This window comes from Echeneis naucrates, chromosome 17 (genome assembly GCF_900963305.1).
Source record: "Echeneis naucrates chromosome 17, fEcheNa1.1, whole genome shotgun sequence".
NCBI classification, from domain to species: Eukaryota; Metazoa; Chordata; class Actinopteri; order Carangiformes; family Echeneidae; genus Echeneis; species Echeneis naucrates.
Window position 1 is genome coordinate 1,576,154 of NC_042527.1, and position 72,089 is coordinate 1,648,242.

Here is a 72,089-nt window from a genome sequence, read left to right on the forward strand (position 1 = left end):
AGACCGCAGCACCTACCGCTGGTGTGTGTGTGTGCGTGTGTTCGTGTGTATGTGTCGGGTTTTCAAACATTCTAAATTGACAGCAGGGTAAAACTGCTGCCTGCTGCCAGTATAATTCAATAATTCATTTAGCAGTGATATGTGAAATGAAGTTATCTAAATCCTAGGTATATATTTTTTTTTCACAATCGTCACTGCTGCATGTTCCAAAATTTCCGACATATACTGTTTCTGTCAGGCTGCTCAGGAATGCCAGCATCTGTATGTTGCTTTACCCTACATTTTGTAAATTATGTAAAATACATGCCCTTTGTCCAGATTTTTAATAAACAATATCTGTGTATTAGCACACAGGTAACAGATATATAAGAAGGATGTAAGAGAGTAACATGAATTGGGGCATCCTGAGCCTAGCCTTTTTTTCTGTAACCAGGTACATATACAGTCACTGAGCACGATACTATAAGGAAAGATAAGATGATACTTTATTTATTCCACGTATGGGGAAATTCAGCATTACAGCAACAACCACAGGTATAGAAAAAAATACAAGAATAGATACAAGGACTAGAACTACTAAAAAAAATATAGAAAAAAACTAAGTGGCAATGTTAATGATAAAGTGGTGCAAATAAGCGTAATGTAAATGCCATTAGTCCAGCATGCAGATTTTATTGCAGCGATTATGTTGCAGTGTTACAGTGCTCAGCATAAATGAGTACACTTGCTTCAAAATGTAACCTTTCAAACAATAGCTCAATAAACATAAAAACTATTTCCAAAATGTTGACAATAATACGTTTTATATAATATCTGTTGAACATGAAAGTAAGGTTATTAAAATAACTTAATAAAATTTTCTGTTTTACTCAAATTAGGGTGATGCAAAAATGGTGGAGGTTACACCAGAGCAGCAACATGTAGAAACAATATGGCAGACATTCCAAATACGGCAGGAGCCGTACAATTTTGGAACTGATGGCATCAAAACTGTATGGTGTTGCAAAGGTCAGGAATACAGAGAAAAATGCATGGTGCCTCCAGTGGAACATGGTGGTAGCAGTGTCCTTATGTGGGGTTGTGTGAGTGCTGCTGGTGTTGGGGAGTTGCATTTCACTGATGGCATTATGAATTCACAGATTTATTGCTCTATACTGAAAGAGAAGATGCTACCATCACTTCGTGCCCTTGGTTGTGGTGCACTTTTCCGACATGACAATGATCCTAAACACACTAAGGCCACTGTTGGATTTCTGAAGTAGAACAGGGTGAAAGTGATTCAGTGGCCAAGTATGATTCCTGATCTGAACCCAATTGATCAATTCTGAAGCATCCAGTCTCAGTTGGGTAGAGTAGGGATAAATGAGAGCAGGAGGAGGGAATATTCAGGCGCAGATGCAGGCAGGAACATATGATGCTGGATTGAGTTCATGAAGATATGGGAGCAGCAGGCATTGCAGGAACATGGGGTGGCAGTGATTCACCACCTGAAGGATGGGGACAGGGAGAGAGCTGGAGAAAGAGAGAGAGAGGTGCTCAGTGCTTGCCCCAGCAGTCTAGGCCTATAGCAGCATAGCTATAGACTAAATAACCTTTAACTTTTTAACTATAAGCTCCGCCATACGGAAAAGTTTTAAGCCTGGTCTTGAAAATTGCTAAAGTGTTTGCCCCCTGGACCAATACTGGAAGTTGGTTCCATAGAAGAGGAGCCTGATTATTGAAAGATCTGCCTACTGATTTACTCTTGGAGACTCTAGGAACCACAAGTAAACCTCCATCTAGAGAGTGGAGTGTTAACGGAAGTATTTTAAATTCTACTCTGGAATCAAGCCAATCAAGAGAAGCTAAAACAGGAGAAATGTGATCCCTTTTTCTAATTCCTGTTAATATTTGTGCAGCCGCATTCTGAATCAACTGAAGGCCTTTCAGAGATTTGTTTGGACATTCAGATAGTAATGAGTTACTGTAGTCCAGCCTGGAAGGTATGAATGCATGGACGAGTTTTTCTGCATCCTCTTGAGACAGGATGTTTCTGATTTTCCTAATGTTTCTCAGATGGAAGAAAGCTGCCCTACTGACTTGTTTTATGTGAGGGACAAAGGACATGTCCTGGTCAAAAATTACTCCAAGGTTTCTAACAGTGGAGCTGGAAGACAAAGTCATGCCATCCAGACCGATTAGATGATTAGATAGCGTTTCTCTAAGGTGCTTAGGGCCGAGTGCAATAACTTAGGTTTTGTCTGAATTTAGAAGTAGAAAATTATGGGTCATCATGACTTTTATGACTTCAAGACATGTCTGCAGTCTGACTATCTGACTAAATTCATTTGGCTTCATTGATAAATACAGCTGAGTGTGTTGTGGCTCCCAACTGCCAAGCTGTGGGCCAGAAGACCTGGCAGTAGCACTCAACGTGGTCTTCCAATCTTCCAAATGAGCTTTCTTCCAAAGTTTCAGGAAAAAAGATCTTAGAGTCCTCAGCAAGTATTTTGAACAAACAGTGTGAGTGGTTCAGACCCTGGGGTCAGCGAGCACACTGAGAGCACCCTTCGAGCACATTGAGGAATGAATCTTTGTTCCCATTTATATATATGCTTCTTAAAGGTTTAACCTACTACCTACACTTTTCCCTTGTCTCCAAGCTTTCTGTCCTCATTAGTATTCCCAAGAAATAGGAATTCCCCTTTTCTGACTTTGATGCCATCTCAGCATTTTATAGAAGCCTTTAGATCTATTTCTGTCACTTCCCCTTTTCCACCTTCCTGGGCCTTTATACTTAGGCCATATTATCATGCCTGTGTGTTGGCTCTTAACACATTTTTGTTTATGTGACTCTTATCTCCCCCATAAATCCTCTTCTGACGCCTGTACCTCACTGCTTCCTCTCTGCTGTGAGTGTGTGTATGATTTCGCTGTTTCCTCAGATCTATCACAGTGCAACACATTTATATTTGCTTTTTGTGGTTAACATAGTAATTTGTGCTCTTTTAGTAATTGAAATGGTCATATTTGTGCTCCTATGTGTCTATTACAATATTATATGTATTACATGTATTCTTTAGTATTGCGCCTACTGTATTATGTACGACATGTGTTCTTCAGTATTCAGCATAGCATTGCTCAGTTTTTTCCTGAATTTCCTTCAACAAGTGTTGTCTGCATTACAGGGGAATTTGATGCTGCGTTTCCTAATAATCTTGCCAGAGAGTAACACTTTCTCGTCAAACTTGACAGGTCTTTTGAACTTAGTTGAACTTCTGACCTCACCCTAGTCGACCAATGAGAGTGTTTTCCCGCCCCTTAACCACTCCCCTATCGTGTCCACTCCCCTAGTGAAGAGGTCACAACCAATCAGATCGTTCAAGGGCAGGTATTCGAAGAAGAGCGGCAAAGTCATTTACAGATTGACTGGAGAAGAGGTAGGACCTCTACTGTCGTGAAAGGAGAGGAAACCCCAAAGCGTTGAGAGCAAATAGAGTATTTTTTTGCGGGAGTAAGAAAAAAATGGCTGAAAACATAAAATCAGAGTCCACCATCTGGACTGTGGTGATCGGCAAGACCCCTGTTACAAGGTATTACGAATTCCGAGGAGCTCCCAAGAAGAGGGTGACGTATTTGTGTTGGATTCAGACTCCGTCGAGTGGATATCTCGCACCGCCAAACTTCCCGACGGCTACGCAGATTATTCCGGGCGCACCACCCTCCCCACAGGGTAGTCCTAAACGGCCTTCAACACCGCCACCGCCGCCACAGAGCATTCCTGACACGCTTTACTCCCCGCTGGCTAGTCCGAAGCAACCTTCAACATCTTCATTGGAAAGTGAACCAACAGACGGCTGTCCACCGTTCTTTTGACCATGGTCAAGCCATGGTGTCTCATTTGTTGAACCATGTCATGCCTTTTTCATTCGGAAATCTGCTACGGTTGTATCACCAGCCACCCCAGTCAGAAGGCGCACGAGTAGGATGCGGCGGACTACTACTACCTGACTCACTTTGAGCAGGCGAACAAGAGACTTTGGACGGATAAATTTATTCCCGCTATTGCCGCAACCATGAAAATCGCTCCATCCATGTGTCTGGTGAGAGGATCTAAGGTCTGGCGGAAGCCTTTCTCAACGATCTGAAGTTGAAAAGACGCGTGAAGGTGAAAATCGCCGACCTGTATGATAAACTGGTTGAAAAAGGTAACGCCACCCTATAGAGTGGCAAAGAAGAGATGAAAAAGTGGGGGATTATTGTGGAAAATTGATGGCCCATTTGGAGGAACACTGGACTACCGGCCAGTTAGTCACAAAGGACACAAAGAGCACTGCCCTTGACAGCGGTGGCTGCAAACGCTGTCGTACCCCGTGTCACACACGTGACGGGTCTCTAGAAAGGATTTCAGATTTTTTATACCGTAATAGTGATTTTGATGTAAAAACATAAACATGGTTTTGTCTCTTCTAGGGTTAGTGGTGATGAATTTGGAGAGGGCTTGTGTTCCTTCGTTTCTGTAAAAAAGCACAATTTTACAATCCAGAACCTTCTCAAATTTCAACACATCGTCAAAAGTCACCTCTGTCTGATCATCAAAACAGAAACATCAGTTTTTTTATGCGCCGCTGCATACAACATGTCAAAGAATCCATCGAGGTCTGCGCAATCTCTGACGGAATCCTCCAGTGTGAGTGCAATCTAGCTATTTGTTCCTCCTTTTTGGAGCACAATCTGGCTCCTCTGAGCATCTGAGGCTCCTCCTCTCCTGGACTGTGATAATGTGTCTTTTGGACGCTGATCTCCTTCTCCTGGACGTTGATCTACCTCTTCTGTAGCGCAAATTCCTCCTCTTCTCCTTCCTATAGTCTGAAAAATATTTTAGATTTTTTTTTTTTTTTTTAATTTCCGTATAGCTTTACAAGGCTGAAGCAACAATGGATATGACATCAGCTTTGCTCTGTTTCGCCTGGGCGGTTCATACGGGTTAACAGTTTGAAGTAATGGCGGACCAGAGTTAACAAGATACTTAAGACTAGGAAAATAAATGCTGTTGCTGGTGTTTCTCTTGGTGGAGGAGGAAGAACTGCCTCTGAACTGACTCTTTTCCAGGCTTCTTCTGAAATAATTTTTTTACCCTGTACGTACCCGTTTCTTCAGCCACGGGTTTCTGGAAGCCTTCAGTCTCTGGTACAGCCTTGGCTGTTGCGACAGAACTTTCTCTGAAAACGCTCTCAATTTTGTCCAGTTCCTGCATATAAACTGCCAGGGAAAAAAAAATACGGTAAGAAATAATGTTAAAAAATATTGTGGTGAATATAAATCTTGAGATAAAGATGCAGGAAAATCGTCAAACTTAAGAAACACAGAGTCCAAGATTTTGTCCCTCCAGACTCACCCTGACAGTTTTTTTTACCCTTCGTAGATAAACAAACTTTTTACTAAGTGTAATACGCACTCAGAGTCAGGGTCTTGTCCTTTTTTGGAATAAGAAGACAGACAAGTTCTTTGTAACTTCATAGAGAGAAACAGGTTTCAAATTATTTAACACATTCTGTCTACCTTGTAATGTGAATATCATTGGTTTTTAAATATCCTCTCCCTTCATAAATAAACAACATTTTTTAAGGGTCTCTGTTTTGTTTTGTTTTTTTACGAGGTGTGATAAACACATTAGAGTCCACATTAGATATAGGTATAAGATTAATTAATTAATTTGTGAATGCATCCAAATGCATGTAAATGCATATAATGTTTATATTGCTGTATGCGTGTGTCTGTAGGAGCTGGAACGTGCTGTGATGGTGGAGAACTTAGAGCTGCAGGAGCAGCAGTCAGACCGTAAGGAGCTGGAGGAGACTCTGGATAAATTAGAGAAGCACAAAGAGAAGCTGGTACAACAAATAAAGACAACTCGACAGCTCTGCTATGAAGAGAGCCAGCAGGTAATGATTCACCATTACTCTACAGCTTTGTAAACTGCATGCTACCTCTAAAATGAAACACAGTGAGATACAGATATAAACACATCAGAGGGGTGATGGTAGGTCTAGGTCATGGTAATTGTTTTACTTATGACTTATTTTAAACTAAATTAGTGACTTGATTCTTCCAGATCCTGTCTCTGCAGGCAGAGGAGGTGAAGAAGGAAAGCCAGGTAGAGGAGTATGAGAGGGAACTTGCCAGAGCCAGGTGGAGGCTGAGGAGGCTCAGAGAGGAGGTGAAACAGGCCAAAAGGAAGGTTGAGGAGGCTGGTGAGAGGAACACACCTCTGCAAGATTCCATCAGGCAGTCCTATGAGGAAATCCTGCAGGTATGACAGATTGTGTATCTTTGTGTGTACATGGTATAAATACAGAGTCCAATGTATATGTGTGTATATACTATACAATAAGTAAATTGAAGTTTGTACTGGCATTATATAGTATGTAAATTAAAGTACAGTACTACATTACTATAGTACTACAGTATATAGTGTTCTTCTCACTGTGTGGTGCGCTGCAGGAGGAGCACACACTTTGCTCTCTGTCAGAAGGTGCAGTTACTCCAGAGAGCCAGCTGGAGGTTCAAATATCTCCTGCAGACACCATTGATGGCGATCAACTTCCCATGAGGCCTTGGGGAAGAAGCCAATCACTGCCTGCCTACGCCAACCTGATCATGGTAAAATCACAGAAATTAATTTGTTCTCTATGTCATAGCCTTTCTGTTTTACACAGCTATGTCGTTAACGGTCTAAGAATGAAGGGCCTAGGGATGGCACATGCAAGGCAGCTCCTACCACAGCTCATGCAAAAAACCCCAAAAATGACACGTCCTGTGATAGGTGCCACTATTAATAGACTGGGAATTTGTTCTGGTCATTCATGGAATTGAGTCAAACATTTGGTCGATCCTTAAATTCTCCTGAAAATATGCAAGCTATTTACATTAATAGATCCATCATATATACTCCACAGACATATTTAACTTTTAAAACACAAAACAAATTTTCTGAGTGCCCTACAGAGTGGAATTCTCTAAAACACATCCACATTTGCTCAGACTTGCTGAATAACACCTTAATGAGTAGTCATTTATTCATCTAAATATAGGATTTGTCATGATGCTATCTTCTAAATCGCAAATGCATATGGTCCTAATTATAATCTCTGGCAAATATCAGTAATACAGTTACATGTAAAATTATTTTACAACAAATTCATACTTTTACCAAGTTCCAACCAACCAAGTTCACTGACTATATCAATAACCTAACACATGCATATGCTGAGGTTAGAAAAATACATTTAATCTTGATTTAACTACATATAGCATAGTAACACTGACACACAACCCCACTTCTTGTAACTTTTGCCCCACCTCTTATGAAAAACAACTTACATTCTAAACAGACTCTTCTTTTCTACATAAAAACATGTTACCACAATGTCTTTATTTATGAAAGTGAACTTGTCTAAGCACTTTCACCAATCTAAAAATTACTAAAACTAGAAACAGTGGGCATGATAATGTCACTACCAGGCTAGGACTCAGGACACAGGTGCAGGGTTCAGGTGTAACAATGAAGTCTTTATTGTTCTTCTGTAAGACTCCAAGATTGAGAAACAAAACAGGCTATGACCCTATCTCTATCAATCAACCCTCTTTCATACGGGAAGAGGCGTGGCTATGAAAAATATCAAGATAATAATCACTCCACGAAAAGGAGGAAAAAAAACACAATAGGCTATTAAACGTTTATCAATAAATGAAAATCACTCCAGCTACAAAGGAAACAAGAACTAGAAATAAAAAGGCAGAAACAACGGAAAGCACTCCTGAATAATTGGAAGCACTTATCTATGAAAAGGTAAGGAAACAAAAGATCACTCCTCACAGAGGAAACAGAAGACTATGAAAACATTAACTATGGATTAAACTAAAGTATGAAAACTTAGAACAGAAAACTCTAATTTGGAGGAAGAAGAACACAAAAACTGGCACAAGAGAAAGGGAGACGCAGACTATTTTAACACAGCGTAATGGGGAACAGGTGGAAACACTCAGAAAGCAATCAGACCAATAACCTGAAACAAGAGGAGAGTTACTTTTCAAAATAAAACAGGTTTTTTTTGGTTGTTTGTTTGTTTGTTTTTTTGATTGTGAAGACAAATTATTCTCCATTCCCCCAAACACCAAAAATTCTCTCCTCTTTGCTCAAAACCTTGTAATCCTACATCTAAACCAAGCTTTGCCGTCAGACATCATGCAAAAGCCATGACATATTACTGCAAAATAGCCAAAATAGCCAATAACACTGATCAAATCAAATCAAATCAGATTCATTTGTATAGCACCAAAATCATAACAAAGTTACATCAAGGCACTTTACATATAGAGCAGGTCTAGACCAAACTCTTTATAAATTTATTTAAAGAGACCCAACAGATCCCCCAATGAGCAAGCACTTGGCAACAGCGGCAAGGAAAAACTTCCTTTAAGAGGCAGAAACCTCGAGCAGAACCAGGCTCAGGGGGGGCGGCCATCTGCCTCGACCGGTTGGGTTGAGAGTGGGAGGGAGAGAGAGAGAGAGAGAGAGTGAGATAGGCATTGGGGGGGGTGTAGGCAGGAACATGTTGCTGCATGAAGTTCATGGAGTTGAGCTGTAGTAAAGAATTCATGAAATATGGGACTAGCAGGTGTTGCAGGATCATGGGATGGCGATGAGTCACCACCTGCAGGATGAGGACAGGGAGAGAGAGGAGAGGAACTGGGAGAGACAGAGACTTTGGCAGAACATGGTTAGTAAATGTAGTATAAATGCTTAGAACCGGGTGAAACTGTGTTTTTTAAGAAGGATGGTTCTTATCAGCGCATTGCAAGGGGGGAGGAAAGGAGAGCGAGCGAGAGGGAAGGAGAGAGAAAGAGGGAGAGGGGGAGAGAGGGTGACAGGGAGAGACAGACAGCGAGAGAGAGAGAGAGAGAGAGAGAGAGAGGAAGAGAGAGAGAGAGAGAGAGAGAGAGAGAGAGAAGCTCAGTCCTTCCCCCAGCAGCCTAGGCCTACAGCAGCATAGCTAAAGAGTAGAGGACTTTAACTTTTTAACTATAAGCTCTGTCATACAGGAAAGTTTGAAGCCTGGTCTTGAAAATTACGAAAGAGTCCACCCCCCCGGCCCGATACTGGAAGTTGGTTCCATAGAAGAGGAGCCTGATAACTGAACGATCTGCCTCCAGATTTACTCTTGGAGACTCTAGGAACCACAAGTAAACCTCCATCTAGAGAGCGGAGTGGCCTGCTAGGACAGTAAAGAACTATGAGCTCTCTGAGATATGATGGAGCTTGGCCATTAAGAGCTTTATATGTTAAAAGAAGGATTTTGAATTCTACTCTATATTTTACTGGCAGCCAATGAAGAGCAGCTAACACAGGAAAGATATGATCTCTTTTCCTAGTTCCTGTTAATATTCGTGCAGCAGCGTTCTGAATTAACTGAAGTCCTTTTAGAGATTTGTTTGGACATCCAGATAGTAATGAGTTACAGTAGTCCAGCCTAGAAGTTACAAATGCATGGACTAGTTTTTCTGCATCATCCTGAGAAAGGATGTTTCTGATTTTCCTAATGTTTCTCAGGTGGAAGAAAGCTGACCTACTAACTTGTTTTATGTGAGGGACATGTCCTCGTCAAAAATTACTCCAAGGTTTCTTACAGTGGAGCTGGAAGCCAAAGTGATGCCGTCCAGACTGATGAGATGATTAGATAGAATTTTTCTGAGGTGCTTAAGGCTGAGTACAATAACTTCTGTTTTGTCAGAGTTGAGAAGTAAAAAATTTCCAGTCATCCAGACTTTTATGTCTTCCAGACATGCCTGCAGTCTGACTATCTGATTGACTCCATTTGGCTTCATTGATAGGTACAGCTGAGTATCATCTGCATACCAGTGGAACTTGATGCTGTGTTTCCTGATAATGTTGCCTAGAGGAAGCAGATAAAGCGTAAAGAGGATTGGTCCAAGTTTCTGTGCTATGATGGGCTCTAAATCCTGACTGAAACTGTTGTTTCAGATGATCGTGTAGTTGTTTTGCTACAGCTTTCTCAATGATTTTAGAAATAAATGGAAGGTTCGATATGGGTCTATAGTTTGCCAAAACATCTGAATCAAGATTAGGCTTTTTAAGCTGGGGTTTGATGACCGCGGTCTTAAGTGCCTGAGGTACATAACCAAGAAATAAAGTCAGATTAATCAAATCTAGAATGAACGGCTCAATTAAATAAAAGATCTCTTTAAAGAGGCTAGTTGGTACTGGGTCTAATAGACAGGTTGACGGTCTGGATGATGAAACTATAGAAGCTAGCTCTGAGAGATTTAGAGGTGAGAATGATTCCAGATGTAAAAGAGGCGTCACAGCTGATTCAGGAGTTGCTGTATTCAGTAGGAGATTTTTATCTAACGTAGGCAAGAGCTGATAAATTCTTTCTCTAATCGTGAGGATTTTATCTTTAAAAAAGTTAATAAAATCATCACTGCTTAGAGCTAAGGGGATCACTGGTTCAACTGAGCTATGGCTCTCTGTCAGCCTGGCTACAGTGCTGAAGAGAAACCTGGGGTTGTTCTTGTTTTCTTCTATGAGTGCTGAGTAATATGAACTTCTAGCACTGCGGAGAGCTTTTTTATATGTTTTTAGGCTATCTTTCCAGGCTCTGTGAGACTCTCCAAACTTACTGGAATGCCAATTTCTTTCTAATTTCCTTGATGTCTGCTTTAAGGCACAGATTTGGTAATTATACCAGGGAGCCAGCCTCCTCAGATCGAATACTTTCTTTTTGAGAGGGGCGGCATTGTCGAGATTCGAACGCAGTGTGGCCATAGTGCTAGTCACAAGGTCATCAACCTCCTCATTTGAATTTAGATATGGCATTGTTGGGAATGATGACCGAATGTTCTCTTTAAATTTAGCCACAGCAGCTTCAGATAAACATCTTCTATAGCTGAATTTATTCCTCAATGCTGTGCAGCCCATTAAAGTAAACTCAAATGTAATAAGGTAATGGTCAGTCAGGAGACAGTTTTGGGGAAGAATTGTTAGCTTGTCAATTTCAATGCCATATGTTAGAACAAGATCAAGGATATGATTGTAGAAGTGAGTGGGTTCATTCACATGCTGGGAAAAGCCAATTGAGTCTAGTAGGGAAAAAAAACCCAGAACTAAGGCTGTCGTTTTCTACATCAACATGTATATTGAAATCTCCCAGTATAATGATTTTATCTGTACTAAGTACTAACTCTGATATAAACTCAGAAAACTCTGATAGGAATTCTGAGTACGGACCAGGTGGTCATAGACAGAGACTCTATTCTATTCTCGGCAGGTGACAGCTCTGACTGAGGCTCAGAGGAGCGTGTTAAACTGCGGCTCTGCCTCCTGGTCTTGAGTCGGGAGTGTCAGGGTTTTGGACTTCTAATAAAATCGACCATATTCCTAGAAATTAGAGCGGCCTCGTCCACGGTGGGATGGACATCATCTCTCCTAATTAGACCAGGTCTCCCCCAGAAAGACATTACAGTTATCTATGTAGCCCACGTTGTTTTCAGGACACCACCTCGACAGCCAACGGTTGAATGATGACATGCGGCTGTACATGTCATCACTGGTCCGATTGGGAAGGGGGCCGGAGAATACAACAGTGTCCGACATTGTTTTAGCAAAAATACACACCGATTCCACATTAATTTTTGTGACTTCCGACTGGCGAAGTCGGGTGTCGTTACTGCCGACGTGAATAACAATATTAGCATATTTACGTTTACCCTTAGCCAGCAGTTTCAGATAAGACTGGATGTCGCCTTCTCTGGCCCCCGGGATACACTTCATTATGGCCGCCGGTGTCGCTAACTTCACGTTCCTCAGAATAGAATCACCAATCACTAGAGCCGGCTTTTCAGTGGGTGTTTCGCTGAGAGGGGAGAACCTTTTGGGAACGTGAACTGGTCGGTGGTGAACCGGGGGCTGCTGCCTAGAGCAGCCTCCCTGACTAGATCCCGGCTGCTCGGGAGCCACAGGGGGGGAGGAAACTATCTTAGCTGCCATATGAGCTCGTCTAGGTTGGCCCGCACCAGCTACAGGGGGGAGGCTAGCTACACTAGCATAATTTGGGCTCGCTAAAGTGCAGAGCTGGGATTCTAACTAATTAATTAACTTAACTAATTGATTTTTGCCTCCATTTCTACCATCATCCTACATCTATGACAAGAGGTGCTATCATAAAAGGAGGCAGAAGAATAACTACACATGAGGCACACAGAATAGGAGAGAAGAGGAGGAGGAGAAGGAGGAACAGAGAGTGGAGACAGAGAGCTCGAGGACATTGCTAATCAGGTAGTTTGATTAGTGGAGGAGCACTAATAATTTGTGTGAAAATAATTTGCTGTCGGATTAATCGAGTGAATTAGGAAATAATAGCAGAAGAATAGTGGAAACAACACACAAAATGACACAGAGCACAGCAGAGAGCACAACCACCAGTGACCAGTGACACTGGTGATCAATTCAATTCAAAACGCTACCGTAAAAACCTATTACTCTTTACCTCTTTATATGGTCACAATAAAGACATAGCACATGAATTCATTTCCAAGAGTTCCTCAATGTCCTACCATCAAATAAACTGAAATTTTGTAAATGTTCTGTATTTTTTACAACTGAGGAAGAACATGGATTACAAAATAGCTATTTCAATAATTTAACAAAAAAAAAAAAAAATATAAAAAAAAAAGTAGTTACATACAGGTGGAAATACCTGTATCGGACTGATCAAATTATATTCTCTCTAATTTGTTTCATTGTGTGTGTGTGTGTGTGTGTGTGTGTGTGTGTGTGTGTGTGTGTGTATCAGAGAGGCAGTGGCTCATCTTTTTTTAATAATTTGGCTGCCACCAGAGAAGAAGTCAACAACAATGGGACCAGTTCTCCAAAGGTATCACCTCTCCTCATGTCACACGTAAAAAGTGTCATTGGTCTGGGAGTGCAGAATAAATCAAACTAATAATGACAGTCATGATGTTAGTCATAGTTACAGTGTTATCCAGTCCATTAATGTCCTCAAAAACTTTGTAATGAAAGAACTATGTTATGTTCAACAGATGGACAGGTCTAACATTGAAGATGATCCTATTAAGCGGGAAATCAACAGGGGATCAGAGAGAAAGAAGGAAGAGTGCAATATTAACCAAAATCCACTCAACCAACTGGACTTCTACCAGGCCGACCCCTTTGCCCACTGTCAGAGTGATCGTATGTATCTCAGAAACACATGCCTGAAGTCAGTGTAACTGGCTAATTGAAATTGTGGTAATGCATAGCAGAGTTATGTTATTTTGAACACTACTGTATATGCCACTGAGGGAGGAATACTATTAAGCAACCTTGTCTTAGCTGAGTCAACCCAGCTCCTGGTCTATCTATGGACTCCTGATTCATGAGGTTCTCACTATACTGAGCTATCTCCCTCCTTGTTTTGCTGTTTGGCCCCTTCAGCCTGAATATCTTTTAACAATTAACTTTAGGACAAGGTTCTTGTGTCGCCATTTTTGTTTTGTTTCAACAGCTCAGGACAATCATTTATCTCGAAGGGGCACAATTTGGGAATGGACCAAGCTAAGAAGGCACACTGCTGCTATTCTGCATCATTTCTATTCAGAAACAGTGATATCACTCTTGCCTGGACCAACATAATGCCATAACTCTACAAGTTTGTTTTCTCATATCATGTCTTATTGGTCAAGTGCAGTAAATGTCCAGTGTCTTTCTCATCTTACTTATAGATGATCTTTTCAATGAAGACCTGTTCCCTAAAACAGACTCATCTGGTGAGTAAAATACTGTTTATTTGAAATGTTTAGGAGATGTGAAATGTGTTTCTCTGAATGTGTTATTGTTGGAGATCATAGTTTCAGTTCATCATATACTGCACCTTTAACTCTGTGACATCTCTCTGACTACTTTTTGTTTGTGCATTTTTGATGCAAGGATTAACATATCAATACACCAACAGATGCTGTGAACTGCTGTCAGTAAGCAGATGCATGTACCGTATTTTTCGCACTGTAAGGGGCACTTAAAATCCCTAAATTTTCTCAGAAATTGGCAGTGCGCCTTATTATCTGGTGCACCTTATGTATGGGTTGTTGTGCTTACTGACCTCAAACCAATTTTATGTGGTAATCTGCACTCAAAAATCTGTTTTAGTGTGTGTGGTAAGCGACAAAGCCGCTCAGCTTGATGGATTGTCGGAGCATTCCCAGCTGACACAGGGACGTTGCATTAACATTGGTACTTGGTTGGATATGGGTTGCAATGTCAGACAACATTAGATAACTAATTATATAGTGCTGGCAAGCAACCATCATCCAAAATTTAGTCAATGTTATCTTACTATAATTACACTCCAAGCCAATGTAAGGTTTTTAACGTAAACTCAATTTTCAAATCCATATCATAATCCAATTATAATCAAATGTTGGGACTAACATTACTAAATTCAGGTGTTTACTATCGGTGGCAACGATAAACCAATCAGAGAACAGTACGCAGTACAACACAATGACCAGGTACCAAACAGTGTAGGCGGGAACCCCATCAATAAGGTGAGGAGGAGGAGGCGAGACCACCTGTGTAAGAGGGCTCTTGTGGACTGACTTGATCTTGGAAATATGGAAGGCAAGATGGATAGGTATGGTCTGAGAGAGCGTCAGTCCTACTGATATTGTGCTGAGGATCCACCGGATGGGAAAATTGGTCGACAAATATTGGAACCAGCTTCTTAGATTCTATCTGGAGAGGCAGGTCCCAGGCAGAGAGCCACACCCTCTGGCCAACTTGGCATTCAGGAGCTGGAAAAAGTTGCTGGTGGGCTGAAGAGGTGTAGCGCCCCACAGATCACTGGAGACAGTATCAAGCTTTGTCCCAGATTCGATGGCAGCGGTGGATGAAGGTTTGGGCAGCCTGGCAGGCCATCTCTCTCTTTTGGGTATGGAAAAGTGGAGGCTGTTAACACTGCACACTGGAATGGAGAGGCCTGTGGCAGAACTGGTGAGGGGGTTGTGTGTGTAATTCCCCGACAGAAGCTACTGGGACCAGGAGGATTAATTCTAGGATGACAGGCAGCGCCGGGTTGTGTCCATATTCTGGTTCTTGCCACCACTCTGCCCATTGGACTGGGGATGGTACCAAGCGGAAAGGCTGGCAGTGGCTCCCGTCAGGCTACAGAATTCCTATCCAGAAGACACCTTGACGAAGTCACAGGTATCATTTTCCAAGGTGGACCACCAGAAATGCTGGAGGAGGAGTTCTCCTGTGTACTAGGAACCTAGATGGTAGGTATGTTTGGAGGAGTGAGCCCACTGCAAAACTTCCATCCTCGTAGAGATAGTTGGGAGGACAGGCGCTGGGGCCAGGCTGATCCTCAGTGGTGGCTCTCGCTCTTTCCTCTATGTCAGGGTGGCAATGAAGCATGAAGAAGGAATGATTGTGGCCAGCTCCTTCCCCCTCTGGAACTGCCGGGACAGGGCATCTGACTTGGTCTTGTGAGATTCTGGGTAGTAGGAGAGGGTGAAGATAAACTGGTTGAAGAATATGGACCAGCAGCCTTGACAGGAGTTCCGTGTCTTAACAGAGTGTAAGGGAAGCTAGGCAAGTGAACCCAAATGCAGGACACTGAGGCAGGAGGCACCGGGCAGTATAAGATAAGAATTTATTTTTCTTTGCCAAGTGGTGACTGGGAGGCACTTGACGGTGGGCTAGCGATGAACAGACCCCTGATGTCTCTACTGTTGACAAGCCTGGATGTGGAGATCGATCTGCATGGTCAGCTTGATGACTCCATCCAGCATCGAAGGGACATCATAGGAAACCAGCCTTGACATGGTTAGTGAGATCATAGAGGAAGGTGTCCACCTGGGCAGTAGAATTCCACTTGCAGAGTCTGGCTTTGTCACAGTTGTCTATTGAATAATCTGCCATGGTCCGGTCCCTCTGCTACAACCCCAGGAGCTCCTGAGCAGTCTCTGGTCCGGGGGACCCCATACCAAAAACTTTGCGTAGCTCCTCAGCAAACATATAAAAATAGTAGCACACTGGACACTGTCACTCCCACTATGCGGTCCCCCACAGGAGAGCTCTGCCTGTGAGGTGGTTGATGGTAAAGGCCACTTTTGCCTGCTCAGAGGCAAAGGTGTAAGGCTCGGGGGAGAACGGCAAGGAACAGTTTGTGTTAGAAAGGCACCACAAGTCATTGGGTTACCATTGTAAAGGTGTTACAACCAGCTCATTAGGGGAAAGGGAAGTAACATAAACCCCACGATGTTAAGGGTAAAATAAAGTTATTTATTAACCAAAGTAAACAGGGTAACCAAAAAGAGTGGCGGCACAAGAAAACAAAGCCACCCAATAATGCAGTTAACACAAAAAAAAACACGAGCAGCTAACAAAAGAAAAACAAAACAACAAAACACCAGATCTCAAACAAAGCTGCACTTGACTCTACGCTAGCCAACCAAAAACACACCCTTAGCTCTTCACATTGTTCACTCGGCTCACATTAATTATCACAGTCACACAAGCGCAGGTACACAGCGCGGAGGCGAGTCTGCATACGGGCAACACAGATCGCCACGAACAACCAACTGACAGTTCTTTTATACTCGGGGTGGAGACGAAGGGCGGGCCCAGCTGATCAAGGGAGATGGCTTGCAGCGGGAGCATCAAAGGTGCAGGGAAAAAGGCGGAACACTCCCAGGAGATCCCGGTGACGTCACAGGCATCCCTTCTCGCAGGGTCAGACTGCAACAATAGGCGAACGAGACAGGACACAACACAACCACACACACAAATATACACAGGGATAGACAAAGGTCCCCCAAATACGGCCGCGGCCGTAACACCCCTCCCCTTAAGATACAAACCCAGTTTGTCATCTAAAATACACAAAAATCAACCTTCATAATCTGGACAGCGCATCAGCAATAATATTATCTGACCCCTTCTTATGGCGAATTTCTAAATGGTGATCTTGGATGATCAGTGCCCACCACATGAGTCTCTGGTTGTGGTTGTACATGTTCTTGAGGAAAACGAGTGGGTTGTGATCGGTGAAGACTATAACTGGCAGAGGACTGGAGCCCACATAAACTTCAAAGTCCTGGAGTGACCATAACAAAGCAAGTGTCTCTTTCTCTATGGTGGAATACTTTACCTGGTGTTTGTTAAATTTGCGAGAGAAATAACACACTGGGTGATCGACTCCATCACTATCTTCCTGCAACAGGACAGCCCCGGCTCCCACCGCAGAGGCATCCACCTCTAGTTTAAAAGCACGAGAGAAGTCAGGCGCAGCAAGGACGGGGGCGTGGCTAAGCAGTGATTTCGCGCTGTCGAAAGCATGCTGACAGTTAGGGGACCAGACAAAGTCGGTTTTGGGGCTCATTAGCGCCGTTAACGGTTGAACAACAGAGGAAAAGTTACGACAAAAGCTGCGATAATATCCGGCCATGCCCAGAAAGCTACGGAGGGCTTTACGTGTTTTTGGAACCGGAAAATCATTGATGGCAGATACTTTCGCAGCAAGGGGTCTCACCTGACCCTGGCCCACCTGTCTCCCGAGATAGGTGACAGTGGCTTTACCGAAGTCACACTTCGCGAGGTTTAACGTCAAGGACGTGCGCGCAAGGCGGGAGAACACCTGTTCTAGGATGAAGACATGCTCCAAGAGACATGGGGAACTCCAAGAACTGGAGCTTGGCACAGCTAAACTGTTTTCTAAAAGGTAGTCCGTCTCCTTTCTCATTAACTTGTGCTTCACGGGATTAATCCGGTAAGGGTGCTGGCGGATAGGCTTTGCCTCTTTGACGTCAATGTCATGTTGCAAAACAGTGGTGCGCGTGGGAACATCATTAAAGAGACATAGAAAACTATCAATTAATGAAGCTATGTCACTCTGTTGCGCGCAGGTCAAGTGGCTTAACTGGGAAGGTAACATTTTAAGCATCCTCGAGTTTGGCAGGCGAGCAGTTTGATGGGGCAAATGACGCGTCTTTAAATCATCCTCATCATTGCTGCTGTTAGGAGGCTCAATAACAATTAGCGCACTGACAGCGACAGGTCTGGACTTTACGGGGACAACGGGTGGAGCAGAGTTTGGTTTACGCATGAAATACGCCTTAAGCATGTTTATGTGACACACGCGAGTTTTTCTCCTTCTCTCTGGTGTGGCGATAACATAATCAGTTTCACTGAGACGTTCACGGACCTCATACGGACCGGAAAATTTCGCAGAGAGCGCAGACCCAGGAATAGGCAACAAGGCCAGTACTTTATCCCCTATATCAAAGCAGCGCGAGATGGCAGAACGGTCATACTGACGTTTCATTACTTTTTGGGACAACAAAAGATTTCCCTTAGCGAGGGCGTTAACACGGTACAAACGTTCACGAAATTTGCTCACAAAATCAAGCACGTTCCTCTCACTAGAGGAGTCAGAGGAGAGGAACTTCTCCTGTAGGGACTTGAGGGGACGCGGAGAGTGTGTCCGAAGACAAGCTCGGCGGGACTGAATCCTAGAGATTCCTGGACGGCCTCGCGGGCAGCAAACCTTACAAACGGGATTCCTTCATCCCAACTCTTACCTGTTTCTAAGGAATATTTTCAGAGCATAGACTTTAAAGTCTGATGCCAGCATTCCAACGCACCCTGGGATTCAGGATGATAAGCGCTGGAGACACAGTGTCTTATATCCAAGGTCTTAAGGACTTGCTTGAACAATCGCGACTGGAAGTTTGTCCCTTAGTCCGTCTGAATGATTCTGGGGAGGCCAAAGGTGGAGAAGAACTTGGTCAGGGCTTTGACTACAGAGCTGGACGTGGTTTTTCGCAGCGGAATGGCCTCAGGGTAACGAGTGGCAACGCACATAAGGGTGAGTAAATATTGATTCCCATTTCTAGAGCGGGGTAGTGGGCCTACACAGTCCATTATTATGCGCTCAAGGGGTTCACCTATTGCCGGGATAGGATGGAGTGGAGCAGGGGGAATGATTTGATTTGGTTTACCCGATATTTGGCAAACATGGCAACTGCGACAGAATTTCGCAACATCTGATTTTAATCCAGGCCAGAAGAAATACCTTAGGATCAATCGGTAGGTTTTGTTTATCCCCAAATGACCTGACCATTTGCTTTCATGAGCAATTGCTAGCACATGCTCCCGATACACAAAAGACACAACAATCTGAAAGACACTAGAGTCAGCACCAGTCGCAGTAGGAGTCCATCTACGCACCAGGATTTCTTTATTAATCAAATAGACCACTACTTCATCACTTGCTTTGTCCGCACTTACCACACTTTCAAAGCAACGTTTCAAACTCGGGTCAGCCCTCTGCGCAGCGGTGAGGCGTTCACCGGTCACCGGCAGCGTCAGGACATCCGACGAGGACACACTCGGATGAGCAGAGCGCACGGGCTCAACGGCTTTAGAAGGCGGAGGTACGGTAACTCTCTCCGTCATAGGCTCCACATCTCTCTCGTCTGACAAAGAGGACATAAGCACAGTATCAGACAGAGTAAATTCATCACGTTTACGAGCTTGAGCACGAGTTATAGCACAAGAAGGGAACAATCTTGAGTCAGACTCACAGTTATGTATTATCAAGCGCTGAGGGAAAGCCAACACTTCCAGCGCAGGCGTGACTTTGCCACCAGCAATATCATTACCCATTAGGAGAACTACACCTTTTATGGGCAGGGCAGGACATACAGCTACAGGAAGACGCCACTTACCAATTCGGACTTAATGTGGATTTTGTGCACAGGCCGTGGGATGTAGCCCATTTCAACACCTTGTATGGGGATGCTATAACCACATGAGGAACTTTCAGAAAATGGCAAGGCATTAGCCAGGATCACAGATTGAGAGCCACCGGTGTCTCTCAAAATGCGCACTGGACACTGATCAGAAGACTCACCTGTGAGAGATACCAACCCCTCAAAAATGAATGGCTTGAAACATGGGTCTATGCCATCCGAAGATACAGAGTTCATCTTAGAACTACCTACGGTTTTAATTAACCCAATGCCTTTAGGAGGCGAACCGTTACCATTTTGTTCTTTTCTTTTAAGAGTGGGGCAGCCTGCAATGAGATGTCCAGATTTATGGCAATAGTAGCACTCCCTCTCATCCCGTTTGCTAGACAACTTGGTGTGAACATACTGCTGTGCCGGAGCACGATGCTTTTCCGGTGCAGATGGAAACACTGATTTGTGCGTAAGCACGTACTCGTCAGCCAGTACAGAGGCAGCGGAGAGAGAGGACACTTTCTGTTCATTTAAATACACAACAATGCTCTCAGGCAAACATTTCTTGAACTCTTCAAGAAGAAGTAACTCTCGGAGTGAATCAAAGTCATTTGTTTTACAAGAGTTACACCATTTATCAAAGAGGTTTCCCTTTTCCCTCGCGAACTCAACATAGGTTTGTGCTGGGGCTTTTTTGTGGTTTCGGAACCTTTGCCGATAGGCTTCAGGAACCAATTCGTAGGCGCGTAAAATTGACGTTTTAACACATTCATAATTCAAGCTCTCCGCTAACGGCAGAGCAGCAACAGCTTCTTGGGCTTTACCGTGGATTTTGCTTTGGAGCAGTTGAGGCCATACGTCATAGGGCCACTGGAGTGCAGATGCAATACACTCAAATGCAGCGAAATAACTGTCAACCTCATTATCCCTAAATGGAGGAACTAGAGAAATGTGTTTGCTGATATCAAATGACTCATAGGTAGAGCTAGTGGAAGGAGGAAACACACCTGCATCCGCAGATGCACTCGGTGCAGAACTCTCTTTCTTCAGCTGAGCTTCCAACTCCAGCTGACGTAGTCGGACTGCTTTGTCAGCCTCGATCTCCATTTTCTTAATTTCCAACTGAGCTTGCCGAGCCTCGGCTTTCTCTCGGGCTTCAGCCTGAAGCCGGGCCAGGCGGACTTTCAGTCTGGCCTCACTCAGAGAATCGTGGCTTGCTGGGGAGAGGGGATCATAGCGAGGCAATGTGAACGGAGTTTTGGGCCGCTCTCTCACCTCACCAGTCTCCCTCTGTGCAGCGTAACCAGCGGCCTCACTCTCAGCTGCGGGTCTGTGGCTACTAGCTCCATCAGATCCAGATGCATCCACAGGGGGTTCACTAAGCACCGGCAACACAATTTGTCCCAACTCCAACTTACCTATGACTACGTTTTTTAAGTCTATCTTTAAAATTGTTTTAGTGAACGGAACATTGAAGTGGACAGCTATAGCGATCAAATGATCTTTTCTGCACTTATCAATTCGCTCAAATGAAGGATTTCCCAAGAAACTGGCTAACTCAAAAGACGCCATATTCACACTTATGTTTATCGCAATGTTAACCAAGCTTACCTTAATCTACTAATAACTTTTGGTTTCCGGGTCTCCTTTAACGGATTAATATCCCGGACGAGCCCCCATTTATGTTACAACTAGCTCATTAGGGGAAAGGGAAGTAACATAAACCCCACGATGTTAAGGGTAAAATAAAGTTATTTATTAACCAAAGTAAACAGGGTAACCAAAAAGAGTGGCGGCACAAGAAAACAAAGCCACCCAATAATGCAGTTAACACAAAAAAAACACGAGCAGCTAACAAAAGAAAAACAAAACAACAAAACACGAGATCTCAAACAAAGCTGCACTTGACTCTACGCTAGCCAACCAAAAACACACCCTTAGCTCTTCACATTGTTCACTCGGCTCACATTAATTATCACAGTCACACAAGCGCAGGTACACAGCGCGGAGGCGAGTCTGCATACGGGCAACACAGATCGCCACGAACAACCAACTGACAGTTCTTTTATACTCGGGGTGGAGACGAAGGGCGGGCCCAGCTGATCAAGGGAGATGGCTTGCAGCGGGAGCATCAAAGGTGCAGGGAAAAAGGCGGAACACTCCCAGGAGATCCCGGTGACGTCACGGGCATCCCTTCTCGCAGGGTCAGACTGCAACAATAGGCGAACGAGACAGGACACAACACAACCACACACACAAATATACACAGGGAAAGACAAAGGTCCCCCGAATACAGCCGCGGCCGTAACAAAAGGTGTAGCCTTAAGAATAAACAGGTTCAGTACAGTCAAAGATAACTTTTATTGTCCCTTCATTCCGACAACACAATGATGCAGGTCACATGTAAACACTCCCACTCATAGACTAGTTCCGCTGACAAAGCACATACTCATACATAGTACACACATAGTACACCTGACATTGTCCTCATATGACAGCCATCATTGTGTTCAGGGGTTCCCGCCCGGGCTTTTGGGCATTGCTGGACTTGGGGATTGCCCCAGCAGGTGCTGGAGGAGCAGGCAGAGTAGCCACAGATGAAGATATGAGGGCTGTTAGCTACTGCATCTGTTTAACTAGTGCAGCTGTCCATTGTTCGCAGCTGCTTGCCTGGCTTCAGCAGCAGTTGCAGACATTTCTGGCTTATGTCGTTGCAGGACCTTCTCAATTTACTCCAGCTGGCTCAGGTGTGATGGATTGTGTGCTGGGTCCACACTGGCCACGATTTTACTGCCATGGGTTTAGGCTGGAACCAAGAGCAGCACAATAGCAGGAGGGTAGATATAAAAAGTCTTTACTTGAATCCTTGCGGCAACTGAGTAACAATCAACAAGAAGGTTCTCAATGTTCATAGTTCAGTTAGTGTACCTGCTGGGATGTGAACCTAGTTTCTAGAGTGACAGAAATATACAGGCAGAACTCACAGTCCAGGGACCTCATTTACACACATTGCGTACACACAAAACGGGACCTAAAACTTGTGTATGTCACTTCTATGCAAAGGTGGTGACCTATAAAAAACAGACTTGCACCCCTACAGAAACTTTGACCCATGCGTGCACACATTTTGGAGGAAAAGGGGAATTGGCACCACAGATGGTGCAGTGGTGAACTGAAGTCAGATTGGAGAAAGAAGAGTGGGAAGAATGTTTATGTTTTTATTATTGCCCTTCACACATGTAATTTCAACCCATGTCATCAGAATGATTCAATTCTTTTTGGAAACACCTCCTTAGAATCTAACTGAAAATTCTAAGGTGGAGAGGAAGGTGCAGCTGCATGGAATAAAGCATCTGTGTAATGTGTAAACAACATAATATGTGATACTGTGAATATAAAATCAAATGCCAATGAAATCCTAAGTGTGGAAAACAAAGCCATTAATAATCGTCATACTTTCCTGTTCTCAGTTCGTCAGCTCTTCTTTAAGCTGGTGGGTTTATGTTTTCAAATTGTCCATACCTGTCTGTTAATTTGTTATTCACATGTAACCTTGGCACTTGTTCATAACCAGCATAGGTGTGACTTACTCTCACCTCTGCTTAGTATGTGAAGTAAAAGAAGCAAAAGGCTTCTAATGTTTTGTTTTGCTGAAGTAAGCTTTTGAATGCAGGAATACTAATAGTGTTTAGTATATTAATGAAGGCACTGCAACCACACCACCTATACATTAGTTTCTTCCTGCTGCTGACACATCTGAATAGATCTGTTGTTAGGTAGTTCCTTTAAACATTCTTTGTTGTCAATATGATGAAATTATGAAATCCAATTGTGAGAACAGTAGACTGATATTGACCTGTTTCACAGATGGATTTGCTTCAGACCCTTTTAAAGGCAGTGACCCATTTGCAACAGATATTTTGTTCCCAGAGGTTGATGTAAGCACTAACAAGGTAGAAGAAAATCATGGTGATGAAGCGGATACAAGTCTGTCCTGTGCTGAAAATAAAGCCTCAACTGGAACTCAATGCTTTGAGTCTGAATTCCCTAATGAAGACAGTGACATAGAGATTAGCTACAGCAGAGAGGACCTGGATTCCATCAATCAGGATTGTAGTGGATTTAAACCCATTCAGAGCTCATCGGAGGACTTGGGACCAATACAGGGCTGGATGTCCCAGGGTCAGTACTCAATAGAATCAGACCCCAATGGGTATGAGCTGGACCTCGGGGCCATCTCCCCTCCATCTGACATCGAGGAACAGAGTGTGGGATCTTTAGCTGGAGAGACAACCAATGAGACACAAGTGGACCTGGAACCAGGTAATTTGTAATGGTTAAGTATATGTATGCTATTGCTAAAAATACTTTTGCTTTCATGCTTCTCTAACGCATACTAAGCATGCCCTCAACTTGACTTCCACGTCAACCATCAACGTCAACAGTCAGGAAGCTAAGCAAGTGATGCAACTTCTTCAGCTTTACTGCACCATTACCATTATTATCAGTTATACATTTTGTTCAAACAAGTCATTCTGTATTTCCATACAATCCAAAACTGATTTGAATTGAATTTATACCTAAACTGCCCTGGTCCCCATTGTGTTGATCTGATTATTAAACCTCTATTGGTGAGATCATTTTACCTCTGTGTTTTTTAGCATCTAAATCAAGCGCGGACATCACTTTTGTCTTCTTACAGGACTCAGTTCCAGTTCTGGTCAAATGGCCCTCGAGGAAGTCCTGTTGGAACCAGGATGGACAGAGGACATGAAGCCAACTTCATCCTGTCAGAAAACAGAGTGGACTAACAACACCAAAAAGGCACCCAGCAACGCTGTAACTCCCCAGAACTCCCAAAACCTCTTCAACCAGCTGGACTCCCACCGGAACAGAGAACTAAGCTTTGAGTTGAGCTATGAACCAACCTGTCAGTCTTCCTTTGACCCATATGGGTTTAAACTCAGTCCAGAGCATTCTAGTCAAACACTTGTGGATCCTGATGAGGTTGAACAGAGGCCAGATTCGAAGGGTCTGAGTTTTGACCCCAATCCTTCCTCCTCTCAACCAGACCAATTGAACTTTGATCACTACAGAATGGATATTGCTTCCCCCCAGATGGTACGGGACACTGATCCTTATGGCTTTAAGCTCACCCCTGAGGAAGAGAACCAAGAGGTACTGGACCTGTGTAGTCACAATGACCAGGAGGCAATGGTTTTTTTCCCATATGACAACATCCAGCAAGTAGAACCCTCTAACTACAGTAAACTCGATGCATTAGGAGTTCACACCCATGAAAACCAGGAAGGGCTTGAACACTGTAGCCACGAGGAGCTTCTGGATTTATATAGTAATGGAAACCAAGAAAGGTTCAAACCCTCAAGTCTTAACAGCAGAGAGTTACTCAGCAATGAAAACCAGGAACTTCTTGATCTTTGTAGTCATGAAAACCAGGAGGTGGTTGAACCCTATGACAATACAAGCAATGAGGATGCATTTGAATCTTGCAATTATGTTAACCAAGAAGTACTTGACCTTTGTGGCCATGGCAGTCAAGATTTGCTGGATTTGTACTATCCTGAAAATCAAGAAGCGCCAGATTTAGATACCCATAGCAATCAACCGTTTAATTTGTATCTCAAAGGATATCAGGAAGTACTAGTTTCTGGTAGCCACAAGAATCAGGAAGTCCTGGAGCTCAGTAGCAATGAAAATCACAAATATGTAGACTTGGGTAGCCATGACAATCAGGAGGTGCTGGACTTGTCAAGTAAAGACGTATTCACTGAAGCGAACAACAACCAATGTATTGTGGAACCAGGCCTCAGTGAAAGTCCCATCAATAATAGCTCAGATAGTGATGTGGCATCAGAAGACCAGCCAGAAATGGTACTTAGTATCACAGGTGTCTGTACAACCAGTACTGCTGACACCCTGAACATGGCCATAAGCAACATGTCTGCTAACCAGGAGCTGGCTGCATCCAATTCTCCCACCAGACACAACTTGTTAAAAGGTGATTTCGGTTCAGTGTTTGGGGTAGGAGGATACATTGGTTGTCCAGATGTAGCTGATGACCTGGAGCCTTTGGACACAAAGCTGGCAAATCCTGTAATAGAGCCAGTACGACCAGTCAGACCAGTTAGGCCCCCTCGGCCTTCACTCAAGGTGAGTTGGAAACCATTCACTTACAACTATATATATATATATCTGCATCTTCTGAGTTAATGTCTAGCACAGGTCTGCGATTATTAGTACCAGCTGACCCTGAACTGAGTTGGGCTGAATTAAAGATGTAAAAATTTTTATCCAAATATGTTTGGTTATGGATGGATTGAGGTTAATAGGTAATAATTGTGGTGACGCTTTTGATTTTACATGAAATAGCTCATGATACATGGACTGGTAAAAGCAGTCATGTTAGCCACAAGATGACTTGTAAATACTGATCTTGTGTTATCAGGCTTTATTAATTATAAAAATATGCTTGATACCTGATTGATTTCATTTGCAGAAATTACCATTGGCTAATAGACCAATCCAAAAATAAAATGTAATAAAATAAATTTTGAAGATGGCAAACATGAAACTAAACATCAGCATCTTTGCATGCTGAGTGAGCTTTTAGCTCCTAGCATAGCTGTGCTAAAGTACAGCCTCACAGAGCAATAACAACAGCATTACAAATTATGAAATGAATAATACTCATTGATTAATAGACTCCATGCACACTAGGCCATGGCTTTTCTTCCTGCCTTTTCTTATACACTGTAAAAAATTTGACATATATTGGACATAGCTTGGGAGAGCGAGATGAATGTCTACATTCATGTCTGTTGTCTCATGTGTTGTAGGCCAAGGAGAAGCCTCAGGGCATTGACCTGAAATAATCTCTGACCAGTTAATACTCAAGTGGGGATTGCCATGTCAACAGGGTTCCAAGGACAATGATGGCAACAGGAGGGATGAAGAGGATAGGAGAGAATAAGAGGATGGACACAGGAATAGACATAAAGGGAAGTCACAGAAGAGAGGAATGGTTAAACAGACTGAAACTTTCATTTATGACAATGATTCTAGTTTCAGCTGCTTTATTTTTGGAGGTTTTGTAGGGAAACATGCGAGGAAGGCAAAACAATGCAAACCAACTGATTCCATTTACTACTATTAAGGAAATCAAATTGGCTAAATGGCTGCTGTCAATTATTGGTAGAAGGTGGAAAGCTACTCAAAGTAAAATGAAAACTCATGTTTTCACCCAGATAATTCTTGTTAACAAGCAATGGGGTTGACACACTTTGTCTTTCTGAGTTTCTTTTGAAAATAATCTCCCTGATCCACATTAGATTTTAGTGTTATAATATATAATATAGATTTAATGTGTATAAATTATATTCTGCAATATGTGATTTGAGATTATCTAGTCAGAAGTTTTAGGTTTCAGTTAGATGCAAGATCCATCTAGCTGATTGGTTTGTGAGTGCATATTCACGCCACCACCTTAGTCTTTTCAGTCATCAGTGCTAGCCATTAATCAGGTTAACAACAGGTTCAGTGATGTCACAGCACTCTGGAGTACAACTGTAAAACTACAGTATAGAAATAATAATTGTTATTGGCTGTAAAGTTCCTGTGTGAAAGCATTTAGGAGTATCATTGCCATGTTTAAACACCCTCTTCACTGAATGTCTTTACACCTGTTCCCCAGCATCACACATTACACTACAATTAGAAGGTTAACATACACTCACCAATCATTTTATTAGGTGCATCTTGCTGGTACTGGGTTGAACCCCCTTTGGCCTGTGGAACTGCCTTAATTCCTTATGGCATTGATTTAACAGTGTGCTGGAAGTTGACATCACAGCAACTCACAATCATACAGAAATTTCAGCTGCATATCTGTGATGTGAATCTACTTTTCCACCACATCCCGAAGGTGTTCCATTGGATCTGGTGACTGTGAAGACCATTTCAGTACAGTCAGCTCATTGTCTTGTTCATGAAACCAGTTTGAGATCATTTGAAGCACTGTAGGTCACACTGGCTGTTATCCTGATGGTCCTGAAGTCACCATCAAAAGGTGAGGTGACACTGTGGTCACAACAGGATAGACACGGTATGCAGCAATACTCAGGTAGCCTATGACATTTAAACAGCCTATCTGGCACCAATGCCACATTCAAATTCACCTCTCTGCCCTGTTCTGATGCCTGGTTTGAACAGATCAGCAGATCATCTTGGCTGTGTCTGCTAGCCTAAATGCATTGAAACGCAGCCATGTGATTGTTTAGTTAGATATTTGCGCTAAGGAATAGTTGGAACAGTTATACCCAATTAAGCAGCTGGTGAAAATATGTGGTAATGGCCACTGATTTTCTGAACCTTTTTCTACCAAAGCAAAAACTGGCAAATTCCATTCCACTGCCATTTTTACATAGGACAAAATACTAGCCATGGTTACATGCACACCTTTTTCATTCTTTTAAAGACTTCAGATTAGTAGTTTATATCTGGACATGTACAGTTGCTTGGGGCTAATGTCATATTACAAAGATACTAACAGTTAGTTTTCTTTTAAAGGCCTTTCTCTACTCTACTCTAATTTTAGTTATTTTGATTGGAGACAGTTCATTAACTCCCTTGTTGTGTAATATGGATATGTACATCTGTACTATGGCTTTATAGTAGTAAACACTATTTATTATTTCTTTAATGCACAATCTACCCAAAGCAAGACTTATGAAGTGTGGATGAGGACACAGTTGAGATGAAGGCAGAATAAATAACCATGAGGGATCATAACAAGGTAGGCTAAACTTCCAGGTAGAATAAGTCACATGGTAGGATCAATACAATCAACAGATACCATCACCATGCAGGCTCCGCCAAAATTGGGGCTTGCTCTAGTTCCTCTCAAACTGCTGTTTGAATAGAAAATCACCCCCAAATATTAGTTTCACTCAACCACAGAGCAGTGACCTTACTAGACTTATTTATAGATCTCACTGCCACACAGTAAGGTCTATAAATATATGGAATTTAAGCTATGTTCTGTCTTTTTAAGGGACCAAAAGGAATTAGACAAACTAATATAATGACAAAATGTTACTCTTAATAATTGGTTGCAAATCCTTTGCAGCCAATCACAGCTTGTATCAAGCCCATATACATCACCCGATGCTTGGTTTTGTCCCTGGTTATGCTCTGCCAGGCATCTGTCTTCAGCTGTCTGAAATGAAGACAGCTGTCTTCACTTTCGTTCTTTATCTTTTCGCAAATGCATGTTAAGTTAGATTCAAGTCAGGTAATTGATGTGGCCATTGCAGAATAGTCCACTTCTTTGCCTTAAAAAAATCATCAGTAGCTTTTGCAATATGCGTCAGGTGATTGCCCATCAGCACATCCAATAGTTTTTGAAGCATTAGGCTGAATATGAGCAGATTATATTGCCCAAAACACTTAAGAATTTGTCCTGCTGCTTTTGTCAGCAGTGACATCATTAAGAAATAGAAGAGGTGGCCATGCCCATGCCATTCCACTACAACCATAATCCTTCACCAATCAGGTGATATGTTTTTGATCTTGAGCAATTCCATTCCTTCTCTGTACCCTTTTGCAATCTCTGCCCTCTGACCTTGCTCATTTGTCAGATGAGCAGAATACTGATGTGACTGAATTAATACATTGTTTCCCTTGTCTTTTCAGTGATGTCCTCTCCCGGACCACAGTCTTCTGGCATGATATTGTTGTTAAAGACGCCAAGTCACTAAAACACCATCCTTATTGAGCCTATCTGACTAAGGGTGCTTTAATGAAACAGGAAACCAAGTAGGCCATGTTTTGGAGAATTCTCTTGCCCCTGGGGAAACGATCACACACTAGTTACACACAACCCAAAAAAGGAAATTAAAGAAATAAACACTCTACACAGTTCAGTCAGCTGCAAAACTAATAGGTCCCAACATAGACTAAGAAAACTCTAAATCACCACTCTATCCACAAAACTCTCAGCCCCTGGCCACAAACACACAAAACCCACTGGAATTTACAAAAAAAAAAAAAAAAGGATCACAGTCGCATCATACAGAGAGGCAAGCTACACAGAAACACACAGTCAGCCACTGGATAATATATGTGACGCAGAACGAGAAGCGAGCTACACAGACACACACATTCAGCCACCTGGGTTGACAGAAAGTCTCCACTTAATGGGGTTGGTCCAATTGGTCCACTAGGACTGGTGAGTCAAAGACCAGGTCACAAAAGCTGGGCTGAGAGAGGTGCACCAATGGGAAGATGACAACGGAGCCGAGGTGTAGAGAGAGGGAGAGAAGGGGAGAGAGAGGACAAAGCAGGAGCGCTGGACCAGTAACACAATGCTCACCTGATTGAGATGTAAATACCATCAAATTTAAGCTGAAAGTCAAAGCTTGATTTTTTTTTTTTTATTTCAAATTCATTGTGATGTTGTACAGCGCTGAAGTGAAGAAAATTGTGTCAGTGTCCAAATAGTTTTAGATTTAACTGTATATGTCCTTGTATAGACCATGAAAGCCCCTGCACTGATCTTCAAATAGAACTGAATAAATTCAGTAAAATCATGAAAGTGAATTTGAGAAGACCAATGGTGACAGTAAACCATCACATTGGAGTAAAAACTGTAAGAACCATTTAGTAAATGTCAAGTTTCAGTTCATACCTACCTTGTTACTCTTTTAGCTGGATCAAATGACAGGATTGTCAAGAGCAAACACGTTGACATTACAGTGCCAAACCCTGAGTGGGACAGCTATGATACATAGCTGGCTTCTTATATTACTTAGAGCAATTCATTTATCAGGAAACAAGAAACATGAATGAATCTACATGCTTTACAAAACTATATAAGGGCAAGCCAGTTTTTTGCGCGGTCTTCTTCACTGACTCTTGGTGTTTTTCATGTTGTTTATTGCGCACTATATTCAGTTTTTCACTAATACAATACAATAAATGTACAGGTCTGAATTAGGGTTATAACTATAGATGATTTGGAGAATTAACTATGTGTGTGTCTAATGAGATAATGTGTGTTGATATACTACATTCCCATTTGAGTCCATTTAAAATTATTAGTAGATAAAATAATCAGATACACTTTGTGGTAAATTAAACTATATTAAAACCCAATTACAAAAAACTAATATCATAAAAACATCAGCTGCGTAATAAAGCAGTAAAAAGCCTTTTCAACAGGAGATCAATATCAGTGTTAAAGAAGTCTCAGAAGTTGTTAGAACTTCAACTGTCAAAGGAACAGGAATAATATTCATAAACCATGGCTACAGTACATACAATAAAAATTCATTATACCCTGTGGAGAAACACTGTTACTCCAGCCACGAACTGAGTAACAGAATCACTCTCACAGAATGAGTGAGTCACAGACTGACTGACTTAGTCACTGATTGACAAGCTCCAAATCAATCTGGAGCATGGTGTTTCTGTTCAGTACAAGCATAGTACTTTGTATGGTAATGTCCCTGAGGTGTGAAAGCCCGTAAAGAGTAAAATATGACTCTAATGCAGTCACTGTGATCAGCAGGAGACATTTTTCTGTCCTTTACATGTTGCTATACCTTGATGATTTGACACAATAAGTTCATGCTGTTGTGCAGCTCACGTCATATGCTTAGTGCTGTCAAATCTTTGTGTGATGCCAGAGAAATAGTGTCTTCCTGAATCTCTCTGACCAAACAGGTCGGTCTGTTTTGCAGTGGTTCCACCTCTTACTGAAGTCAAACTCCTGTTTTTTGACTGGCTTCTCACTGTACACAGACATATTTAGCAGGACAACCATCTGATTCACTGTAAAAATTCCAAGTTAGAAAGCAATCTTAGCATTTACACAGATTAAGTTAACTAAACAGTTTATTCCAACAATATTTTTTTTATTTATTTTTGTATGTCTTAATTTCTTTCCTTTATTGTCTGAGGCAAGATAGAAACATTAAACAAGACAGAAAGTAAAGCTCTAGAATTAAAAAAAAAATTAAGTATGTTTTCTATTATGCACATGTACCTTAAAAAGCCATGGTTGATTGAAATGGTATTTAAAACAATGTAAAATGTGATATATATGTGTGCGTAATGTTGCTCGTATTACTGTCTAAATGTGATGTAATGTGTTGGAAATAAAAAGAAGCAGATCCATCCTGACATCTGCTCTGTCTATTGAAGTTCACTCTGACTTCTGCTCATCTAATGTGTTCATATACCCACTAATTAAATTAAGTAAACAATATAACCTGAAGAGCTGATGAGTTTCATTGCTTTTCATACTTTTGATCAACTAAAGTTGGTTTAGTGATAAAAATCACAAATCACAGAAAAAATCATCAGAATTAGGTAACAGAGTAAGTATAATATGGATCTGCAGAGGAGATGAGGAGACTGAAGATCTTCAATCAATGGATTTGATACTGCCCTTTTCTCAAGTAAAACTACAGCGTGATTGAGACAAATGGGTAGTACTGTATCAACTGGCTCCTCACCCAGCCACAATCAGTAACAATCTGAAATCTCAACATATGAACAAATGAAGACAGAGAATCAAAGGGAGGCCAGCTCCTTGTGTCAGGAAAATAAGCATATACACAAACACACATGAAGATATATTCTCTCATTAAATAGCTACTGATGACTGAGTTGTATGGAGTATTTTTCGTCGTTGGCAGCATCTGCAGCAGAGGACTGTCACTGTAATTATGATGATAAGGACAGTGACCAGAATGAAGACCACACCAACCCATGCTCCAAGACTCAGTTCTGTGGAGACAAGGAGCCAGAGGTAGATTAGGCTCTTTTTGTGATAAAATCAATTAACCTCTTTAATGTTTCCGTCCTCATGCACACGCCAATACAAACGCACACACACACACGTAGCATGCACAAAACCTTTTGTGTTTTTAAATTATTGCACAATATTATTTACCCGTGCATGTTTTTCTTGTTTGTTTTGTTTTGCTGTAATTAAGGTACTCATGTTAGGGTGTAAATGTTTGAAAATGCAACATTTACTACAAATGAATCTGTGTTAAAAATTATAACAACAAAATGTATTATTTTATTTCGTAGGTTATTGTTAAGGGTGGAAAGAAACTTTGTTTTCATCAACAAAAAAACTATTTTGATGAAAACAAAAAACTTCAGTTTTAACTCTTGTCGAACAGGAGGGATAAGCATATACTGCTGTTCAGTGTAGACGGGTGAAGAGCAGTGCAGTGTAGCGCAGAGCAGGGAAGTATATTTCAATGAAGTCATATGCATTGCTGTTTTATGCAGAGTAATGCAATGGAGTGCATTGCACAAAAGCGTAATTCTGTGTAGCGTAGCTTGTTGTAGTGTAGTGTTGTGTTGCATAGCTTAGTGTAGTGTGGTGTAGTGTAGTCAGTGTATGCACCTGGCAGGAAAGTCTCGTCCTTCTTTGTACAACACTGTGTGCTCCAGGCTCCCTGTTGGGTAGACTTGGGTCTGGAGGGGATGTATGCTGCAACCATGAAGCAGTAACTATATCCTTCATCCAAGTTCTTCACTTCAGCGACACTGGAGTCAGAGATAATGTCTCTCTTTTAGAGACAGAACAACATATTAACTTACTGTACTGCAATTATCAAGTCAGCCAGTATTTGGTAGAAAATGGAACAACCTCCTAGATTTCTCTGTCCATCAAAAGTCAGCTCACACTCAAACAGACACACAATCACTCAGGTCTGATCTCATCTACTTTGTATTTTAAGGGAAAGATTGAGGTGTATCGCATCATACCTGCCTAATGCACACATGACTTCTGAATAATTACAGATGTAAAGTGATATTTTTAAACAATGCAACAGAGAAATAAATAATTCTCTCTTCATAGACATAATAGCTGAAACATGAACATGAATACAAGAAACACTGGATATACCTTTGTATACCTACCTTGCCTGTATTTCCAGACTTGTAGAAGCTGATCTTGTACATGAGATCCTTGTTGAGAATGTCCCTGATGCTGAGCTGCCTCCCATTCTGATGAATGCTGGTCAGAGGGTCTGTGATGTTCACTCTCACTGTATTCTTATCTACAGTCTCAACAGTAAATGTGACAGCACTGATGTTACCTGAGGAGAAGCGCATCAGAAACCATGTCTAGGTGTTCAGTTGAGACACTGTTATAGTCGATTAAATCATAGTATGATCACCCAGTCAGTTACGTCTCCTTGACCTTGATGGGAAACATTATGTTTTAAGAGAAGATATTAAGAAAAATTCATTAGAACTTGAGAGAAGACCACAGCGCGATGGAGAAAATGCAACTGAACTTTCAACAATTTTTGAACCAACCTTGTATATAATACACTGGTGATAAATACTCCTTTGATAACCATAAAAAAACATTGTTTTGCATAGTCAAATAATTCAGGAATAATTATTATCGTTCCTGCCATGTATGTCTTTGAAATTTTGTTCACGTTTATGAAGTAGGGGGAATTCTTGTTTTGTAGTGATGTATCGGTTGTGAACGATACGGCTTTAATGGCTCTTTATTTTGGTCTTTTGGTATTTATTATTGTTTCACATTAAATAGTTAAAAGTTGATGAATAAATAAGTATACCATCAGAGATTGGACCTTTTGTGTAAGTGAGAAGGGTCTTTGTTTTTGTACTTATTTATATGTATTTATTTTTTGTAGCACTCTGGTCCATGTTGAGTAAAATAAGCTATATGAATAATGGGTTAGGGTTAGGGTTAGGGTTACTTAATATTCTACCTTATTTCATTGTGATAAAAGAGACAGTTTTGAGCAGCATTCTACGTCATTAGTCTGCGCGCAGGTTTGTGGCAGTGGTGCAGAAAAAAGCCTACTGAGCGTTGTGTATTGTTGTCATGTTTGCTCCAGCTGCACCAGAGAAAACTTAAAAAAATAATAATAAGCAGCACCGGGGAGAATAAAGTTGCCAAACAGAAGAAGGAGTCCAGTCTCTTTCAGAGTACAACATATGTATTGTTTGTACGTTTAGTAATTAAATTTACATATAATCTTACATTATTTATGGTCATAAATAAATTCAAGCAACAAAAAATGTGAGGAGCCACTTGAGAGCCGAAAGAGCCGGCTCTTTTCAGTGAGCAGTGCCAAAAGAACTGGCTCTCTTTTTTTTTCTTTTTTTTTTTTTTCCTTTTTTGTTTACTTTATCCACTTGGAGAATTCGCCAACATTAAAGGCAGCACTCAATGTCATAGCCATCTGCTGGAAACTATTTTCCTGTGTGTCTACTGTGTGTCCTGTGTCTATCCATGGTCTGTATATGTGTGTGATTGAGAGATACTTACTCTCCCTGTAAGGGTTGAATTTAGGGGAGTAAATATGAGGAAAGTCATGTGGGTCAGCATTGTTGCTCATGGTCTCAGGTTCTGTCTGGATATCAGCTTGGTAGGTCCTGTCCAACCGGAAGACATGGGTATAGTTTATACACACACAATTATATGGATTCAGTCTGAGATTTCTGAGGGAGCTGGAGCCAAATCAGTTGACACAGAGAAACTATATTGGGTAGAGGGGTATGGCTAGCATGTAGGGTGGAGCAGAATCAAATCAAATCAAATCAAATCAAATCAGATTTATTCGTATAAGCCCAAATCCTTATTTGTATAAGGCCAACCCCTTGCATGTGCTGACAATAACCATGCTTCTCAGTAATCCCTATTTCTAACACCTCTAAGCATGTATACTGCATTCACTAACCATGTTATACCAAAGTCTCTGTCTCTCCCAGTTCCTCAATTGCCTCTCCGTATCCTCATCCTGCAGGAGATGGCTAATCGCCATCCCATGTTCCTGCAACACCTGCTGCTCCCTATATCCTCATGAATTCCATACTAAAGCATCATCTCTATGAACTTCCTGCAACATCATGTTCCTGCCTAGACCTGTTTTGAAAGTCCCCTTCTCCTGCTCTCATTCTCACCCTACACTAGCCCCGTGCCTCTCTGTCTCTCCCTCTCTCATTCCAACCAGTCGAGGCTGATGGCTGCCCCCCCTGAGCCCTGCTCTGCCCAAGCTTTTTGCCTCTTCAAGGAAGTCTTGACCTGCTCTATATGTAAAGTGCCTTGATCTAACTTTGTTATGATTTGGTGCTATACAAATAAATCTGATTTGATTTGATTTGATTTTGTAAAATGTTATGATCTATTGTGTCGAATGCAGCACTGAGATGTAAGGGAAGTATGGAGGCTGATCCATTGTCTGAAGCCATTAGAAGATCATTGAAGACTTTAACCAGCGCTGTTTCTGTGCTGTGATGGGCTCCAAATCCTGACTGAAATTCTTCAAGCAAACCGTTCTCATCCAGATGGTCGTGTAATTGGTTTGCTGAAGAAGAGTGGTGAAGGAAAACATATTTGGAACAATTTACACTCACACTCACTCCTACAGGCAATTTAGGGTCACTGATTAATGTTCTGCCCAGATTTTTTTGTTGTTGTTTCAATTTAAAATAATTATTTACAATAATCCATACACTTGAACTGCACTGACAGTTAACCTGATGTTAAACTATAGTATTATAGTAACTGAGTAGCTTGATGTTAGATGTTAAAGTACACATCACTCAAACATGATGCTGTTCCTACCTGTTGAATGGAATAAGGAGATTGCTTAGGTCACATTCTGTTTCTGACACTTGGGTGCAGTCTTGAGTATCGTGCCAGTGACTTTCATCCACCCTAAGAATCATATGACAAAGATTAAATCTATATAATTTCTCCTGTAATTCTGTACCTGTACTTTACTGTATAAAAAATGTTTGTGTGTGTATACTTACTGAGAAAACTGCACAGTGTATGTGTTGTTGGAAGCTTTACTCATCCAGGTCAGAATGGTTTTGAAGTCCAGAGATACCCAGCGGACATTCTCTGCTCTGGACACAAATTCATCATCTGTGATTAAATGAAAAACAACGCAAGTCTCAACTCGGCATCATCCTCTTCTTTTCCCTAATCCTTTTGTAAATCCTTTTGTTCAGCCAAATGACGTAATTGCTGAGTGTGTCATGTATGAGTTCAGTTTATTTCATCTCATCTCATTATTTATAGTCCTCATTTGTTGGGGATGTGAGGGGTTGCTGGAGCCAATCCCAGCTAGCGTTCCAGGTGCGGGCTGGCCTTTGCCCTGGACAGGTCACTAGATATGTTGCTAAGGCTGACATATTGAGACAAACAACCATTTGCATTCATCAAATCAAATCAAATCACACAAGACTGATTTATATAGCGCCAAATCACAAATACGTCTCCTCTTACATGTCAGTGCTGCATTTGACACAATAGATCGTAACATTTTACTAAATCAAATCAAATCAAATCAGATTTATCTGTATAGCACCAAATCATAACAAAGTTACATTAAGGCATTTTGCATATAGAGCAGGCCTAGACCAAACTCTTTATAAAATTATTTAAAGAGAACCAGCAGATCCCCCGATGACACACTCAGCGACAGTGGCAAGGAAAAACTTCCTTTAAGAGGCAAAAACCTTGGACAGAACCAGGCTCAGGACGGTGGGGTTGACTCAACCGGTTGGGTTGAGAGACAGAGATAGAGAGAGAGAGAGAGGGAGAGAGGTGCTCAGTCCTTCCCCCTGCAGTCTAGGCCAATAGCAGCATAGCAAAATTAAATAAAAATATTCAAATAAAACTCTGCCGCTGTCAGTCCCAAATCCAAATAAGAAAAGAGGAGGGGTGAGTGAGACTTTATGGTGACTGGCCGCAAAAAAGTAAATAAAAGCAATAGAAATAAGCAAATGAAAGGTCATGGGGTCACCAAAACCAATAGGGTTCATTCTTTTCTGGTGCTCATGAAATTTTCATTCATTCATTTCATTTCATTTACATTGTTTCTACTTCATAAGTTTGGCCTGGTGGTGCTACATGAAATTTGCTCGTAAATGCCATTATCATGGTGCTCCTTATGTAGTCAAAGAATAAAAAAAGTACCTGATAGAAAAATCATTTTCTGGAGGAAGATATGCTTGGGGTCAAATTAAAGATAAAAGGACGGTTATATTCAATTTTGAATTTTACTTGCAGCCAATACAGATCAGCTAAAAGTTAGTATTTGTGCAGCAACATTCTGAATCAACTGAATGCCTTACAGAGATTTGTTTGGACATCCAGATAGTAATGGGTTTCAGTAGTCCAGCCTGGACGTTACGAATGCATGGACTAATTTTTCTGCATCCTCTTGAGAGAGGATGTTTCTGATTTTCCTAATGTTTCTCAAGTGGAAGAAAGCTGCCCTACTGACTTGTTTTATGTGAGGGACAAAGGACATGTCCTGATCAAAAGTTACTACAAGGTTTCTTACAGTGGAGCTGGAAGCCAAGCTAATGCCGTCCAGACTGATTAGATGATTAGGTTGGGTTTGTCTGAGGTGCTTCGGGCCGAGTACAATAACTTCAGTTTTGTGAGAATTTAAAAGTAAAAAATTATGGGCCATCCAGAATTTTATGTCTTCAAGACATGTCTGCAGTCTGACTATCTGAGTAACTTCATTTCACTTCATTGATAAATACAGCTGAATGTTGCCTGCTTAGCAGTGACAATTCATGCTGTGTTTCCTGATAATATTGCCTCGAGGAAGCAGATAAAGAGTGAAGAAGACTGGTCCAAGTACCGAACCCTGTGGGACTCCATAATTGGCTTTAGTGTCTGAGGAGGAGCTATTGTTAACATGAACAAACTGATGTCTATCTGATAAATAGGATTTGGACCACCTTAGTGCAGTTCCTTTAATGCCAATTTCATGTTCCAGTGTCTGAAATAAAATATTATGGTCAATATTGTCGGTTTTTTAAGTTGAGGTTTTATAACCTTGTGGTCTTGAGAGTCATAGCCCAAATATAAGGTCAAATTAATCAGATCTAGAATGAATGGCTTAATTAAGTATAAAATCTCTTTAAAGAAGCTAGTTGGTACTTGATCTAAAAGACAGGTTGAGGGTTTAGGTGATGAGACTATAGGAGCTAGCTCTGACAGATTCAGAGATGAAAATCTGTGGACAGACACAGTTTCAGTTTCAGTTTTCCCCCCTAAGGAGTTAAGGGTTAAACAAGTATACAAGCATACACCAAAACACACATTAAACACATATACACATATAAAGTCAATGTTCGTTAAAATCATGACTGTTGTTGAGGATGGAAATAGCAGATGGGACAAATGATTTTTTAAACCTGTTTGTCCTGCATCGTCGCATGGTGTTTCTACGTCCTGTGGGAAGAAGACTGAACTAACTGGACAAGGGGTGACTGGGGTCAGCAGCAATTGAGGAAGCTTTCCCGATCATTCAGATTTTAAGCCCTATGGGCTTTTGAACTTTGGGAGGAAGCCAATGTACCAGGAGGGAACCCATGCTGGCACAGAACATGCATACACCACACAGAAAGGCCCAATAGAATCCAGGACCTTCTTGCTCAGAGGCAGTGCTTATCCCCATTTACTAATCATGCTACCCCAAGTTTAGTTTCACATGTGAAAAGTCTGTCTCTTTGTTGGCCCTGAGATGGGCTGGCAACCTGTCCAGGGTGTACCCCACCCTCGCCCAATGTGATCTGGAATGGTTCCAACACTGCGACCCAGAAACGGTGATAGAATATGAATGAATGAGTACTTTTCAATTGCAGATATTTAGATGAATAATTTATTCATTTTGGTTGGGTTTGAGAGAAGAATACAAAAAGAAATAATAAGGGCAGATGTCTTAAAGCTTGTGTTCATGGATTAAGACTTCTACGGGTGTAGCTCCTAGTTCAACCCCCGATGTAGAATATTGAAGTCAACCTAATAATCACTGACCAATTCAAAGGGACAAATGCGTTATGACCTGTGTCATAAATGTCTGAATACATGTGTAACTGATGTTTCATATTTGACATGTTATATATTGTATGTTTCATACATATCCTTCAAAATATTTTATACATGTAGCATTACATGTCATCCATAAATATCCAAATAAAACCTGTTCAGGAGCAGATAGATAATCTTAGTTATTTAAATACGAAACTCCTGTGTTGTGTGCTGTAAAACCACACATTCTGCTCACCTTATTTCTCTTGCTCATTTCGCTCATCTATACAAAAGTGACACTGTCACCCATCTGTTTTTCGAAACATGCCTTGGGTAAAATCATCTCACAATGTTTATATTGCCACGAACAATGAGTCACAGTGAGACTAACAGGAAACTGACATCAGTAAGTCCTGATATACAATGTATTTGAAAAGATGATCTCTTGTCATTAGTAGAGCTACCAATGTAAACGCTGCTGCATCAGAAATGAAGATACACTGAGCACAGATTAATTCATGTCCCCAGTCTCTGGCAACTTTGAAAAGCTCTGAACGAAAAAGCAGCTGAATGATATAATGAAAGATACTAGATTTTTTTCCCCACACCTAATTGCAGATATCATCTAGTTTCCTCTACAGTGGTATTAACATATCGCATTATTCTGCATACACCTTATAGGTTATACAAAGCTTATATAACTACTTTACACACACAGTAACACGAATGATAATGGTAGCTTCAGCCTCAGGTTCCCATCTACAAGCCCATGGGCTCCCTCCAGTTAGTCCACACAGATACACATTTGGTTTGGTTCTGGTGATTCGTGATTCTAAGGTTGTGTGGTCACAACTCCAGGTTCTTCTTCATTTGCTTGCCTGTCCTTGCCTTTACCTGCAGACTTTTCAACTTCACTGTTTGCTTCAATCAATCAAATATAAATTCCCACATAAAGTCCATACAATACCAACAATGTCATCCTCCATGCTCATTACAATTTCTGTCCCATTAATGTCATATATTTGTGTTTCTTTTCATTAGCTTTCGATAAAGTGAACTAAAAATATCACAATCTCCTGTTTCTTGGTAATTCTAAACGCTGCTTCTCCGTTAGAAGCACCAAACCCCTAAAGCCCTCTGCTATAATCTGTTAGCTATGCTCCCCTTTGTGTAAAACAGTGGGGGAGAGCATTGCGCTTTCATGGATTTCAGAGGCCCCAATCCTGTTTACTCTTGAAATCCACTTCATTAAACATTTTCTCTTATACATGATGTTTCTTTGTGTGGACATACATTGACAGCAGACAGAGGGACCAGTATGTCTGTCAAAGTACTATAAATAACATAAAATTGAAACTTGAAAATGAATCACTAATGTTAAAACAAGGTAACAAGGACTACAAGCAATCTCTTTAAAAAAATATGATTAAAATTTTAAATTGACATCTTAAATAGTATTGTACAAGATTATACACACACTCTTCCTCTATTTGTCTTTCTGTCTCTCTCTCTGCCTGTTTTTCTGCCTCAGTCCCTCTCTCTCTTTTTGCTAACAGTCTCTCATATGCTCCCTTTTTGTTTTTACCTGCTGCAGTGATGATACCAGTATACAGACAGAATGCCAGAAAAAGCTGAGCCTTTACGAACTTCATGTCAGTAAAAACTAAAATCCTTAGGCACTCCTTGGTTTTCTTCAAACTTTGGTACTGTTGTGGAGCAAAAGAGTTCTCTGTGGTGCATGTACGCCTCTGTACTGCTCAGATTGAGGTGGTTTCTCTTCAACAGAACAGTGTGTGCGGGCTGAAGCAGGGGGGAGCAGGGGGCACTATTCAGGGTTCTGCCGGCTGACCCTCCCACATGCTGCCGGCTGATGGGGGATTCTGCAGAAATTACTCAGTTTGAACTCTTTCTGATGAAACATTTGATTTTCCACAAATTGATACACCACACCCTCGTAAAACTTTGACCATGTCACTGTGATGGTCTGACATGTAGTCTCACAGAAACATGAGTAATAAATTGTCAGTAGAGCAGTCACACCCACCTTGACAACAAACCAAATGGTTGGTTCTTTCCAGAACGACCTAAGCAATATGGTCCTCAAGTATTTAACACTGTAGCAATGAAAAACAAATAGCTCAGTGTCATGTTGCCTTCAGAGGAAGACCTTCTGTATTGGCTTTTAGCTCACCCCACACAGTACACAGTACAATGGAGATATAAGACAGCAAGAGGTCAGCACATACATACAAGGATGTGTGTGCAGAGCTCTTATTAGGGATCTATAGTTCAATCTAATGTGCAGTGAAACACTATTTTTAAACTCCTCACACCTCCAAAATACATAATATCCTTATACCTCTCCCCCAGTCTGTTTGTGCTGTAATCATCCATGCCCATAAAGAACTACATCCTGTCCCAGTATTATATATTATTAATATGGGCATCCATCTTGGCACTTTTGTCATGAGACCTGCCAACCTGGAAAAAGCTCAATGTTTGATTCAGATTTTTCGGCTAGGTAGTCAAATCAATTAAAATCACATTTATGTCGATAGCCCCAAATCATGACAAAGTTACATCAAGGCACTTTACACATAGAGCAGGTCTAGACCAAAATCCTAAGGGGCAGACACCTTGGGCAGAACCAGGCTCAAGGAGGGCAGTCATCTACCTTGACTGGTTAGGTTGAGAGAGAAGGTGTTGTGTATGTGTGTGTGTGGAAGAGAGATAAGCAGAGGTAGTGAGCATGAAGGAGAGGAGAGGGGCCTCGATAGAGAGATGGAGAAAGAACAAGAGCAGGAGGAGAGAAGAAGCTGCAGAAAACGCAATGAAAACATACAGAAAACATGCAGTGATTGCAATCTGGTAACATTAAATGTGCACTGGTTAGTAGTAAGGAAAATGTGATTTTTGCAAGTAGAAAAGGAAGGAAGTGACGTAATGCTGGAGAAAGAGAGAGAGAGCCACAGAGAATGGGAGAGAGGGGGCTGCTGAGTGCAACCCCCCCCCCCACCACGCACACACACACACACACACACACATACTTCCCATACCTGGGTCTTCTGTCCCCCACACTTTCTGACCTGAAATTCCGAGCTGGATAAAGTTCATTTCATGTTAAAAAGTTAAAGGTTCTTTTTTACGAGTTTCTGTGAATGCACCACGAAAAGGGGAGGAGATATCAGCACAGACAGGCAGTGTCAGGCTCTGACTACAGCGTGGAGAGGGTGAACTGGACAAAAGCAGATGGTGAAATTAATTTAATTCTTAAAAAAAATAAGCTGAAACTGTACAGCAAACCATTCAGCACCAGTTCTTCAAACCAAACATTGTCATTTGAATCGTAACCCTTTTTTTTTTTTTTTACAATGCCGGCTAAATGATAACTTACTAAACAATTTTATATTGTCTCTCTTATATTGCCTCTATTGTCACCGAGATAGTTTCCTTGCTTGCTAGCCTCATAGTAGGAATATTCTTCCTCACTTTACATAGTGCTCTGAATTTCAGCATTGCATTGCACACATTTAAAATGTATTATTGCAGTAGAAAGACCTAATTCTGAGTGAAATATATATTAATTATCATCGTTGCTTTGTAGCTATTTCTCTTAATTTATACTTCAAATAAAGATTTTCTGTACATGTTTTTTTGTCGCATTGCATTAGGCAGAATGGGGAGAAGGCAGTTCCAAATCAATTTGAGATTAATTTCCACCATTATTTCACAAGCGTTTTTTTTTTTCATAATTTCTATTCAAAATGTTTCATTTCTTTGCACATATTTTTGTGTATTGCAATAGTAAAACGAGTAGGGAGAAGGAAGCTCTCAGGGTGCCATACAGAAAAAGCAGCAGCAGTCTTTTTGCCATGGGGGGGCTTCACAGGTGAGGATAGATCCAAGCGCGTTCAAATGTTTAATTTCTATATATAATATATATATACCATAGTAGAAAACTATAGCCAGTCTGTTGGGGCCATACTGTACATTGTGGTTAGTTATGGTTATTTAATTCTTTACTCCTCAATTTTGAAATGATGGCTACACCCTTGCCTATAGCAGCATAACTTAAAGAAAAACAGTAATTAAACCTTAACTTTTTAACTGTAGAATTTGTCATAAAGGATGTTTTAAGTCTGGTTTGACAACTGCAACAGAGTCTGGCCCTCAAATCAACGTTGGGGGTTGGTCGCATTGAAGAGGAACCTGATAGCTGAAAGGTCTGCCTCCCGATTTACTCTTGGAGAAACTAGGAATCACAAGTTAACCTGCATCCAGAGAGCAAAGTGACCGCCTGGGACAAAAAGGAACTATGAGCTCTCTGAGATTATGATGGAGCTTGGTCATTGAGGGCTTTGTATGTTCACAGAAGGATTTTGAAATCTATCCTGAATTTTACTGGGAGCACAGGAGAAATGTGATATAATTTTTTAATTTCTGTTATTATTTGTGTAGCAGCGTCTAGTCTGAAGGTAACAAATGCATGCACTCGTTTTTCTGCATCCTCTTGAGACAGGATGTTTTTGATATCTGTAATAGTGTGTGAGTGAAAGAAAGCTGTCCTCATAATTTGTTTTATATGAGGGACAAAGGCACTGTCAGAAATACTGACAAATGAGCCTGGATAATATTGTCAAATGGAAGCATATATAGAGTGAAAGGATTGATCCAAGGTCAGAAACCTGTGGAACTCCAGGATTAACTAAAGTGCATTAGGTCATTGTTAACATGAGCAAAGTGATATCTATCTGAGAAATATGATTTTTTTTTTATCCTTTGATCCAATTTTTATGTTTCAGCCTTTACAATCAAATATTATGTTCAGTGGTGTCAACTAAGATTGAACGGGATAAATATGGAGGTCAAGCCATTGTCTGATGCTGTTAGGATGTCCTTCGTAACTTTTACTGTTTCTGTGCCATGATGTACCAAAAAAAAAAAAAAAACTGACTGAAACTCTTCAAAAAGCCATTCCTATGCAGTTGTGCATATAATTGATTTACAAATGCTTTTCTGAGAATTTTGGAAATGAAAGGGAGGTTAGATATGGGTCTGTAATTAACCAAAACATCTGGATCAAGATTAGGCTTTTTGAGGAGAGGTGTAATAACTGTAATCTTGAAAGGCTGTGATATATAACTAAGAGATAAAGTCACATTCATCAGTTAGAGAAAATAATTGTTAATTGGTGGAAAAACATCTTTAAATAGCCTGGTAAGTATTGTGTCTAAAAGACAAGTTGATGGTTTAGATGATGTGCCTATAGATTCTATAAATGAAAGAAAATAGGAGGAATGGAAAATCGGCTCCACCTGCTTTCTGCTCTAGATCTATTACCCCCAAGGGACCAGGCAGAGGGAAAAGAGCCAAGGAATGTACGCCTGAAGAAAAGTGGATGACCACAGTTAGAGCAGTGTGTACTCTGGGTTTCTGTGGGAATCAGGCCTGTATTTTATTTACTCTGTTTAAGGTAAAGGCATGTGGACTGAGAGCTGCAGTAAATATGGAATACTTGTAAACTGTGGGAACATTGCTTCAGTGTCATTTGAGGGAAATCTCCTGGTAACAATTAGACTCCATTTTATGATTGTGGGTGGACCCTGCCTCCTTTCACACAGAGACACTCAGAGAAACATACACAACACAGACAGAATGAAAGACTTCACATCTAACTGTGTAGCAGTTTCTAGTGTAATTGCAAAGGGAACAGAGATGAGGAACTGGACTCTACTTCACCCTCTGTAAAACTGTCTAAGGCTGGACATGAGGAACACACATCAACCCTGCCACATCAGAGTAAATGTAATTAATGTCAGCATTTTTGTCTATTACTGAGCATCCCCAAATAACAGAAAAAAGTTGAATGCCAGACAGCTGCTTTCGATTAAACCAGAATCTGAGTCCCTTCTCTCACTTTATTGTTTGGAAAAGGAACACTGAGATTCAAGAAAATGAGAAACAAAATCATTCTTTAGGTTCTGTTCTCAACCCAACAAACCAATAACCAGCTAATCTGGGGTTTTGGATGATTATTTAGACACAGCATGGGGTCAGAAACAACAACCTTTACAGCACACTGTAGCTCAGATATAATGACGTGATGACACTTGGAGCTAAGTTTTTCTTCATGCAGAAGTTTTTGATCAGATTTGTAAAGAAGCTGATGGTAAGCAGCTTCTGAAATAAAGGGGAAAATCATCAGTGGGATTATTGCAAATTTTCATTGATCTACAGTACAGGCCAAAAGTTTGGACACACTTTCCTATTAATTTGAATGAGAAGGTGTGTCCAAACTTTTGGCCGGTACTGTATGTTTTTTTAATGAATGTATGAACTGTTATTATATGTAAACTGAAAGTGCATTGAATAAACAGATAGAGCTATGTGCAAATTCAAGGGCCACATCCCTCAGAGGATGTAGTCTCAAGAGAGTCCTTGAAATAGCAAAATCTTGTCCCTCTCCTGACACAATCTGTCTCTCTCTCTCTCACACACACGCACACAAAATGAACAAGGAAAATGGAAAATTCCACTTATGTGGAACATTAAGCAGAAATTGTGGAAACAATTCTTCCAGCTCACAAATCCTTCTCGTTGATCTCAGTAAAACCAGTAATTATGTATAGTACAGGCATGTAAAGACAAGATCCATAAATAAATCCAAAACATTCATATTTTGGTAATTTTAGATGCATTTACTGACACATTTGAAGTGCATTGTACTATGTATGTCCCTGTTACTGACTCGGGCCAATCAGGAAATGCACTGAGCTCCAAACAAATGTTGCTCTGTATTGTTTTTTTGTTCTTTTTCACCTGTCCTGTTCATCAGCTGGGGCAGGCAGAATGAATTCTCCTGGGGGGTGTTCCAGGTAGGAGATTCAACAAACTCAGAGTAAGTCAACTCAGAGTTCAGGGATAGACTCAGAGATTGGAAACATTCAGTATCCAGTTCCAGAACAGCTGATCTGAATTGGTTCAATGTTATGTTATGTTCACCTTGAGTTGCGCACGTGCACAACAACTATAAAAAGCCATCATTGAGAGAGCCCCGATACCATGAGTCACCATAGCAACCAAGAGAGAAAGCGAGTTGGATGTCTTAATGCAGGCCTATGGAGAGTATGAGCGCATGTTTTGCCGTAAATGTAACACCACTGCAGCAGCGAAGGAGAAACGGCATGAGAAAAGCTTACATTTATAAGAGATTAAGATTTTCATTTAGGTACAATCCATCAGGGGAGAAGCATACCTGGAAGCAATTAAAAAGGAAATATAAAAACATCATTCAAAAAGGTAAGGCATATTTTCCTGGGCTATGATTGTACCTCACTTTGATTTTAATTGAATTTTTTATTTTATTTTATTTTTTTATTGACTTAAAATATTGAACAAAGTAAATATTCAAGTATTAATGGAAACCCCTAACAAAATGTTTTTTTAAACGTCATCTCATTTAATACCCCACTAAAATCAACTAATTAAAAAAGAGATTAGCACTTATGCTCTGCTTAGGCAACAGAAAGAAGGCAGAGCCCCGAAAAACGGGTTGAGGGCCGCCGCCACCACCACCTCTAACAGAGGCTGGGGAGCTGGAACGACTGGTGGCTGAGGGTATCCCGGGGATAAGCTCGTCTGAGCCTGTCAGCCCCCAGGACACAATGTAAGTATACACTTGTGTCTTTTAAAAAAATAAAACTTTATATGCATATCACTAAATAAACGCCAGGGTATCTAATCTCGTATTAGATTATTGTAAGGCATTCCAAATAAGTTGGGCTTTAATATCAATCAGATTCAGAATGAATGGACAATCCATATCTAACAGCTTTCTTTGTGTGGGAGGAGACAGGTAGAAACTCAGGGTTTCTAAAAGAAAACCTGCCAGTGAGCAGGTTATGGTCACAGAGTATGTTACCATGGTGGCATGATGGCAGCCCCCCTCCCACTCCCCCATTCATCTCGCCCAATAAAAAACAAAAAAGGAGCACCCCCATCCTCCTCCACCAAAACGGTGGCCAAGATCTCATCAGGTGTGGATGTAGCCAAGGGTAACCCAGGCCCAGTAAGACCACCACCCAGGGGCCCACCACACGATGGCAAGCTCCTCCCCTGCTCCAAGAACACTGAATGGACCCCCAGGCCAAGATTAGAAACCCCCCTATCTCAACATGGGTGTAGGGTGCATGCACTCCCCCAAGCCCATGATGTCTACGTTGTGATAAAAATTGGGGGGTCCAGCCCCTCAAAGCCTTGTGTCACATTAGCCTGTTGCTCTGTATTCATCGTTTCCTAAGAAAAAGAAGATCTAGATCTTAAAACTCCAAAGATGTCCAGTGATGCAAAACCTGCCCTGAACTGTTCACAAATCATCTCCATGCTTGTCTTTATGTCAGGAGATAGCAATGTGAGGAATGTCAGTTTCCTGGAAATAAGGGTTCATGTTGTGGTTTCATAAGCCCTCCCTAGTGCCTTTACAATTCAGCAGTGATTCATACTTCATGTTTCCATGGTACCCAGTGACTGCATTGTGGGATTTGGATGCTGTAACCTAGTTGTCAGAGCTGCAGCTGAGTTGTCTCTGAACTAAAGTGTATACAGTTACCACAAGTCTAGCACAACTGCCCCACTTAGAGCTAAATCCTGTTTGTGTTGCATCTGTGTGTAGATTTTAATCCAGAATGAAGCAGGTGTAAGTTTGTAAACCCAGAATCTTTATATGGTAGCAAGAACAAGAAAAATACTGCTTACACAACCATGAAGAAAAACAATACTCTGAGTGAATTTGTACATAGAGTATAGAGAGGTCTCGAATATGTGTTTCATTGTCTTCCTTGCAGGATACTTCAGCGTTTGTGTTTGGCATTTTGTACATCTTGTATTTCTATAATTTTGAAATTCTTTTGAATTTCTAATTTTATTCAGAAACCATTTCCTTGAGTTTCACTTGGTAATTTTTCTTCCTGTGTCTGGTTTCCCACGAAGTGTCTTCCTTGCCTTAAAGGGGCCTCGACCTGGGTCTAACTTGCAGGCCTCGTATATTTAAACCTGTTGGTGCATTTGGTTTTTGTTCTTGCCTGGGTCTTTGATTCTTATTATGTTTGTTAGTTTTGTTATTAAAAGGCCATATTAAAATACTATTTCCACCTACTATACCCTTAAGAGTAGAGGGAATAGAGCATTTTGGATCATGTTTTGAGGGTATGAGCTGAAGATTGATGACGAACCATACACATCTCCAAGCGGCGTCCTGTTCTGCTAGCATCATGTCTGCTAACTTCCTGCCTTATCACATAAAGTATACTGACCATAATTGATGCATCTTTTTCACTGCATTACAGTTCAAATGAAACAAAATAAGCAAGTGTTTCCTTTCAACTGCTACTTTCAAAGGAATGGTTTGTACCAGTGACCCAAAGAGAGTTCAGACTGGAACAGATACTCATGAGTACATACTTAGCTAACTGGATATACAAATGGTAATGTAGTGAGCGGAAGTCAGCATCTATTATAATCCTTTCAGTACCAGATTTGGTATCATTTATGTACAGTCTGATAAACACTCATACATATTATATATTGATTTTTAAACATAATGAAAGTGAAAAAGAGTAATTCAACCCATTTACATCTGCTGTTCACTGTTTAACTACTGAGCTGGCTCATGTCCACATCCACAGACTTATATTATATATTATATTATATTATTATGCTCATACTGAGTCAGTGATGCCAAAATGAGGGTAAGACTAGAATCTGTCAGCGGTACGAACCTCGAAAACCTCCTCATTTTCATCTCGATCATAGTAACTGATTAAATCTGCTGCTGTCCAGATTTCATTAAGTGTAGTTTTAATATTCTAGTTGAAACTCTCTCAGTGATTGTGAACCTTGTATTCCTCACAGAGGGCCACCACCACATTCTGTCTTCTCCAACCCATCAAGCGCCACTGTACAACTCAGTCTCCAACAACTGTCCAGTATAACTTACTACTGTGATACATCCCAGTAGGAAGTTATCCAGTTTCAATAAATGAAATCCCAGGATTTAATCTGAATTTACCTTGTTAAATCCAAGTCCTGTTTTGTTGTACAGGCGCAAGATCAGAATTAGAGGGAGTGAACAGAGACTCAACTGAATGAAGACCTCCTTGTTTCAGTCTGATTATCAGGCTACAAGATCTACAAGAATCTTACATAATATCATCTCATAACTCAACATCTCATAACTTTGGCAGATCGTTCTCATTCATGAAAACATGGTATTTTGGACAAACACAAATGAAGCCACAGAGATCAGAGGATCATACTAAGACCATAAATTTGCACAACTCATGATAGTTTAATCTTATGGAGACATGCACACAGGTTGGAGATAAACTCTCAGCCAACCTTGGCACTACACACCAGTATACTTCAGCCACAGTCCCCTATGAGTCAGAGAAGCAGTCATGCTGGTTTGTAGTAGTTGAAACTTGTGCAGTCTGACACCAGTGATCCACATAATTCCAGGGCTGATCAGGCTATTGTATTTTTGTCTTCATAAATGGGAGGACAAATGAAATGTTTCCTGAAAAGCGTTGAAAATTACTGATACTGTCTCATGCAGAGATGTTTGACCTGAAAATGTCAAGACTAACTGTCAGGGTCAGTCATGTTCTTTGACTTGGGTCCTCACCTCAGCACTCCCGCAACTGTGACAGAAGGATCTGACCAGATATGGACCCAGCAGAGCAACGGCTCTTTGAATGGAAGGTTTCAGACTTTGAAATGGCTGTAAATGGCCTCATTTCCTCTCCCCCTCACCACCAACCAACAGGAATACTTCAAGGAAAAGCCGTGGTTGAGCCATTTTGTCCCACACTTGGATGTCATAGACATAGACATAGACAAAAGACTCAATTTTCTCCAGCACAATATCCACCAAACTGTTTTCGAGCCTGCCAATCTGGTGACTGGAAAAGACCGGTCTCCTCCCCAACACCTGAGACTTGGTTTTGTGGGTCTCCAACCCCCTTGCCCGGGGCCCGCTCCTGCTCGCAATCCTTTCTGGGGAACCCATCTGGCCCTGGGAGGCCCTTGCTCAGTTAACCAAGCCTTCAAGGCCGTGGCTCCACCTGTTCAGATTGCTAGCCACCAGCTGGTCCACTGCCATCCCCTGTTACGGCCCTAAAGTGTTTCACCTGTGTCTCGTTTAGTTCAGTGTGTATTTAAGTCCTGTTTTCTGTCTACTCCTTGTCAGATCCTTTGTCTTTTTCCCTAGCCTGATTCACCTCTGTTTCTCTGTATTCGCTTCAGTATAGTATTTCGTGTTCTGATTATATGTATGTTAATTTAGTATGTGTATCTTTTGTTTCTGTTTCTAGTTTTCTTCATTAAAATATATTTTGCTTGCAACTGTCTACTGGCTTGTTCCTGCACTTGGGTCCTCACCTCAGCACTCCCACAACCGTGACACTAACTATGCGATATTTGCTAGGTTTGGTAGTTACTAGTCATCCTGGAGTCCCGATATAAAAAGGAAAATACAGACTACATAATAATAGACATTACATAATTATATCATTTATTTTTGCTGTGAAGTTAGGCATTTCCACACATGGGAGTGACCTGCTGTCAGAACAAATTTTAGTGGTAAACAAGTGGAAAAACAGACTGTGGTTTCATAATCACACTCACAATCAAGTATTTTCACTGGGTTGACGCTTTCAAAATTACTTGTTCACTGATATTTTAACTATGATCTTTTCCAGAGGAAGAACTCCCTGACCCAGTAGAACCCCCCCTCCCAGGGCAGTCAGGATGTTATGAAAGCTCTGCTCCTCTTCAATATCATTCATCTGCTGCATAATGTAACAAAAAACAAAACATGTTATTGTTGGAGCACAGAAAAATTTTTGTAAGGTCTGGACCTTCAGATTATATTACACTTCATCCTTCTGCTTACGTAAAAGCCTTCTTTTATGAGTGCTCCCCTCAGTGTCCAAAACATGGCAAGATGGCATCAGCTTTAACTTGAGTTCAGTTCGAGTCACTGTCCTTGTCATCCCCGTTGAACTCAGTCCTGCAGTTCAGGGGTCACACCTGATTTTAGGCTCAGGTTAGAGGCAGAACAGGGGCTGTTTTTCTCATTGAGCATGAGGACACCATCAGTGGGTGTGTTTCTGTGTCTCACTGCTGGCTGTTCAGATTCTGACATGGCAAAAATGTATGTTTCTAGCATCTTCTGACAATTTTCCTGATGTCTCAGTGTAAACCAGTGGAACTACCTGGCTTCACTCTCATACGGATGGACAGAGACACTAAAGCGAGTGGAAAGAAGAAAGGGGGAGGACTGGCTTTATTACTGTTGAGTAGAAGATGTGCTGTCCAGATATTGAATTATTAGCCAAGAGAATTCAGTCACATTATAAAAATACTTATGTACATTCCACCCAAGGCAACTGCTGAAGTTCCATGTGAATTTCTCCATTAAACTGTTGCCAGGATACAGACCAAACATACCAAGGCACTTGTAATAATATCTTGAGATTTCAACCCCTGCTGACTGGATAATGTTGTTTTTTATTTTTTTAATGGATAATGTTTTTGTTTAGTTTTGTTTTTTTTTTTTTTTATAATTTTTTTATTTTTATTTTGATGAGCTCCTGACTAGGTGAATTTCCCCTTGAGGATTAATAAAGTTATATCTATCTATCTATTCATATTCAGATGCCCTGATAGTGGTTTGCAGCAGCTTTTACAAGTATTTTAGAAATGGGTTTATAATTAGCTAAAACATCAGGATCAGGAGTAGGGTTTTTAAAGTAGTATTTAATGACTGTAATCTTCTGTTTGTGGCACATAACCTAATGATAAAGACAAATTGATCCGATCTAAAATATAAGTGTTGATTATTGGTACAACCTGGTTAGTATTGGGTCTAAAAGACTGATCTAAAAGTTCATTGACTGTTCAGATCAGGAAACGGAAACAAGCTCAGAGAGATTTAAAGATGAAGCAGAGATCACATACAGATGAGGCAGTTGATTCAAAAGTTACTGTATTCAACAGATCATTGCCAGATTTCGGCAAGATATGATGAATTTTGTTTGTATAGAAGCTCATAAACTCATTGCTGCTAAAAATTGCAAGGAATGCTGGAGTACAGGTCGCCAGTCCATCGCAGTGACACAGACAAAGACAAACAACCACTAACACTCAGACCAATGTTAAAGATATTCTGGGAAAGAACTGTGAGCAATGCTATGCTGAATACTGAAGAACACATGTAGTACATAATATAGCTGGCTGAATACTAAAGAATACATGTAACACATATAATGTTGTAATAGACACTGAAGAACAATTTCAATTACTAAAGGAGCACAAACTACTATGTTAACCACAAAAAGCAAATATAAATGTGTTGCACTGTGAAAGAACAGAGAAATCATACACACACATTAGAGAATAAGCAGTGAGGCTACAGGTGTCAGAAGAGGATTTATGGGAGCGATAAGAGTCACATGAACATAGATCTGTTAAGCGCCAACACACAGGCATGATAATAAGGGCCTAAGTATGAAGTATGGAGGAGGAGAAAAAGGGGGGTGGCGGAAACAGATCCAAAGGCTGATGTGGCAGCCCTCAAGCAATGGTATATCAAGGCCTTGACAAAATCAGTCCCGGAGGCATGGCTGTGCCCCCCCACAGAGTGAGCTGTGCCCGCCCTGGCTATGTCACACCGTGGTGAGGTTGTCTTGTCTTGGTTTTATTTTGTCTTGTCATTTCCTGTTTTATTTTGAAATTTCTAACTCTCCTCTCGTTTCAGAGCAGCTCTTCCTCATGTATCACCTGTGTGTCTCCCTGATAACCATTGTCTCTACCTGTCCCCCATTTCCCCCTCATCTTAAATAGTCTGTCTTCCCCTTGTCTTGTGCCAGTGTGTCGTCGTCCATGTCCCACACCAGCGTGCCGTCTATGCCACAGCCCTCGACTCCTTGTGTAAACTTTTGATCCTCGATTGAGTACATTAGTAGCGTGAGTGAGTTTCTTTTGTTTTCTTAGTCAGGTTCTTCCTCCCTACGGAGTGTTTTTTGTTTTCCCCTCTTGGTTCCTCTAGTGTACTTTTTTTTTTTTTTTTTTTTTTGCGGACTGCTGTCCGCCGTTCTTTTGAACACGGTGAAAGCCGTGGTGTCTCATCTGCTGAACCACATCATCTCAGTTTTTCGTTCTGAAATCTGCTACCGTTGTATCACCAACCACCCCAGTCAGAGGGAGCACGAGTGTATGGAGGATGCGCCGGAGTACTTCTACCTGAAGTACTTTGAGCAGGTGAACGAGAGACTTTGGACGGCTAAATTTGTTCCCGCCATCCCCGCGGCCTTGAAAAATCGCTCCATCCACGTGTCGGGTGAGAGGATCCAAGGTCTGGCAGAAGCCTTTCGCGACGATCTGAAATTCAAAAGGCGCGTGAAGGAGAAAATCGCCGACCTGTACGATAAACTGGTTGAAAAAGGAAACGCTCTGGAGTTGAAAAGCATCGAAGAAGCCTTCACCCTGTGGAACGGCGGAGAAGAGTTGAAGAAATGGGGGATTATTGTGGAAAACTGATGGCGCATTTGGAGGATCACTGGACTACCGGCCGGTTAGTCTTTATTTTAGAAGGGGTGATTGAAAACACAACAAATGATAATCGTGTCAATGAAATGAGAAAGAGGTTGGACTCTTGCAGGACCCTTGTGGGGTTTACTCATCACGATTGCCTCGCAATTCACGGATGAACGGTCATTACCCGAAGCATTTGATGAACTGATCAGAGAGATGAATTATGACAATGTGGATCATCTATTTATGATATATGCTTTGATTGTAGATGTCATAAATTGACATGTAGAAAACAGTGTGCCTACACACGTCTCGAGTGAATTGCTGAAACTGCATTGTGTTATTAGAGCCACCATCGGCGCCTCTGTGATGAGGACAGCCCTGTACAGCCTCGATGTTTGAATATTATAATGTGTGTGTGTGTGTGTTGATCCATCATATATTTTCAATGTATTTTTGAACCTTCATATATTTGCAACGTATTTCTGATGCTTTATACAAAATAAAAGTTGTATTAAAAAAGTAGAGTCTCGCTGATTTTTTTCATAAACTCTGGAGAGGCGCAGGTGTGAACATGTCTGAGAAAAGTGTTATGAAGAAAGCATATTATAACCCGGTTCACCCGGGCAGCTTTGGAGGAGAGGACAGACTCACAGCCTTGCAAGATGAAACTGGTAAAAAAGTAAATGTGGAAAAAGTTCAAGAATTTCTATCAGAGCAGGATGCTTATACTCTGCACAAGCCGGTGAGAGTAAATTTTCCTAGGAATAGAGTGTTTGTGCCACGGCCGATGGTTCAATTTCAGGCCAATCTCTGCGATATGCAGGCTTTGGCCAAGCACAACGACAGTTATCGTTATCTCTTGACGGTCATAGATGTATTTTCCAAAAAGGCCTACGTGAGAGTTTTAAAGAATAAAACCACCTCGGAGACTGCGAAGGCTTTTGAATCTGTTTTTAAAGAGAGCCGGACCCCGGAAAAGTTACAAACGGACTCTGGTAAAGAATTTTTCAACAAGAATTTCCGGAGGTTGATGAAGAAACACAAGTTAAAACATTTTGCCACGGCCAACGATCTGAAATCTTCGGTGGTGGAAAGATTTAACCGTATGCTGAAAACTAGAATGTGGAGCTATTTTACCGCTAAAAACACCCGCAGATACTTGGAGGTTTTACAGGATTTGGTGAAAAAATTATAACAACAGCTACCATAAAAGTATAAAAATGACCCCTCAGCAGGTGACTGAGGAAAATATCTCTCAAGTTTTTCAAAACCTGTATGGTTCTTTTCCTCTCAGATACAAAGCCAGGTTCAAGATGAATTTGAAACAGGGGGACACCGTGAGAATATCCCGACTGAGGGGAAAGTTTGACAAAAAATACGAACAGAGCTTTACCGACGAGCTATTTACAGTGTCTGAATGCATACCGTGTCTACCGCCGGTATATAAACTCAAAGACTACTATGGAGAACCTATGGCCTGAAAAATTCAATAGTTGGATCAGACTCGATGATCTGAAAAATGTATAAAACAAATCCCGAGAGTCGTCCGTGTCCGCACTTCATTTTATCCCTCGTAGCGTTTGTACAAAAATCATGAACGTAACGGATAGCGAGGGTTTTTACATCACCCTTCCATCCAACGCCAGCCGCAACATCTTTAAAAATAATACGGCCTCCGTTTTCCAGGTGGATTTACCTCAACACATTGATTTAGAGGGCCCGTGGCAGGTGGCCTTGATGGAAATTTCTCCACGCTGACATATTTTTCAGCGAGAGGCTTCTTTTGAACGCAGTGGATTTGAGAGTCAAGCTCACCAGAGCCAGCGCCGCCTTCAGCCTCATGTGCGCCGGTGACGCCACCTACGGTTTAAAAGTGCTGGGAGCATCTCTGTTTGTGAAAAAAGCCACCGTGGCCCCCGCGGTGCGTTTAGGACACGCTGCGGCCTTAGCAAAGGAAAACGCTCTCTTTCCTTTGGCCCAGGTGAACGCGAAAACTTATTCCATCCCGGAAAATTCTCGAATATGTAACCAAGAGAATCTATTTATGGGGACCATGCCCAAATACGTTGTTTTGGCTATGGTGCACCACGAGGCTTTCATGGGTAGAAGGGACTTGTCTCCGTTCAGTTTTATCCACAACGACGTGGAATACATGGCCCTGTGTCGTGACGGTAGACAAATTCGGGGCAAAGCTTTTCAACCTCATTTAACCGAGGCGTGTTTTACAACATGTTTACCGCCACAGGAAGACATTTGAAAGATTTACCTCTAAGCATCAACAGGGAAGGATTTGAGAAGGGCTACTCTCTGTTTGTCTTTAACCTCAACGCTGCCGAAGACGCCGACTCCTGTTCCCTGTTTCCAACGGAAATTTAAGGCTGCAAATGAGATTCAGGGTGCCGTTACCTCATACCACCACCCTGATCGTTTACGTTTGCTAAGAATCTGTTTTGGAAATCAACTCCAAGCGACAAGTGTTGGTGGATTACTACTAAAAGTCAAACCGACGCAAAAAAAAAAAAAAAAAAATGAAGAACCTTCCGCTGGAAAGTCTCATGCATCGTTTACTGGGAAATGTTTTCTGCGGGGTTTGGGCCTCGGATCAGTTGCCTTTACTGACGTCATCTTTCACACTCCCCGCCTACATGATTGCGAACACACATCCGGGACACAAGCCCGGAGAACACTGGTTGTCCCTTACACTGGAATAAGACGGAACGGGGCCTTTTTCGACTTCCCTCCTGATTTTATATACTACCCTAAAGACATTTTAGCATTTTTAGAAAAACGGTGCAAAACCGTGTCGTATCACAGCAGACAGCTGCAACACACCTTGTCTACGGCCTGCGGCCAGCATTGTGTTTGATATTTTTTCACAGGCAGGCTCTGTGACATAAATAATAAAGCTGTTGGAGGAGTCGTAAAGACAGTCACCACACCGTCTGCTCTTTACAAATGTTTAAAGATTGCCACAAGCTGGATAAGAAATAAAAGACGCACAAAAAAAGAAAACGGTCTCGAGCGTTTTTATTTTTCAACTATAAACTTTATTAAAATTCAATCCACGGACGTTTCTGCATCTCTTTGTATCTTTTCTCCACCGGGGGTGTTTCTTCATCATCATCATCATCGTGACTTCTCTCTTTGGGGGGCGTGATCCATCTTGGGGATAGGATGATTTTCTTCCAAGCGGTTTCCAAACCACCGTTCTCTTCCTCTTCCTCATCTTCCTCACCCCCCGTTCTGAGTCTGCTGTATTGTTTGCGAGCTTGAGGGTTATTCACGGAGGATAGGGGAATGTTGACCTCCGTTAGAGTATTTAAAAAAAAACATCCAACCCTTCAGCGCCGGTCTGTGGTTTTTTTTATTATAAGACGAGGACAAATGTTTAAACAGGTCCACTATATGAGAACCTCTCACAGTCTTTCCCTTATACACAAATTCACCGTTTGGAGTCCACCCACCGTTGCTCTTGTTTAATTTCTTCATGATATAAGAAGCATTTTTACGATCGCGTGGAGCAAGGTTTTGCAGTACTTCAGAGACCTCGTCGTCCTGTTGTTTTTGTTTTTGTTGCTGTGGCAACGGTTCCGCCTCTTCTTCTTCTGCAGCGGCATCGGGTGCAGGTTGTCTCTTCACCGCCCCCTCTCTGTCATCTTGTTTAACGAGGGTGAAATATCTTTGCAACAGGGCGTTGTATTTTTTAATTTTCTCGTAAGGGGGTAGTCCCGCCTCGTATAATACAGCCCTCATTTTTTCATCCAAATCACTTTCAGCCTCACATCTCATGGTTTGAGCCGGAGTTTCCGTACCCAGAACGACCGTGGGGCCTGACGTCTGCGTCAGCGTCTCCTCAGTAGAGGAGCATTCCTTTTTATACGTGCCGACATACCGTTTTTTTTTTTGTTTTTTTTTGTTTTTTTTTCAAATATGTAAATGATTTCACTTTGCTTTAGGCAAATAAACCACAGGCCACTGGCGAGGTAGTATTCCCGACCTGAGTCTGAATCTTTCTGGACAGGTGGGTGTGAGGTCCACCAATAAATAACCGAAAGGATCTCGAGTAGCATCTTCAAAACTTTGAATAAAAAAAATCTTTTTGACCGGGATATATTTGTTGAGCCAATACGTTGATTTGCAATTTATCCCGTGGGTTTTTAAACAGCACCAGGTAATTACTGTTTAAGCTGATGGTGTGACTGTATTTACCTTTGTAAAATACATTTTGGGTCAGCAGCAAGACACTCATATTTTTATGGTTTCTGTATTGCGTGAAAATTCTTACCACTTCTGGATGATCCGCCACTTGTAATAACACGTCGTCTAATATAATGAGATGGTTTTGTTGAGGGGGAAATAATTGAGCGTCTTCAAAAGAATCCGGCAGTCCTTCGACAAATTTTAAATTTTTATTTTTCTTCTGCAGTTCTTCGTACATGCTTTGATCAGAAGTATAAATCCATGCAATATTCTCAGGTACACCGTTCATCACATGTTGACAATTTTCCAATACATTTTGTACAAAAAAAGTTTTTCCACAACTGCTGGGTCCCACAATTTGGCATGAAAAGGGCAGGACCAATCTAGGATCAAGCTGTGATATTTTTTTTTTTTTTCAAAAAACTAAAGGCAAAGTACGACCGGTAGGCAGCAACCGTCTCTTGTCAAACACAACGCGAAACTTTTTCTGAAATGAAGAATTTTTTAAGAGAAATCCCCTTTTATCTCTTAGAATGTTCTGCTGAGGGGTTTGAATGAACCCCTCTCCCTCCTGCTCCTCCCCACTCTCACCACGCTGTCTCACCAGCTCTCCACCAGTCGTTTGACGCTGTCAAAGTTGACTCTTTGACAGCTGTCATGCGTCTGCGTAATACCTTTGACTTTGAGCACTGCTTTTTTCTTGTTCATAGTTTGATAAGCGTAGCTTTTAGGACCAGCTGCGGCAAATTCTTGTATGCTGTCCCCATCTAATTCGTCAGTCAATTCTCCCAGGTAGTTTCCCAGAGGCAGTGTGTTTTGGCCCTCTCTAGTGGTGTAAATGAGGCTGTCCGTGTCAAAGTAAAGAACTCTGTCCAGCATCTGCTCCAAGAAACCGTACAATTTTAATCTGCCGTAGGCCGTGGTGAAAGCAGCTCCAAACACATTGTCTACCTTGTTGGGAGGGGCGATGTAGCGATCTCCGTGCGCCCACTGGATCAGAGCCACTTTGTTGTTGATGAAGTTAAAGTATTTAACTTTGTGCTTTTCTGAAAACATAAAAGAGAAAAACTCTGCGGGTTCTGTGATGAGAGACGTCTGACAGAGGTTATTTCTCTGAGCAAACTTTCCCCAGAAGCTGTTGAGACACAATTTAGAAATTTGTCTTTTTGCCGGATTTGGTTTAATTTGGGAGGCGTCCAGCAAAATGCCCTGATGCGTCTGATAGTCCCTCATGTATCTTTCCCTGCTCTCCTCATCTACAACCTCGGGCAGGTAACCCGAAGCCTCCTGTTTACCTTTCGAAAACGTCTGCATGTACTTTAGAAAGACGGTGTTGTTCCTGCGATCAAAACACCACACTTCTGTGATCTTGGCCAAACGATAGCCCATTTCCAAAGCCTTGTTAAACTCTGGCGGGACCCAGACCCCCTTTAAAGCCCTGGCCTCGTCACTGTGAGTGCACGCCCCCTGCTGAAAATTCATCTCTGTGCAGGCGCGGCACAGAGTAAATACCAGTTTACCGGAAAGAGTTCTGTAGGGTAGAACGGGGAATAGCAAACCTCTGGGCGGATACACTACGGCTTTGATTAGCCCAAAGTAGCTGCTGGGGCATTCAAAATCTTTAAGAATTATTTCAGGGAGACCCAGAGGATAAGGGAAACTGCAATTTACATAGGGATACAGGGAGGTCACGTCTACGTAACGCACGGTCTCGTCTGGCTCAGCCGTGTGTCTCAGCTTCACGGCACACGTCCTGCCTCCGTACAAAGCCTCGCGGGGTGACAAAGGCTGAGGAGAAAATCTGAGAAAATCTTTCACCCCCTCATGTGTTTTTTTCATCTCCGCCCACCTGTGTTCCCACATGACGACAGGTGTGACGCCGTGCTCCGAACGCAACCTCTCTAGTCTCCTCACTGTGCTAGAGTGGAGCTCCTCAAATGTGGTCCCCGTGAGAGAAGAGCGTTCTTGAGGTTGAAAGTAAACCAGGCATTCGTGGAAAAAACATCCCAAATATTCATAGACGTACTTAACGCCTCCTGCTTCTTGTATAACCGTCTACAAAGTACTTTCCCAGCTGTTTTTCACCGGCGTTCAGAGCGTGCTGTATAAAGATGCCGCGGGTGTTAGAAACCCATTCTAACCACTGTATGCTGTCATGCGAATAAGATTTAAACTGACGTTTGTCATGATCGCGCGGAGGAATGGCTAAGGTTCTGGGCTTGAGAAAATTTGTGAGAAATACTTTGATGCAGGCCGAGGCTATGGTCGACCTGCTGAAAGGATCCACACCCGTTTCCTGGATGTAACCGTTTCTGAAAACGGTACAAGCCTCAGAGAGAATGTCCACGTAGTTTTGACAATAAAACAGCGCTTCTTTTTCAAAGTTAAAGACTCCACCCCTGACTGTTTTTTACCACGCCTCAAACTCCTTCTTGCCCACGGCTGTCATGCGGTCTGTGCAGTAATCCTCAGCTCGAGGGTAAGGGCCTTTGTACTTCAAACACTGCTCGGAGCTAAAACAGTGAGGAAAATAGCCTTTGGTTTTATCAGCAAAACCTAAAGCTTTGGGCATGGCGGAGAGAGGCATGATCAGAAAACTCAGCGAATCTATGTATTTATGACCGTAATCGGTTTCTGAAAAACAAATCACTTTGCTCCCCTGCATGACCAAGGAGGGCTTTATGCCCAGCTCTATCATGGCGTTGAGGACCAAGTAGCTGTCAAAACCTTTAGCATTATGAGGCTGTTCTGAAATGTCTGACAAACTCTAGAGCGCATGTCACGCCGTGGGCGTTCCATCTGACGCCGTCTAAGGTTTTTGTGCACAACAGATACGGCACGTGCACGCCCTGCTCATTCGTGAAGGTTTCAAAATCATAAAAGGCTATTTTCTGGTTGTGATCCGCGTCTGCCTGTAAAGGCTGCATGTAACACAGATGCTTCTCGCTCCCTGACTCCTCCTCCCCGGTGACCTCCCCGCATATGTTGCATTTGATTTTTGACACACGGGAGGTTTGCTCTTGCCGTTCATAGCAACGTACCACAGTCTGTGACATTTTTCACACTGTTTGTACATCTCACATTGACTGGCGTACGACCCAAACCCTACCCTCTCAATAGGCTCCTTGTGTTTACTCAGACAGTTCTGTACTGACACGTTCTGTTACAATCTACACACAGGACAGGCTCGAACCTGACTTTACAACACGTGCCGTCCAAACGCACGGAGCAGCGCCCTGAACAGCGGTGGCTGCAAACGCTGTCATACCCTGTGTAACAGTACTCACACACGTGACGGGCTCCTAGAGAAGATTGTACATTTTTTATGCTGTAATAGTGATTCTGGTGTAAAAACATAAACACAGTTTTGTCTTTTCTAGGGTTAGGGGTAAGGAATTTGGAGAGGACTCGTGTGCCTTTGTTTCTATAAAACACTACAATTTTACAATCCAAGACCCTCTCAAACTTTGAAACATCATCAAACGTCACCTTCGTCTGATCATCAAAACCTACAGCCGTCTGAAACTCTCTGGCCTTTCTCTCAGCCTCTCTATCGCAGAGATGGGGATGCAGCAGGTGTGCCAAAACAATAGCAAAGCACATTTTGTTGTGGAGATTTTCCACCACGTACAAAAATCTTCTCCTTTTACAAAAGCTCCTCGTCCAACATTTTATCTACGCTTCTTTTCCCTCCGCCGCGAGGGTTGCGTATCAACTGCACCACTAATTCAAGACTGGCGTCCGTCATGACAGACATGTTGGACTGAACCAGTTCGTCCAGGAGATTCTGAAAGGCGGAGAGACCTCCGTCAGCGTTCTCAGCTCTGACTATAGAGGACACGCTCTTACTCAATCTGTCCCCACTCAACTCCATCTGTACAACATCACGAGGCTGTGCTTGTGAGATAATCAGCTACACCCGTCGGAGTCGGAAAATTTTAAATTTGCCTAATTTCTATATTATTGAATCTATTTCTAATCACAACCCCCTTTCCCCCTCTGCCCCCCTCCCTCTCATCCTCCACAAGCTCTGACCCTCGGCCCTCCTCCTCCTCTAGCTCTACCCCTCTTTCTACCTCCCCCTCATCCTCCACAAGCTCTGCCCCTCGACCCCCTCCCCCCCCCCCCCTCCCCCCCCTCTCTTCTCTAGCTCTTCCCCTCTGTCCCCCTCCCTCTCTTCAGTCCCTGAAACTACACCTGCGTTTCCCCCCTCCTGAATCTCTAACAGGTGTATGGCCCTGTCTATGGCATTCAAACATTCTGTGTGTGAAACAATCGGTGGAGAAGGTGAATCAAGCCCAGAGAAATGAGGAGAGATGGGGGGCTCAGTCACAGAATCATTTTCAACAGTCAAATCATTTATTACAGAATGAAGTTCATTTACAGCATTGGTCAGAGTTTCAGGATGATTCAACTCCTGTATAGCTAGGTTTATCGCCAGAAAAGGGTCCTCTGAAAAAATCTTTCAACCATCATTCCCTTTTTGCTCCATGTCACACCTTTTTGAACTCAAACCTCATACGCCAGTGCATACAACCTGTCAAGGAATCTATCGAGGTGTCTGCATGGTATCCTCCTGCAGTTTGGTGACCGCGTGTAGGATGGCGATCTAATTCTTTCTTCTGTGTTTCTTCTGTATGAAGAGGACCTCCTTCTTTCGTATGAGGGGGACCTTGGTCTCTTGTATGACGGGGACCTGTTTCTTCTGTAGCGCAAATTCCTCCTCCTCTCCTTCCTATATTCTGAAAAAATAAATAAAATTATTTCCCACAGAGCTATACATGGTCGGTTCATGCAGGTACACAGTTTGAAGTACAGGCTGATGTGAAAAAAATAAACTTACAATGTCTTCTGCTAGTGGCAGAGGAAGAAGATGAAGAAGAAGAGCTGCTCGAAGACTCCTTGGATCTTTTCCTAGATTCTCCTCGAGCTTCCTCCCGTCTTGAGACCTCCGGGTCCTGGAATAGCTGTTTATCCCCGTACGGTCGCGGTTCTTCAGCCGTGGCTTTCTGGGAGCCTCCGGCCTCTGGAATTGTCTCTGGTACGGGCCCGGTCACGGCTGTAGCGGTTGCTGGTGCAGGAGAACTTTCTCTGAAAACTCTCTCGATTTCGTCCAGATCTTGCATACAAACTACCGGGAAGAAATACCGTAAAAAATAAAAATAATAATATGAATATAATCTTGATAAAGACGCAACACTTACCATCAGGAAAATCATCAAAAGTAAGACACTCCAACTCACCCTCTAAAAGGCCACCTGTAAAAACAAGTCTTTTAAGAAAATATACACATCACAAAAAAGAACTTTTCAGAAACAATCAATTAACTGCATTATCTTAAAATGACTTACTGTTGTTCATTTGTTTCTTCGTTCGCTCCGAGCGGTCAGCTGATCACAACTTGTCAATCGATCGTTTTGTCAATACACAGGCCGTGCTCGCTGTGGCCCTCTGTGTGCTTCTTGGTTTTTTAAACCCCTCCCTGTCACGTCGGTGTAACTCATCTGCGATTGACAGTCAATTAAGTGTTTTTTCTGGTAAACGCAGAGTCCGAGATTTTGTCCCTCCAGACACACCCTGATAGTTTTTTGTTTTTTTTTTACCCTTCATAGATAAACAAAACTTTTTTACCAAGTGTAATAAACACATCAGAGTCAGGGTCTTGTCCTTTCTTGGAATGAGAAGATGGACTTGTTCTTTACAAGATTTGCATAAAGAGAGAAACATAACTTTCAGAATAGTCTAAAAATGACTCTTATTTAACACACTGTCTATCTTGTAATGTGAAGACAGAGTCCCTTTTTTAAACTTTGATTCTCACTTTGTGCTTACAGAGAAACACAAATTTCAGATGATTTAACACACTCTGTCTATCTTGTAATGTCAAGACAGATTCCTCAGACCTTTCACTCTTACTTTTTTGTTTTTGAAAGTTTTGCCTAAAGAGAAACACAAATTTCAGATTATTTAATAATAATAAATAATAAACAAATTAGAGTCCCTCCAGACTCAACCTGATAGTTTTTTAACCTTTCGTATATAAACAAAACTTTTCACCCAGTGTAATAAACACATCAGAGTCGGGGTCTTGTCCTTTCTTGGAATGAAAAGATGCGAGAGAGAAACACTGAATATCATCCTTTTTTTTAATACATACTCAATCTGCTCCTTTCACTCTAGCAAAACACGTCCTCCCTCTTTGCCCGTCAACCTGGAAATGAATTTGCCGCCATTCTACTCGTCCCCGCCCTCGAATGATCTGATTGGTTGTAACCTCAGGGATGTGGACACACTAGGGGACTGGTTATGGACGGATCAGTGGGTGAAAACCTACCTCCTCTCCAGTCAACCCTGAGTAGAGAAAGAGAAACACTCTGTGTGAATGCCCTCCTCTCCTTGAGGTTTGAACAACGGACGAAAATTACAAAAGACCCTACTAAGTAACCCCTTCACAGGGAGAAAACACAACTTTCACATGATTTAAAACAATCATTTAAAACCATTGTTTTGTACTCCCTCTTTGTAAAGAAACACTCTGTGAATATTTTTTTAAATACATACTCAATCCGCTCCTTTCACTCTAGCAAAACACGTCCTCCCTCTTTGCCCGTCAACCTGGGAATGAATTTGCCGCCATTTTACTCGTCCCCGCCCTCGAATGATCTGATTGGACGTGACCTCATCGCCAGGGGCGTGGAAAACAAACCCTAACCCTAACCCGGAGGGGTCAAAAGTTCAACTAAGATCAAAGGACCTGTCAAGTTTGACGAGAAGGTGTACATATTACTCTCTCTCACATCACAGCACATTTTATGAATGTTTTTTTTTTTTTTTGCAAATGGTAATTTTCTTTACAACATCAGTGATGCAGAGTGTGTACTTTGAACAGCCACCTGAGGGGTGTGGTATGCAGACACATAACAGGTGCCCCCCCCTGGCAAGACACTTTTTTTTTTCATGCTTACGTGTATAAATCTTATTTGTTCATGGACTTGTATTACAGACTTTAATTTTAAGTTAGATATTAAAGCAGATCAGCTCAATCGAAAAGAAAAGAATAATGTAATGATATGAAATTATGACATCTGAACAACAGTTTGTATCCTATGTTACAATGTTACCATTAAATTGTTGTTGTGCCTTTGCACTTGCCCATTTGTCAAGGATGTCATCAAATGAAATAGACTGTGCCACACTGTTTTCAATTGAGATCACTGTTAACTGGGTCAAGCAATTATTGCTCATAATTGAACGAAGGTAAGTTTTGATAAGCTTTAGCTTACTGAAGGATCTCTCGGCAGATGCGACCGTCAGAGGCATGGTCAGGAATACTCTGAGGGCTACTGTCAAATTTGGGAACAGCAAATCAAGATTCTCCTGTATGAGGAAATTTAACTTCTCAAGAGCCTTGTAACCCTTCAGGAGACGGCTTGCTGGGTATACTTCTTGAATCTTGAATATGTGATCCATTTTAGTGATGAATTTAAATTTCCTGACACCTGCTGAAGATTGAAAAAACTATCACACAACTCTTGCAGGACTGTGTCCACAATGACATTGAAAACCATGCACCTAAATTGCTTCTCGGGTTCATTTTCATGATGACCAGTGCTGGAATTATCATCTTGGAACCTCTTTTGCTTCCTAAAACGCCTCTCTGAAATCTGGAGAAGCATCCATTTCAATGGCAATCCTGCGTACAATGTCAAATGACTTCTGAAAACCATCTTCTCTTTATTTGAGCAAAAACTCTTTCAGAGAATCAATCAATCTAATGGCTTTGTCCATTGAGATATCTGCTGCTTGTAGTGCCTTGCTTGCAAAGTTGATCTCTGACAATAAGTCATACCAAACCAAGAAACACACAAGGAACTCCATCCTTAAAAATCTCATCAGACAGTGCCTCTGAGACAATTTTGCTGTCTCCCGCCACTTCTTCAAGCTTTTCTAGTGCATCTAGAATCCCACCCATCTGGAAAGATACAATTATCTATCTAGCTTTGCTTCCCACCTGGTGTCACTCAGAAGCTTCAGTGTGATTTCAACCAATTCTGTGTGAATGTCCCACCTCTTCACAGAAGATGCAGAAGATGGTGTACAATCTTTGAAGAGTGCCAAATGAGGTTAGACACTCTCTGTTGGATGAGGCTGCATCACATAACAACAGGTTCAGGATGTGGCTACCACAGTGGATGAACGGAGCCTCTGGACATCTCTGTTGTATTAAAGCTTGGACACCCTTGTGTATTCCCCTCATGTTAGAGCCATTGGTGTAACTTTGCCCCCTACAATTAGCCAACTCCTACAACAGACTATCCAGCACTCCTGTCAGTGTATCTGTGAGGCCTGCCCCTGTTGTGTCCTGTTGCAGTCATGGTGACTCGTGGGTTCGGGGCTCCATTGATGATGGCTTTTTGTAGAGGTTGTGCACACGCACAACTCAAGGTGAACATACTCAGAGTTGTTTGAACCCACTCAGATCAGCTGTTCTGAAACGGATACTGATATCCCTGAACTCTGAGTTGACCTACTCTGAGATGGGGAAACTCTGAGTTTGTTGAACCTCCTACCTGGACCCCCATTATCTGTCTGCAGTTATTGATGTTGTGGAGTTATCCTTGCTGTGAACCAACTGCCCTTCAGAGATGACCATGATGCAAACAGTGGAATGAGTGAGGATGGATGTGGGCTATTTTTGTCTCTATTTTGAGTTTGCCCTGTGGAAAGATGCTGAATTAGCGAAGATAGCAAAAACGATTCCTCGTAATGCAACGCACACAAGTCATGACATTCAAAATAACATAATAGATGTGATGAGAGCTTTAGTAAAAGAGCACATTGTGAAAGAAGTTGCTGAATCATTCTACATGTTAAAAGTGGACTGAACCAGAGACCCAACAAGGAGAGAGAATATATCCATAGTTCTTTGCTTTCTGATTGAACTGTGCGAACCAGTTGAGCGCCCCCTAACAATAGCCACCGCTAACCAGGGAGATGCAGTCACATTGACCGACACCATCATAGAAGAACTGACCACAGCTAGCCTGAGCCCTCAGAAAATCCTCAGTCAGGTATGTGATGGGGCCTCGCTCATGTCAGGTAAACATGGAGGGGTACAGAAACTGCTGCAGCAAAAACTGGACAGAGAGATACCATATGTCCACGGTTATAATCACCAGCGACATTTGATGGTCACCCATGCCCTTGCAGTTGAAAAGGCCGTGATAGACTTCTTCAGTGTGTGTAGCATACTGTACAAATTCTACAGAAAACCAACTGTTGCCATTCTCTACAAAGGAGAGACATTCAAGTGCCTATTGGACCAATGCTGGACTGGACATTTTGCTACAAGTATGTTAATTTGGACTTATTAAGCTGATAAGATGATGATGCTGTATTGTGTGAATGATTCCCCCACCAATGATATTAAGATATTTCTTTTCTCTATCCTACAGTCTCTACAGTCATTCTGAAATCACTTGATGACCTATCCACACTACTCAGAAAGATCACCAGCAACTGGGCATTTGGAGCAGATCTGCACATTTAAGTAAGAGGATTGTGGCACAGCGTGTCTGAGCCCAGCTTTAAGTTCCTTGCTGAGATGGTGCATAAGATCCTCGCCTATCTTGATTCCCTAAACAAGATTGCAGTCCGAAGTAATTGATCTACTTACAGGTAAAATTTTTAATGTAGATGGTGAAAAAAGTATATACCTACTTCTGAGCAAAATACTAATACTACTAATACAACTACTACTACTAATATTAATAACTAATAATAATAAATTAATAATTATATTTTTATAATATATAATTATAATAATAACTGTTTATTGATCCTTCCATACTAGAAATGCAGCTCAAAGCACTTTACAACAAAGAGTTACATGCACCAAGTGCTTCACAATGAACATAAAGCATGTTTAAGAGAGATGAATAAAAAACAAAAACAAAACAAAAACAAAAAAAAAGTGAAAATAGAACATGTAGCTTCAGCTCTATTTTTGGTTCAATTGAAGCAGTTTGAGATTTACAATAAACTCATCAACCCATTTTTAAAGGATTTGCAATCAACTTTTAGAGGTCTCTTAAAATGTAATCAATTTATAATAATCTTTAAAAACACTGTTAATTTCTTAATTTTGTAGAGCTGATCACTTATAGTATCTACATATGTAGATTGTAATGATGAAACAGAACTATGCAGGATTTATTACAGCTGCATTGACTCAGTGTGCAAAGAAATTAAAAATGGCTTCGGGAAACATAACTGTGACGTGATGGAGGAACTAAATGCCCTGGATCTTGTGCAAGCCACAATCTTGGATGTCAGCAAGGTGAAGACACCAAGACACCTGCTATGGACTCCCTCAGGACACAAATGCAAGAGTCTTCTCCACCAGATGGGGGGAAGTGGACAATGAAACAGGTAATTAAGACAAGGCAACAGTTCAGTATTGTTTTTATTGTACTCAAAAATCTCAAAAAGCTGCAAGTCTCCTTTAGCCTATACAGTCATGGCATGGTCATTTGGGAGCACTTCAAAACAGCATTTTTTCAGCGTCAACACTTCATCAAACAGTCAAACAGATCACACATCACACCTAACATGATTTAGTTAAATGAGATGAAAATGTATTTGATTGTTCAACATGATGTTGCATACAATTTATATTGTTATTTGGGGAATGATTATGGCTTTAATGATATTGATTTCAACCTTATTTCTCCATCCTCTATTTTGAACCAGTTCCAGAGGCCACTGGAAAATTTGCCTACCCTCTTGATTGCGTTGAAACGTGGCAACAGCTGATTTGGAAGATTGGAAGACCACTGAGGACCACTGCCAGGTCTTATCTCGCCCACAGCTTGGCAGTTGGGAGCCGCAATAATCTTGGCGAGCCAGCCCGGAGGAAAAAGGGAGAAAATCACCCACAGCCCACTGGAGGATGCCTGGCCACCCAAATTGAGGTAAAACAGAGATTTGTTTTCTGTATTAGAATGGTGTCTGAGGGAGAGCAGAAGTGGTCATGCCCAGGCTGGGAGAGTCCCATTCCGAAAGGAACATAACTACAATAACAAAAAAAAAAAGAGAGGGACTATCCTAATTTGACTGAAATTGATATGACATAATTGATGACACAAACAATCTAACAATGGAGTCAAAGCAGAGTCTTTTGAGTCAAATCAAATCAAATCAGATTTATTTGTATAGTGCCAAATCATAACAAAGTTACATCAAGGCACTTTACATATAGAGCAGGTCTAGACCAAACTCTTTATACATTTATTTAAAGAGACCCAACAGATCCCCCGATGAGCAAGCACTTGGCAACAGTGGCAAGGAAAAACTTCCTTTAAGAGGCAGAAACCTCGAGCAGAACCAGGCTCAGGGGGGGCGGCCATCTGCCTCGACCGGTTGGGTTGAGAGAGAGAGAGAGAGAGAGAGAGAGAGAGAGAGAGAGAGAGAGAGAGAGACAGGCAGGCAGGCATTGGAGGGGGGGGGGTGTAGGCAGGAACATGTTGTTGCATGAAGTTCATGGAGTTGAGCTGTAATACAGAATTCATGCTATATGGGACCAGCAGGTGTTGCAGGAACATGGGATGGAGATGAGTCACCACCTGCAGGATGAGGACAGGGAGAGAGAGGAGAGGAACTGGGAGAGACAGAGACTTTGGCAGAACATGGTTAGTAAATGCAGTATAAATGCTTAGAACTGGGTGAAACTGTTTTGGTTTTTTTTGGGTTTTTTTTTTTTTTAAGAAGGATGGTTTTTATCAGCGCATGCAAGGAGAGAGTTAGAGAGAAAGAGGGAGAGAGGGTGACAGGGAGAGACAGAGAGAGAGAGAGAGAGAGAGAGAGAGAGAGAGAGAGAGAGAGAGAGAGAGAGAAGCTCAGTCCTTCCCCCAGCAGCCTAGGCCTATAGCAGCATACCTAAAGAGTAGAGGACTTTTTAACTGTACGCTCTGTCATACAGGAAGGTTTTAAGCCTGGTCTTGAAAGTTACTAAAGAGTCCGCCCCCCGGACCAATGCTGGGAGTTGGTTCCATAGAAGAGGAGCCTGATAACTGAACGATCTGCCTCCAGATTTACTCTTGGAGACTCTAGGAACCACAAGTAAACCTCCATCTAGAGAGCGGAGTGGCCTACTAGGACAGTAAGGAACTATGAGCTCTCTGAGATACGATGGAGCTTGGCCATTAAGAGCTTTATACGTTAAAAGAAGGATTTTGAATTCTACTCTATATTTTACTGGCAGCCAATGAAGAGCAGCTAACACAGGAGAGATGTGATCTCTTTTCCTAGTTCCTGTTAATATTCGTGCAGCAGCGTTCTGAATTAACTGAAGGCCTTTTAGAGATTTGTTTGGACATCCAGATAGTAATGAGTTACAGTAGTCCAGCCTAGAAGTTACAAATGCATGGACTAGTTTTTCTGCATCATCCTGAGAAAGGATGTTTCTGATTTTCCTAATGTTTCTCAGGTGGAAGAAAGCTGCCCGACTAACTTGTTTTATGTGAGGGACAAAGGACATGTCCTGGTCAAAAATTACTCCAAGGTTTCTTACAGTGGAGCTGGAGGCCAAAGTAATGCCGTCCAAACTGATGAGATGATTAGATAGTATTTTTCTGAGGTCCTTAGGACCGAGTACAATAACTTCTGTTTTGTCAGAGTTGAGAAATTAAAAAATTTCCAGTCATCCAGACTTTTATACCTTCAAGACATGCCTGCAGTCTGACTATCTGACTGACTTCATTTGGCTTCATTGATAGGTACAGCTGAGTATCGTCTGCGTAGCAGTGGAAATTGATGCTGTGTTTCCTGATAATGTTGCCTAGAGGAAGCAGATAAAGCGTAAAGAGAATTGGTCCAAGTACCAAACCCTGCGGGACTCCATGACTGACTACAGTACATGAGGAGGAGCTGTTGTTTACATGAACAAACTGATGCCTATCTGATAAGTAGGATTTGAACCACTTTAGTGCAGTTCCTTTAATTCCAATTTCATGTTCCAGTCTCTGTAGTAAAATATTATGATCTATGGTGTCGAATGCAGCACTAAGATCTAGAAGGAGAAGTATGGAGGCTGATCCATTGTCTGAGGCCATTAGAATGTCATTGGAGACTTTAACCAGCGCTGTTTCTGTGCTATGATGGGCTCTAAATCCTGACTGAAACTCTTCAAACAAACTGTTCCCATCCAGATGCTCGTGTAGTTGTTTTGCTACAGCTTTCTCAATGATTTTAGAAATAAATGGAAGGTTCGATATGGGTCTATAGTTTGCCAAAACATCTGGATCAAGATTAGGCTTTTTAAGCTGGGGTTTGATGACCGCAGTCTTAAGTGCCTGAGGTACATAACCCAGAAATAAAGTCAGATTACCCAAATCTAGAATGAACGGCTCAATTACATAAAAGATCTCTTTAAAGAGGCTAGTTGGTACTGGGTCTAATAGACAGGTTGACGGTCTGGATGATGAAACTATAGAAGCTAGCTCTGAGAGATTTAGAGGTGAGAATGATTCCAGAGGTAAATGAGGCGCCGCAGCTGATTCAGCAGTTGCCGTCTTCAGAAGGGGATTTTTATCTAACGTAGGCAAGAGCTGATAAATTC

General features: G+C 41.7%; 2 protein-coding genes across 3 annotated transcripts; one reads left to right on the top strand and one right to left on the bottom strand.

Moving 5' to 3' along the window:
- The first annotated feature begins 5,893 nt into the window (after positions 1-5,893).
- LOC115058042 (uncharacterized) lies at positions 5,894-29,908 on the top strand. The gene is made up of 9 exons (XM_029525334.1): positions 5,894-5,924; positions 6,095-6,292; positions 6,484-6,642; positions 12,855-12,935; positions 13,102-13,252; positions 13,783-13,827; positions 23,671-24,126; positions 24,506-25,974; positions 26,661-29,908. Exons 3-9 carry the CDS (start codon positions 6,589-6,591, stop codon positions 26,694-26,696), a joined length of 2,292 nt encoding a protein of 763 aa, XP_029381194.1. The 5' UTR covers positions 5,894-5,924; positions 6,095-6,292; positions 6,484-6,588; the 3' UTR covers positions 26,697-29,908.
- A 1,008-nt stretch (positions 29,909-30,916) lies between these two features.
- On the bottom strand, positions 30,917-41,444 carry LOC115058043 (tissue factor-like). 2 transcript variants are annotated; one of them, XM_029525335.1, is made up of 7 exons: positions 41,262-41,444; positions 36,652-36,766; positions 36,461-36,553; positions 35,162-35,268; positions 33,769-33,947; positions 33,248-33,413; positions 30,917-32,613 (listed from the first exon to the last, which is right to left on the bottom strand). In XM_029525335.1, the coding sequence occupies exons 1-7, from the start codon at positions 41,326-41,328 to the stop codon at positions 32,471-32,473; spliced, it is 870 nt and encodes a 289-aa protein (XP_029381195.1). In that variant the 5' UTR covers positions 41,329-41,444; the 3' UTR covers positions 30,917-32,470. The 2 variants fall into 2 exon arrangements, with proteins under 2 accessions (XP_029381195.1, XP_029381196.1); XM_029525336.1 differs by having other exon boundaries at positions 36,652-36,747; positions 41,262-41,390.
- Between the last annotated feature and the right edge of the window lie 30,645 nt (positions 41,445-72,089).

Bases quoted from the DNA above. Each gene is read 5' to 3' on its own strand.
- LOC115058042 (XM_029525334.1), top strand. From the start codon at position 6,589: ATGAGGCCTTGGGGAAGAAGCCAATCACTGCCTGCCTACGCCAACCTG. The intron at 13,253-13,782 runs GTATGTATCTCA...TCTTACTTATAG, and splicing joins TGCCCACTGTCAGAGTGATC to ATGATCTTTTCAATGAAGAC. The intron at 24,127-24,505 runs GTAATTTGTAAT...GTCTTCTTACAG, and splicing joins ACAAGTGGACCTGGAACCAG to GACTCAGTTCCAGTTCTGGT.
- LOC115058043 (XM_029525335.1), bottom strand. From the start codon at position 41,328: ATGAAGTTCGTAAAGGCTCAGCTTTTTCTGGCATTCTGTCTGTATACT. The intron at 35,269-36,460 runs GTAGGAACAGCA...CCGGTTGGACAG, and splicing joins CTCCTTATTCCATTCAACAG to GACCTACCAAGCTGATATCC. The intron at 32,614-33,247 runs GTGCATACACTG...TTGTCTCCACAG, and splicing joins GGACGAGACTTTCCTGCCAG to AACTGAGTCTTGGAGCATGG.